General features: G+C 42.4%; 4 protein-coding genes and 2 long non-coding RNA genes across 7 annotated transcripts in view; 1 reads left to right on the top strand and 5 right to left on the bottom strand.

The window, feature by feature from the left end:
* Nucleotides 1-3,160: 3,160 nt before the first annotated feature.
* Nucleotides 3,161-7,014, bottom strand: LOC116223322. Of its 2 annotated transcripts, none has more exons than XM_031579501.2 (2): nt 6,812-7,014; nt 3,161-5,261 (listed from the first exon to the last, which is right to left on the bottom strand). In XM_031579501.2, the coding sequence occupies exon 2, from the start codon at nt 5,242-5,244 to the stop codon at nt 3,403-3,405; it is 1,842 nt and encodes a 613-aa protein (XP_031435361.1). In that variant the 5' UTR covers nt 5,245-5,261; nt 6,812-7,014; the 3' UTR covers nt 3,161-3,402. The 2 variants fall into 2 exon arrangements, with proteins under 2 accessions (XP_031435361.1, XP_031435362.1); XM_031579502.2 differs by having other exon boundaries at nt 3,161-5,258.
* Nucleotides 7,015-7,852: 838 nt separating this feature from the next.
* Nucleotides 7,853-10,026, bottom strand: si:ch211-132e22.4 (type-1 angiotensin II receptor). The gene is made up of 2 exons (XM_031579120.1): nt 9,957-10,026; nt 7,853-9,712 (listed from the first exon to the last, which is right to left on the bottom strand). Exon 2 carries the CDS (start codon nt 9,680-9,682, stop codon nt 8,804-8,806), a length of 879 nt encoding a protein of 292 aa, XP_031434980.1. The 5' UTR covers nt 9,683-9,712; nt 9,957-10,026; the 3' UTR covers nt 7,853-8,803.
* An 11,539-nt stretch (nt 10,027-21,565) lies between these two features.
* Nucleotides 21,566-49,787, bottom strand: desi2 (desumoylating isopeptidase 2). The gene is made up of 5 exons (XM_012839312.3): nt 49,002-49,787; nt 37,587-37,659; nt 29,807-29,900; nt 28,580-28,721; nt 21,566-22,823 (listed from the first exon to the last, which is right to left on the bottom strand). Exons 1-5 carry the CDS (start codon nt 49,038-49,040, stop codon nt 22,575-22,577), a joined length of 597 nt encoding a protein of 198 aa, XP_012694766.1. The 5' UTR covers nt 49,041-49,787; the 3' UTR covers nt 21,566-22,574.
* A 230-nt stretch (nt 49,788-50,017) lies between these two features.
* LOC116223164 lies at nt 50,018-53,044 on the bottom strand. The gene is made up of 4 exons (XR_004164940.2): nt 52,888-53,044; nt 52,464-52,538; nt 50,573-50,626; nt 50,018-50,414 (listed from the first exon to the last, which is right to left on the bottom strand). It is a non-coding gene; the product is annotated as an uncharacterized LOC116223164 (long non-coding RNA).
* A 54-nt stretch (nt 53,045-53,098) lies between these two features.
* Nucleotides 53,099-54,650, bottom strand: LOC116223125. The gene is made up of 4 exons (XR_004164920.2): nt 54,500-54,650; nt 54,257-54,310; nt 54,026-54,047; nt 53,099-53,187 (listed from the first exon to the last, which is right to left on the bottom strand). It is a non-coding gene; the product is annotated as an uncharacterized LOC116223125 (long non-coding RNA).
* A 16,774-nt stretch (nt 54,651-71,424) lies between these two features.
* adss2 (adenylosuccinate synthase 2) overlaps nt 71,425-72,089 on the top strand; it is a 27,307-nt gene continuing 26,642 nt past the window's right edge. The window contains exon 1 of the mRNA XM_012841431.3: nt 71,425-71,691. Coding sequence (XP_012696885.1) covers nt 71,488-71,691 — 204 coding nt within the window. The 5' untranslated portion in view covers nt 71,425-71,487. The remainder of the gene's footprint in view (nt 71,692-72,089) is intronic.

The raw sequence follows: 72,089 nt of genomic DNA, 5'->3' as shown, positions 1-72,089 counted from the left end.
CATCTGATAGAAGATCTCAAACTCTACACTGTATAACAGAAATGTTTATAAACTATAATGATTTTAAATACATACATTTTTGACAGAATTAACCAGGAAGTAGTCCTTTAGATTTTGGTTTGATGAACACTCACAAGTCCAGCTCTTTCACTCTGAAGTCGAGAGAGTTTTTGTGATTAAACACACACACACACACACACACACACACACACACACACACACGTCAAACATGCCAACTCAGAAACCACCCAGATGTCAGCTGATTGGAATGACGGATGATGGAGGGCCTATCTGGCGCATGGGGTTGTGATAATGGGGACGTTTATAGTGAGATTAACAGGTCAACAACCAATCACGCCGCTAGAGAGCTGTTTACCTTGTGGGTAGTTACCTTGCTGGCATGCTAAGATTAGATAGCTGGCTCAGACACCTCGCACCTCAGAAGTATTTTTCAGTTACAATGACGGGGTTTTTACATTGTACAGTGTCTATTTGACTTTTTAAAATCTAAGCAAAAAAAAGTAAAAGAAACAATTTGCACTGCCGTTTTTGCATAAATACGACTTGATTAGTTGACGCAAAGTTTAACTTTTCTCAACTTTCGGTGCAAGCGTTGCAACATAACCACAATTCAGTTCGGCAAAGGATGACGTCACCCTATTCAAAATCGGGATCCGTCTGTCGCTACCGGATGGTAGTCCTTGTCGCTACACGATGGTAGTCCTTGTCGCTACACGATGGTAGTCCTTTGGGGGATAGTAGTCCCTCACATTGCGCATGCTCAGACACAAACGGTTTACGGCATAAGGCTCAACATCAACATCAACATATCTGGCTTGTCTTAACGCATAATGTAGGTTTATTTAACATAATATTTATATAATGTTGTAAACGGTTTAAACGTCAAAATATGGGGCTTGTCTTAACGCATAATGTGGATATATTTAATGTTATATTTAATTATGTTGTAAACGGCATAAGGCTCTACGTCAACATATGAAACGAAACTGGGGAGAGACTTTTTGATCCTCCACCTCATCTGTTTTGTCCACTGTGACAACATCTTCCTTGTTTTTAAATAAATGGTCATGTTTTCAAAAAACTGGCTTTCGTCGCTTTTCTCCATGATTGAAAACGGATCTGTCGTTGTGACGCATGCGCGCGCGGCTTCGCTGTCGACAGCAGTCAACAGTGTCGCAAAATGACGCATGCGCAATGTGAGGGACTACTATCCCCCAAAGGACTACCATCGTGTAGCGACAGTCCTCTACCCGATAGTAGTCCCGCACATCGCGCATGCTCAGACACAAACGGTTTACGGCAGAAGGCTCAACGTCAACATATGGGGCTGTCAACGCATAATGTGGGTATATTTAATGTAATATTTAATTATTAAAAGTTTGGAGACGGAGTAAGGGTAAAAGGCAAATAGTTTGTATAATGAAGAAGTGAGAAAATATAGCAGTAGGTAAAACAAATAAAGCATTGATGTGCTAGCCAATAGAACTTGACAGGGAGAACAAAAGAGGATATCCAGTATATCTTTAACTTCTTTACTTCTTTATTATACAAACGTTAAGAACTTACAGCTGTATACAATGACCAAACTTCTTAAAGTATACCGTCTTTCGCGAACTTCCATCAGCTTTAGCCAGCGATTGTATTCCGCTGTCTACAGTGTTACAAAGTGGCGACTGATCGGGGAGTGCGCATGCGGACTACCATCGGGTAGAGGACTACCATCAGGTAGCGACACCGTCAACGTTGAATTGTCCATTTTGGTAAAGATTGCATTAAATTGCTGTTTTTTAAGCGATGTTTAGACAATGTTACCCATGACTGTTATCATTCATACTGGCTTTTATGAGAATAAATTCATTAATACATTATTTCATTGCTCAGAAAACCCAGTACAGATGATGTAGGCCTAGTAGATCTCCATAAAACCTGAACCAATTACCTACATATTAAAAATTAATTTCAGAACAAACAAATGCATTGCATGTACTTCTCATTAGGTAATTTTGTTCATTATGGCATTCTTTTGAAATGCATTCAGGAAACTCAGAAATCCAGTGCAGATGTAGTGCAGGTTGTGGAAGCAGCAGCTGGACCATCAGGACTTCAGATGAGGTCTTACTCATGTTTGGGATATCCAAAAAAATCATGTATTAAAAGGACAACAAAAAGAAGTGATGTTAATACTTGCAAAAAATGTAGTGAACGTTTTTAATTCATTTATTTAACTATTTATTATTATTTATTTTCGGTGCAGAATACTGTTTTGTATTGTATTGTAAACGATAGAGACTATTTAAAAACCATAGTAGCACAAATATTTATTTTAACAGCACAAACGATAGAGACTATTTGGATGAGATTTGGACGTGGACAGGGGGCTGGTGACATCACGGGTGTGAAGAATAAGCTGTAAAAATGTTAAAACCATAGTAGCACAAATATTTCTTTTAACAGCACAAACCAGCACAAACGTAGCACAAACGATTGAGACTATTTTGATGAGAGTTGGACGTGGGGGGGCTGGTGACGTCACGTGTGAAAAATAAAATGGTAATAACTATAAAACCATAATAGCACAAATATTTCTTTTGACAGCACAAACCAGCACAAACGTAGCACAAACGATTGAGACTATTTTGATGAGAGTTGGACGTTGACGGGGGGCTGGTGACGTCACGAGTGTGAAAAATAAAACCATAATAACTTTAAAACCATAATAGCACAAATAGTTATTTTAACAGCACAAACGATTGGGACTATTTTGATGAGATTTGAAAGTGGACGGGGGGCTGAGTGACGTCACAGGCCAGAAAATGTAATTTTGAATTACTCAAAACCCTTAATAGCACAAACGATATTTTTAACGGCACAAACCAGCACAAACGAACAGCAGTGCTATTTTAATATTTTGAATGATACGGGGGGCAACTTCTGATTTAGTGTGGATACAGCAGGTCCTTTCCAGATGTGGTCCAGAGTCAACTTGTCCCTGTCTGGTAATGTGTTTGTAGTGTGTATAGTACCTGGTAGTGTGTGGTATTGTCTAGTGGTGTGCAAAAGTGTGTGTGTATGTGTGTGTGTTAGTGTGTCTGGCGTTGGATTGTGGTGCAGAGAAGGAATCAAACAGATGTCGCAGAACGAGAGCTGGAGAAGATCATTTATTTTTGATGCTGTAACTGTCCCAAAGGTTTTTGTGGGTTTGAATATTGACACATGGAGAAAGAAGACACAATATATTAGTTCACAATGCCCAGTATGCCACATAGTGACAAACCCAAATGTCAACATATGAAGATCATTTCACCTCCAACTGCCACAGACTTCCAGTACATTATAAAACAATCCCACCAAGCAACTGTGCTGAAATGCAAAAAAAAGCATTCAAAGAGAATCATGAAACATGTGATCAGTCGGCCCAGAAGCTGGTTTAGATGGCTTTTCCACAGCTCTGTAACCTGTCAGTGGAATAACTGCGGCACAGACGGCCACAAAAGCCTTGAATCTCCAGTCCTGACCCCTGACCTCCTCCAGTCCTGACCTCTGACCTCCTGCAGACAGAGAAGCTCCTACTGCCGCCCCTAGAGCCACCATGACTCTCCCCAGCAGCCCTCGTCTGCCAGCCACCCGGACTGCTCTGCTGTACTGCTTCACCACGCTTACCAGCCGCCCTCTTGCCCTCCTCAGCCACCAGCGCCACCCTCTCTGCCTCACGCTGGGGTTTTTATGCTGCCGACTCAGGAGAGAGAGGAAGCCGCGCATCCAGATGGCTGACCCCAGCGTCCACAGCACCAAGATGTGGGCGTCAAACAGTGCCATTACCAAAACCATCACTGGCATGGCCATTACAGTTCCCATGTACATCAGGGGTAATCGTAGAATGAAATGCACTCCTAATACAATTCCATTTTGCCCTTCTTCGTCGCCATCTCTCTCCCCTCTCTTCTCCTCATCTCCTTGTCTCTGTCCTCCCCCTCTTTCTCTTTCTCCTCTCTGTCGGATCATTTCTCCTCTGTTGCTGCTATCCCTCTGTTTTATCACTTCTACATGACCCTGTTCATCTTCTTTTCCTCCACTTCTATCTCTCTCTCCTTCGTCTACACATCTCTCTTCTCCCTCTCTATCTCTCCCTCCTCCATGTATCAAAGCTTCTCCTCCACCCCCCTCCCTCTCTTCCATCCCTCCTGTACTTCTATCCCTTTCTTCTACCACTCCTCCATACCTCTGAGCAGCTACCCCTGCTGCAGATAGAGCTACACCTACTGCCCCTGATACCCCCAGCAGCGCCCCTAATGTGCCCCATGTCCCGAGCAGGACAGGGACCCTCCTAACTGCCTCAAAAACCACCCCTCCGCCAGCCACTGCCCCTGCCCCAGACACCAAACTGCCCTCCTCCCTGACTCCCAATGATAAGAGCAGCATCGCCCCAACTCCCACAGCAAACAGGTGTGTGCCCATCATGCCTGTGAAGATGGCGTCAGCTATGTGTGTGCTCACTGTCATGTTCTCATGTGGGCCAATGGACACAAACCTTCCATTGTGTAAAATATTTCTGGCTATTAGCATGGTAAGCAACAGACTAAAGCAAGGGATGCAGTTTGTACCTGAAGAGACATGGCAGATAAGCAAAAAGTGCAGTGCAGCTAACAGTATGACTATTGACAGGCATACACCAGGTCCTAATTCCATTATAACGAAAACACACATTAAGGCACTTGGATAAAACACAGCAAATAGCGCAAGGATGGTACTTTGGACAAGATGATTGAATTCACAAAAACGCATAAAAGTAAGAAACATTATATGACACAACATTTGAAACAGAGGGATTAGGAAATATATTAAAGCGTAGAACAGGATTTCAGCCATTTTGCCCTCTATGGCTCCTAGAGTGGCCCCAGCGACCGTGAGACTCAGAAGAGCTGCTGTAGCAGCCAGGCACAAGGCTTTCACTCTGGACATCGCTCCTCTCTGGTTCCTCAGAACCCTGTAGGCAAAGGGTCCCACCAGGCTAGCCAGTAAAAATGCAAACCCCACTGCAATGGTGCCCATGTGGAACGCTGCTACCAGGCAGCCACACTGATCGTCCTCAGGGATGCCTGTCATCTCCTGTAACCATGGCGAGGTGACTGCCAAGCCCAGGAGCTTCATCACTTCAGTTGCTAGGCCACCAAAGAGGTACCCAGTGGTCAGTCCCAATGCAACAGCCAATCCAGTGACCTGCATGGTCTTCCCGAGACCTGCTGAAGAGACATGCTGTCACAACACAGCTCATTTTTCTATTGGGAATTTGTCCACAGATAACAAACTGACATGACAAGCTAAGTATTTGCCCAGTGCTTTGTGAATCGCTCCATATGAGTAATGTCCCTTTGCTCACTTTTACCAACCAACGCCAGTATATTCTGTGACGACCCAGGCTTCCCACCCGTTTGACTGACAACATTTCAAAACTTTCAAGGACCTTTAATCTATGACCTTTCATAGTACACAACTTCAACTGGGAATACGAGGAAGGAGCTCAGCTTTAGCAAGGTCAAGCTGACAGGTGAAGACGGCTAGGGATGACAATTATTCGCTGCCATCTTCTCCCCAAGGCTGAGTGCTCTCTCAAAGTCAAACTCAAATAGCTTTATTGGCATGACCATTCATGTACAGTGTTGTCAAAGACAAAACACGACCAACAATGAAGCTAACTGGGACGGAACAGATAAACATGAACACACATAAGTGGGGATTCAGATTTATCCATACAAAAGATCAAACATTAAATGGTTAAACTACTCACTGTTTCCCAGGTCATGGCAGGCTATGACAAATTAGGCGCTGGCCCTCTCCAAGTATTATACTCAGTTTGTCCATGTTATTGATTGAATGGAAATCTAGTACTATATGTGAACATTTCTTCAAAGAGTGGTCTCTTTCTTTATTGAATTTTTCACAATTTCTCTAAAAATATGTCTTAATCGCACCAGACACACAGTGACCACATATGCTTGGTCTTGGTCGCCAACCAATTCCTCTGGACGTAATTATAAAATGTGCCAATAATGTTTTGTCATGCTAGCATAGCCAGATAAAAGTATCAAATCCCCTGTTACAAGGCACCTGAATACAGTAAATTACTCTGTTAAAAATGAGAAAATCTCACTATAAACGTCTCCAGTGAAACTAACAGGTCAACAACCAATCACGCCGCTAGAGAGCTGTTTACCTTGTGGGTAGTTACCTTGCTGGCATGCTAAGATTAGATAGCTGGTTCAGACACCTCGCACCTCAGAAGTATTTTTCAGTTACAATAACGTTTTATTTTTTTTTTACATTTAACAGTGTCTATTTGTCGGTAACTTAAAAAAAATCTAAGTAAAAAATTTAAAAAAAACTTGCGCTGCTGTATTTACATAAATACGACTTGATTGGTTGACGCATGCGTTGCCTCTCGAAAAGTTGAACTTTTCTCAACTTTCGGCGCAATTCAAAATTGCAACGCCGCAGGCATTCACATGCCGAAGTATTCGAAGTAGTGGCAGTAGAAGAACAAATGGTGATGCTGCGTCCATGAACCCTTCTAGTTCCTAAGAATCGACTCTCATGTGACACTACATGCAAGCTGTAAACAACCTTCAAGTTCAACTATGTTCAGCCTCTACGCTCAACCAGTTGACGAGGAACAACCCCCAGAGGAGAAACAAAGATTCCACAGCAATTCTCTCTCTTTCTCTCTCCCGCCCCTTCATTCATTCTCTACTTCGTCCTCAGACATATTTAGCCTACGTGTCAAGTGTGAACTTACATGCACCTCCTGGGTAAAGGTGTGTTGACTTACAGTACCTCACCAAGCAGTTTTCTCTTCAGTGGAGTAACCTTAACTCTGACTGCCATTAAAGCAACAGCAGTGAGAGGTTTTGTCTTTACTTTAGTGTAGTCGTGGACGGCAGAACGTACGCAGGACGTACAACAGGAAATAACACACCATTTTATTTTGCGGTGATTGACCAGAAGAGGGCGCTTGGGGCGAAACAACTGTCCTCTGCCGAATATTATACACCACTGATTTCCCCGTAGTGACTACTGCATGAAAGGTTTCGTTTTTGCAATGACCAAAATGCAAAATGCTCTTCGCATCGCATACAGACAAACATAAGTCATAGTGTTGATAGTGTGTGCGTATTGTGTTTGTTTGTATGAGCTGATTGCGGCGTGTGCATTGCTCTGATAGGCTTCACTATTTCGCCAATTAAAGAGGTTCTTTAAAGAGGTCAAACACAAATACATGTTCAATTGAATCTGTTGTAAGTAAGTTGCATACTGCTCAGGTATTTTTTTTGACAAGATATTCTTAAAAAGCAGTTTTTCTGCATTTCTCATTGCGGTCCGCCGCCTCCCTCAAAACCCTGATTATTTTTCAAAGTTCGTCTGACCCCAGGACTCCGGTCCTTCCTGCTCTCACCAGTAGAGGGCGCATGGCCTACACTGCAGTGAAGGCTATTCAGATGCTGAGCAGAAGCTCCTCTAGAATGTTATTCGTTATGCATATTATGTCTTTTTCACAACATTTTTCCTCATATTCTTTATCAGAGCAGCACTGTGATAGACAGACTCTTTGAAGTATGCTCTAGCCTTCCATAGTTTCAATAAAATGGAAAATAGTTTGCTTTGTTTTGAGGTCCTGTTTCAGGGTCATGTGGTTTGTTTTATGTAATGAATGATTCAAGCAGGGGACTGATTTCACAACTTCTTTATCTCAAAGCACATCATCAGTTTACACAACGGTCTGGTAGGTAGGTGTGTTGTGTTGCTTGGCAACACAAAAAAATGCTTGGGGGGGGGGGGGGGGCATGACTATAAAAAACAATTGTTGTTGTGCAAACTGATATCATTCTGTTATACAATAATTATACAAGTAGTTGAATGCCTTAGTTAGTATTGTGACAGACAGCAAAAGACTCTTAAACATTCTCGTATATAAGTTACACAACCGAAGAGTAACATTCAAATGTAGCATCACTATTTTCAATATTTCTTACTCAAATGCAGCAATATTGTTTTCATGCTTTTCACTGTGATTAGATTTACATGTTGATACTACGCAGAACGTCATCTTAAATTTTTTTTTTGCATATAACATATATGTTGTACAAAGCAATACTCATTGAATCCCATAAAATGACTGAACCAGTCGTCAGTCTGAATAAACTGTTATTCATGAGGTTGGGGAACTGTTAAACATGCAGGACAAATTATGAAAGGGATTGACTAACTTGTGTTTGGCTGCAGCATTAAGAAAACAGAAGCAAATAAAACAGAGTTCAGGGGCAAAGGGCATAGCGCTAAGGGAGAGATTACTGTATGTCTCATGTGTTTGGATCTCAGAGTTTCAGGATCAAAACCGGATCCATTCAATTTTACAGAAGAGAAAATACATAATTTCTGCCAGGTCAGATATCAACACCCTAATTTTACTAGCATCTGGTTCCATAGCCTCAACTTTATACTGGAAATTTGTCACCATAATGTTAATAGATGTCTAAAAGGGGCCTGTAAAATAAGTTACATTTTTTTCCATATGGTCCCATTACTTACAGGCTGTGAAACACACACACACACACACACACACACACACACACACACACACACACACACACACACACACACACACACACACACACACACACACACACACACACACACATCATATAGCTGGATGCTTAAATATGAGGAGTGTTCTGCCACATACTATCAGAGGAGTTCTGGAAGGCATCATTGACTCTCAGTGGTTCCCCACTCAGACTGGGGTTTCTGCTGCATCCATGACAGCTGTGTCGTTGGTATAGGGCGTGTCTGATTGCTCTCTGCATTTTCGGACCTGGCGGAAACAGGGGAAAGCCCGGAGGATGTTCTTAGCGTCCTTCCTCATGAAGACGTACAGGACGGGGTCCAGCACGGGATTCAGGGCTATGATAACCTCAGAGAAGAGGTGGAGGTAGCGCACGGTAGACGTTCTTTTCCTTTTGAGCAGAATGAAATCAATCACAACGTAAGGCAGGAAAAAGAGCATGTAGATGCAGAGCACGAGGGCCAGGGTGCCCAGAACCTGCTTCCGCTTTCGGGGGGACACAGAGTGGGACTTGGAGAGGACCCTCCATGAGCCCAGGAAAAGCCCCGTCAACAAGGGAAAGGGGAGCAGAAAAGTCAGAGCTCGGTAGGTGTCAGCCGTGTCATCAACCATAATAATCACCATTGTAATGCCAGTCGCCATCCACACGGTGAATGACACAAGGAAAGCTCTCTTGACTGTTTGAATATTTCGGAAGAACACTGGGTAGGCGATCATGATGTATCTCTCGGCAGCAATGCACACCATAAACCAAACACTTGCCATCAGGCCGAATAAATAAAAGTTATAGAATGCATCACTAAGCTTGCCACCATCCTTTAACCACACTGTGCTAAGGGCGTTTCCGCATATCTGAACCACATCAGAGACAAGAAGGTTTATGGCATACACCGGAGCAACATGGTCAGCCTTGATGAAGAAATAGAGTCCATAAATGGCCACTAATGTGATCGGCAAGGCAACAACTAGTGTGATCCAACTGACCGCTGACAGGACCCCATATCTGAAAGCATGGTCTAAGGTGGTTTGGTTGTGGGCTTCCTCCATTTCAAACTCCTCTTCGTCTTCACTTTCTCTCTGGACAGATCACATAGCAAACATTCCAGACAGATTAAAACAAATTAGGCACCTGGTATATTGCAGTTACAGTTGTAAGTTGCGGTGATGTTGTATTCATTTGTGTAAATCAAGCATTATTACTTTGGTGAGCATGTCTCCCATAACACTAAATCACAAACAGTCTTCACCTGATAAAAAAACAACACATGGACAAGCACTTGAACCATAAAGCAAAAGCAAGAAGAATGGTTCCTGGCCTTACCAGAGGATACTCGACTCTTAGCGGTCAGCAAGTTACTGCATGTCTAACAAAACCACAAACAACCCTCTATAGAGAGGCGGTCTTGCACAATGACATGGACAATGTTTCCTGGTTTTATCACAGCAGTGAGGAAGCAGCCCTTACGCAGCGGTAGCACCCAGTACACACTCTGACACAACTCAAACAGCAATGGTGTCTGAATTTGGCACATGGATGGCAGTGCCCACTGATGGCAGTGCCCACTGATGGCGTAGGAATGCCAGGAAACAGAACTGGTGTCTGTTGAATCACACACACATCCACTCCCGGAGCACAGCTGGTCCAGGCATATGAGTTTAAATGAACAAGGCAAATTCCCCTAAGTGACAATAGAGGTATTTCATTAATTTATCTGTTCATTCGTTTAATTAACTGTGCATTGACTATGATCCATTTAATTTAATTTAATTTAATTTAATTTAATTTAATTTAATATAAATTACATATATATATGTAAAGATTCATACATTGAAAATGACATGGACTTCAAAAAACGTACTTTGTCCTTACTGTCAAATGTAATACTTAATGTCTAAACAGCAAGGCCTTCTTCAGCTTGACATAGAGTGACTGGCAGGGTAAAGCTTTCAACACACTGAGGAGATATCAATCTGTGCCGTTTCACTGTGACAAAGCATGTAACTTCCTTGAGTGGAAAAAATGTGATATCATGAGCTGCACTACAGTCAACATGTTGCTTCTAACAAATACAACTTAAACTCAGCCTTTTGCTGTTTTGACCAATGAAATGCAATGCAGTGGTTTTAAACTTATCACTGTAAAATAGAACCCTCTAATTGCTAGCACACCTTTAAGTCCAGCAAGGACATAATTTCTCTCTTTTATGAGAGAGATCAAAAAGTATCAGAAAACTGACAAACTGAACGCTATCTGCATTACATGTAGCACGGTTTAAGATTTGTTAGTAAAATAATGGGGGGAAATATTGTGTGCCTTTTGTCTGACTAATCAGTCAGGTTCCTGATAGTCTCTCTATCACCCACACCTGTTGGCAGAGTTAGAAAGAACTCTTTCTGTGCCTGAGGATGTTGCCGACACCGACGACAGGGCAGGACGAGTCTCTCCCTGGTCTGTTTGATGGTGACGACCACGACGGCGACATCGACGACAGGGCAGGACGAGTAAATCCTTCTTTCTCATGAACACATAGAGTATGGGATCAACCATGGGGTTCAGGGACAGGAGAGTGCTGGACATCACCGCAAAGCGCTGGAAGACGCCCTCTTTCATCAGTTCAGGAAAGATTTGGAACATCTGCATCAGAACAATGTGAGGCAGGAAGAGTGCAGTGTAGATGAACAGAACAAGGGCCAGAGTTCCCATAATCCTTCGCTGTTCACGAGAAGAGACAGATTTGGACTTGGACAGGGCCCTCCATGTCCCCACAAAGAAGAACATGACAAACGGGTAAGGGAGAAGATTAATTATACACAGACACAATGCCACTCTGTGAATATCAACAACGAAAGCAGCAGATGCCAGCGTAATACCGCCAATTATAACAAACGCGGTCATCCACACAGTGAAAGAGCAGAGGAGTGATTTTGTGATAGTCCTGTGACATCTGTACCACAGGGGGTGGGCGATCATGACGTATCTCTCTCCAGCGATGCACACCATAAAACCAACGCAAGCCATCAGGCTTGATGAGTAGGTAAATACCACCAGTTCATATATCACCCCACTAGGTGGTACGCTGAGGGCGATTGGTTTGGCACATATCTGAAGCACATCAGAGATGAGAAGGTTGATGACGTAAACCGGGGCAACATGATCAGTCTTGATCAGGGAGAGTAATCCATATATGGCCACACACACCATAGGCAGAGCTATGGGCAAAATCACCCAGCAGTGAAGAGACATGGAGGAGGAAATATCCACCCAGTCAGTGAGATTGAAGTATTTCTGGGTGTTGTTGTAGAACTTCTCCATCATGAAACACAATGTTGTCTTGGAGCAGTCCGCATCCGCTGCAGTAAGGACACGCAGGATGGTGGTCAGGAACAAAGTCAGGAGTCCAAAGTTGACTGGAAATAAACAAACAAGCAAATATGAACTGACTATATAAGGCCATGTGCTGTGACCGTGCTCTTAATTAACTTTCAGACGTTACACACCCTAACATAAATCATTATCTTATATCTACACCTAAGTAGATCTTGTAACAGCATGTACTTGTATGAATGCAATGTCTTAATTCATTAATAAGTCTGATAGAAGTATAAAAGCTGCAGTCTGGGGTTCTATCCGATACACTTTTTGCCAAGTTCAACGAATTGCTTCTCATAGTCCTCTAGTTGTCCGTTCAGTGTGTGCGCTCAAAAATCCTCTGGTGTTCGGAAAGAGTCCTGGCTCTGTAAATGGGACATGGACATAATGGCTCGGAACGAACCAGGATCACAGTGGGGAGGGGTGTAATTTGATTGGCTGTTAAGCTCGAATATCAACAACCTTTCACCAGAATCGTGGACTGTGCCTTTAAGTACACAGCACAGCACTAAAGTCAAATAGTCAAAAATGAAACGGGGCCGTATGTTCGCCCAAATCAACCAATCACATGTCCAGTGTTGTGCTCCATATGACATCAGAGCCTGGCCATACTGCACCACCTTTAAACCAGTTATTTTCCAGCTCATGACATTCTATCCATGAGACACAATTGGATAATGGCATACTGCATTTATCAATTTTCATCTTTCTGTTGTCTAATGGCCCAATAATGATAATAATCAACATATACAAAACTCAGAGGAGAGGGACACAGGCTTTTATGTTTTGGACAGATGAGACAATTACATTAGAAATGAGCATGCAAGCACACAATGAGGACATTTCCTGCTGTTGTTTATGATGCTTGAATGAACGATAATGGACACTACGAATGCTGTTTTTCATGGCATAGGAAAATTCTTTGCTAAATTAAACATCATACTATAATTCCCAATATTGTAAAGGGTAAAGAGGTTTAGGATGTGTCAATTTCAATCTGTGAAAAGTAAAAAAAAAATTTTAAAAAAGAGAAACGTTTCATGACCTACCTATTTTGCTATGTAAAACAGCACAACATTCAGTGTTTCTAAATGTTCTGGTACATTCTGTATAGCGTGCATTAGGGTGTTTTAGTTACTGGTTTCTCCCAAGCAGAAGGGATCTAAACAAATACTGAAAATGGCCTGAAGCCCAACAAGCGATAAGGACCGAATGTGCAGGATGAAACTAATTTCTCCCTTATGCTTAAAAAAGAAGCCATTGTTTTGAGACTAGCAGCATCTTAGTTTTATATGTGTTACAACAACACCTATGTCTTGCACCTTCAAGCACAGTATTCCATAACTGACCAAAAACTGAAAAACAAATAGCAGGCATCTCTCTGTTTACAGGCAGCGTATAAATCTAGGGTTAGAGATGATCACTTGACAACTGTTGTCATTGTCAGCCATTACATTTCTTTCAATTAATACAGAGATTTGAAAAGCAAGCAAAATTGGCAACTGAAAAATTAAAGCCATCTGAACAGGATGCATTTTCTGATTTAGAGTCAAAGCACACATTTCAGTCAATCGTACATTGTTGGTTAGTTTAACATTTGAGGGTTCTAAGCATACGCAGCGTGTGACATAATCACTGTAATAGCTACTTTCTTTGCAACATGTAAGAGTCTGCCATATTGAATTAAATAAATGTGTGAAGAGACTGAGGCCTTACCGAGAGAGGGACCGTCACACCACCTTACAGCCTGTGAGCAATGATGCTGAGCCTGTGCAGAAGGGGTGGGGAAGCAGGAAGTGGTACTCATGGCTAGGTTGACTAAAATGATTAACGTCAAACAATCCTGTGTCAACAAGAACAGACATTTCCCCTCCTTCATATCTATTAGCAAGCTAAGAGATGATTAGTTACCTATTCATTCCATGGACAACCATTAATGTGTGTTTACATTGTTTACATTATTTCAAATAGAGAAAATGTGAATGCATGTAATTGTATTGTATAATGCCACTGAACACACAATTAGAATCACCAATGGAATCTTATGACACAATAGTGGCCAGAATGAAAGAGATTATAATTATGGAAAAACATTTAAGACAGAATTGAATCACCCCATTTATTCAACTGTAGCCTGTATCAACAGTAGAATCAAGTAGAATTTCCTAAAAAGCAACTACTAAAACACAACTACAATGGGAACAGGGCGGTTCATTAGGCATCCCGCATTATCAACAACATTCATTCTTTGAAATGGCATATGACTGAAGATGTGTTTTGAACTGGTATTTGCAAAATGGTGTTGTAATGACCTGAGTCAGATTCAGGTGAGGTATCATGAGATCCTTTTGCATAAGACAGGAAGTGATGTAATCTTTCATTTGAAAAACTGTACACTTCTACCCAGCACTGTGAAAACCTTGTGCTGGACTCAAAACCACACCCTTAGACACAGGAGTCAGGCTTGATAGCAAGGCAGCAAGGCTAAAACGCCACTTTTTTATCTGTGCTAGATTATGGTGACCTATTGTACATGCACACCTCTGCTCAGTGTCTTCATACGGTTGACACAGCATACCATGCTTCCTTGAGGTTCATTACAAACTGTAAGGCTCTGACTCACCACCTCTGACTCATACTCTCGGGTAGGATGGCCTGCTCTGGCCACTCGTAGGCTCTGTCACTGGTACTCCTTTATATATAAGGCAATTCTTGGTCTGCTCCCATACTACCTATGTGTCCTAATCAAGCAGAAAAGTGCCGGCAAATACTCTTTGCGTTCGCAGGACTGTTTTATGCTAACTGTCCCAAATGCCCGTACGGAAATAGGAAAGAGGGCTTTTGTGTATCCCTCGGCATGGAATATCTTGCAAAAGGTCTTGAAACTAAATGATTTCATCTCGCTTAATGCTTTTAAACTCAAAATGAAAACATTTGAGACAGATTCTTTAAGATGTAAATGTTTTTAATGTACCTGGCTACAACACTAACTCCTAAATGTTGTCTTTTGTGTTTCTGTCTGTAACTATGTTTGTATGTATGATGCTGCCTGTCTTGGCCAGGTCTCCCTTGAAAAAGAGATTCTTAATCTTAATGGGTTTTTCTCCTGGTTAAATAAAGGTTAAATAAAAAAAATAATTAAAAACCATGGGTGCTAGTGTCTGTCGTTAGCACGTCTCTCAAGGCATCGGGTGGTGAGGCTTACTGACTGCACAGAACTGGACTCAAACCTGTACCCTCAGACACATCAGTCAGTCAGTCAGTCAGTCAACCATCAGTTATCCCTGTGAATGTCATGACATTTTCTGTATTACGTAATGTTTGGTGTTTTTTCAAACTCATTGGACAAGGAAGTGAACACCTCAAAACAATGGATAATTAACAAATAGGTCAACATGTTACATTTTTACATTTTACATTTATTTACCTCACAGACACTTTTATCCAAAGCAACACTCAATGTGGAATAAGGTATGTAGACTTCTAGGAAATGAACCTGTTAGCTTTGGGTTGCTAGTCCCCTGCTCTACCGAAGAAGCTATAAACACTGCCCATATTTCACGCTCAATGAGCTCATATCCTCTAATGCATATTAACCTGAGTGGGGAGTTTGAATGGCAGATCACACCATTAAAGCTATCTTTGTGGAAGCAGGAACATTGAGGACAGGTGGACAGCAACATAGAATAAACACACTTATCATCTGCTACATATTCCACTTTGTTTTCAGTGCAGAGATTGATAATAGATGCCATGTCCTCCATGGCTCTGGCAAGTTCGTCTCCTGTGAACCTTGTTTTTTAGACAAGTCTCAGCGTTAGACGTGCGTCTCACCAGCGCTGATACTGGCAGACAGCGGGGGGGAAAACTCTGTCTCTCTCTGCTCTGTTTGATGGTGATGACCACGACGGCGACATCGACGACAGGGCAGGACGAGTACATTCTTCTTCCTCGTGAACACATAGAGTATGGGATCAACCATGGGGTTCAGGGACAGAAGAGTGCTGGACATCACCACAAGGCGCTTGAAGACGGTGTCTGTGATCAGCCTGGGAAAGGTTTTCACTACCAGCATCAGAACAAGGTTAGGCAGGAAGAGTGCAGTGTAGATGAACAGAACAAGGGCCAGAGTTCCCATAATCCTTCGCTGTTCACGAGGAGAGACAGATTGGGACTTGGACAGGGCCCTCCATGTCCCCACAAAGAAGAACATGACAAATGGGTAAGGGAGAAGGCACCCGACAGATGAGCATATCGCCACGGTCTCCACCGCAATGACCTCATTTACAGATGCTAACACAGCACCAGCTATGACTACAACAGTGGCCATCCACACTGCGAAAGAGCAGAGGAGTGATTTTGTGATAGTCCTGTGAAACCTGTACCACAGGGGATGGGCGATCATGACGTATCTCTCTCCAGCGATGCATACCATAAAGACAGTGCTTGCCAACAGCCCCACAGTGAAGGTAAATACCACCAGTTCATATGTTACCCCACTAGGTGGTACGCTGAGGGCGATTGGTTTGGTACATATCTGAAGTACATCAGAGATGAGAAGATTGATGACGTAAACCGGGGCAACATGATCAGTCTTTATCAGGGAGAATAATCCACATATGGCCACACACACCATAGGCAGAGCTATGGGCAAAATCACCCAGGAGTGAAGAGACATGGTAAAATTTATTTCATTAAAATCTGTCACGTTGAAGAATTCCGTGGTTTTGTTATACAGTTTCTCCATTTTGTTTTGTTTGTTTTTTCTTCTCCGCCCTGAGCAGTCCAACGCTAATGCAACTAGAAGAGATTGGGGAATGGGTTAGTAAAATAGGAATCTCAGAAGAGGAAAACACAGACTCTATAATACACACACATATGAATCGCAGACGGTAGCCTTAAAGGTACACAAGTTGACGATTCTAATGCAATACTCTTCTTTGTTAAATTCAGTGAACTGCTCCTCTGTCCGTTCTGTGTGTGTTCACACAAACACTCTGGTGGTTGTAGCCAGCCTTGGCTCTGTGTCCAACCAATCAATACCAGGAGCACGGAAGAGAGGGGTTTAATTTGATTGGCTTCTGAGCTGAAATATCAACATCCTTTCGCCAATATCACGGGCCGCGCCTTAAAGAAGAAGATTTAATATGCTGTCCATCTCGTGCTCTTCTATAAAATATACAATTGGTGATCTCCACACAAACTGAGAGTAGCCCTTCATACCCATAGGCTATGAAACGGCTTCAATCGGATCCCAGGAAACGCTATCTAAAGGAAAATGGAGCTAATGACAGGAACCCTTAAGTTCATGTATTGATCGTCTGGTCAAGACGAGAACCAGGACTATTAACTGATGCTGCATTTTGTCTCATGGGCTCTCTCTTGTGGACAGCCTAATTATGTCTCTAATCTCTTCTTAATCTGTTTTTAAATGTATACTTGTAGATAGATGAAGATGAGATGAATCGCTAGGAAGGTAGTTCTAAGCTATACAAATCACATTAAAAAAGGAAAGAAAATCTAATATTATTTTCCAAATATATTACCCATATTATTTAAGCATTCACAGAATAGTACAACATAGATTACTGCTTACTTCCTGCCCTCTGCAGATCTTCTGCACTGTTAAATCGAAATCACAGTTTCCCTGTGTCACTCTGCCTAGACTTAAATAGCATCTATCTGCTGATACTTCAACAAGTTGTAAAAAAGCCTTTTTTCCCTCTCTGCAGCAAACAAATCAAAGTCAGTCCTTTTTTCTTACACTCACTCACTCTCTCAGTCAGGACAGTCATTTGCAAGGAAACATCAACAATCAACATCATTTTACAGTTTATCATTTTAGCAGGCATATTCCATTAACCTTGTACACAGTAGCATCCTGCAAATAGTGATCTTACCGACTGGAATGAAAAGGAGAGATGGTCCCCACACCCCGCAGTCTGTGGTGGGTGTGTGTGTGTCTGTGTGGCTGTGGTGGATGATACAGAGTACACAAGAAGGGGACTCACCAGGAAGTGATGGCTAGGTTGATGAATTACAAACGTAAAAACCTTATGTCAACATGAGGAGCAGAAGTCCCTTGCTTGCTGCATCCTCTGTACAAGCAAACACTTAATTATTCTCTGGTTTCTTAGAAAGCTTTATAAGTTGGTTTGCATTGCTATAATGTTTTAATAATAGAGTTAATTTAGAAAGTTATTGCATTAAAGTCACTGGAGCAAACTTTCAAATGAACACAATCAGTAAGCTATCTACAATGTCTTGTTTTTTATTACAGCCATTATTAATGCAATTTATTTCATGAGGTTTCCACTGCCTAAACAAAATTACAGTGATTACTGAGGTCTTAAACCTGCACTGAAATAGCATATTTTTGTAAAATATGTTCTTGCACAATTAATCAAGCATTTATATGATTTATCTTATATATAGAATGCTCCCACAGACCTTTCACCTGTGACTATCAACATAGAATGTTGCAGAAGAGAGAGAAAGAGAGAGGGAGAGAGAGAGGGAGGGAGGGAGAGAGAGAAAGAGAGACAGAGCGAGATTCCTCAGCTGGCTTTGTTTACACCTTCTCAGATGACACTATGCAGCGTGTGCTATGAAGCACTCTCCAGTCTGCAGTGTGTGCTATGAAGCACTCTCCAGTCTGCAGTGTGTGCTATGAAGCACTCTCCAGTCTTAACCTCAACAGCTTCCTCCCTTTCCATTTTTCTCACAAAGTATAGAAAGTATATGATCAAATCCTCTTTCAAAACTAGGAAAGAAAAGATGAATGACATCAACCTTGAAGGGGGGACTACAAAGGGTCCTTTAGGGACACTAGTGGTGTGGTCACAGACCCAGTCACTGAGGAGCAGCTTCAACTGTAGTTATTGCAGCCATAGGCTATAAAACCTGTTTGCCTTTGCTCCTAATCTTTCTCTTGTGTTCACACTGACATACTGATGACCACATGACCCTGCACTGCAATGAAAACAGCACAGCACATATATACTCAAACAAATATCCCTAAAGCACAATCTAGATAAAGTAAACCGCAGTATTTGTGTGTGCAAGTATTGTGTGTCTCAGTTCCAGCTAAGAGCAAAATGAATAGACTGCTGTTCAGCTGCTAATAATGATGCAGCTCCATAAAGATATAACAGCCAGAGCCTCAGGACAAAACTGCTGGGGAAACTGAGGAGGACTTGCTTCTATCCCTGGACATCTGTCACATCCGTCTATACTCTGGTCGTCTCAGGAATGGGGACTTCTCTAAAATGAAACAGGCTGCTCGCCTTGGCCCCACTGTGGGGAAACAGATGTGATCTCCGCACACAGACAAAGTCCAGGTCCAGGGCTGGTGAGAGAGACAGAGAGAGAAAGAGGTTCAGATGTGTCCACCGTGCGTGGGAAAGAACCTGAAGATTCATCGTTTGTCTATCGGAGCACAACAAGTTTGTTGATTTATGCTGGGAAATGAATCCCACTTCACAGCTGAGATGTCATGGCAACTGTATGATGCAGCCTCATGTTTATGTTACTTGAAGGGATGTGAAGGGATAATCTTGTGGTTAAAAACAGTTAAGAGAGGTATGCTTTAAGTGTGTATGTCATACAGCAGAGATACAGGATGTGCCTCTGGTTAAACTTTGGTAGATAAAAAAAATAGTTGTATAAATTGAGAGACTAATGTTAGTAGTGTGTTCCCTACCCTGGATTTTAGAGCAATTGTGTTGAACAGCCTACCCCATAGGATTTAGAGAACAAGACTAATACTATTGAACAAGACATACATAACTGTGTGTTTGCAAGGTTATCTTTGTGTAGAAGTTTAGGTTATATATTATGTACATATTATTATTATTTTTACTATAAATATGAGGTAGAAAATGGAGCACCATGACAACAGTCAACATAACTGGACTAATCCTGTGAATGGAAACCTCAGCAACAACACAGCTGCGAGTTTTGACAGAGTGGCGCTTATTGTGGGTTGGGTGACATTCGCCCTCGGACTTCCTGCCATCTGCCTGGCCATCTATATGCTGAGCCAGCTGGTTAAGGGTGGCAATGGCACCCCAGTGCAGACCATTAACCTCCTGATCTCGGACATCTTCAATCTCTTCACAAGACCACAGACCATCAGTGGGAGCACTACCGTCACTTTGAACACAGACATCCCCTCTCTCATCTTCTACTTCGGGGTGGCCAGCAACATCGTGTTCATGGTTGGCGTGGCACAAGAGCGCCACCTGCTGGTGGCCAGCCAGCGGTGCCACGGCTGCTGCCGGAGAGCCAAGCAGTCGTCTCTGATCTCGCTGGCCATCTGGCTGGCGCCGGTTGGGATCGTCCTTCTGCTCTACTTCGGGTTCCGGCTGGCGTTCTCAGTCTGCCTGCTGCTGCCGTTCCCGCTGCTCGTGTTCTTCTTCCTGGACTCCTGCAGGGCCTCGTTGTGCTGTTCCACATCAGTCTCACCCGCAGACAGACGAAGGGTCCTCGCTATGCTAGCCACCCTCCTTAGCAACTACAGCATCCTCTTCCTACCGTTCGCTCTGACCACTCTACTGGCCACCCTGGAGGTTGAAGTTGACGGCTATTTCTACTTTGGATTGGTGGCCAACCTGCTGCTGTACCTGAGCCCTGTGATTAACCCTTTCCTCTCCATGCTACTGACGAAGAGCCTCAGAGAGCTCTTGGACACCCTCCCCTGCTGCAGGCGCACAAGGCCAGAGAGCACTGTTGTGTTTGAGAACCCAAATGTTGCCCTCCCCTTGTCAGACGCAGAGCACACCAGCCCAGGGGCGTCTGCGAGCATCACTGGTTTCCCTCCTAAAGGCATGGGCACGGCTCCTAACGGTATCTCAACAGTGTTTGAGAACTTCAGCACCATTCTCAGCATGCCTGACAAGTTGACCCAGGTGGTCCCCACAGTAACTGGAGGCTTGACTGCCCTCCCAAAAGTGGGCATGGCTCGCAGTGGGGCTCCTGCATCTTTAGGGAACCTGACCATGACCCCGGATACAGTCCCATCAGAGTCTGACATTAGCACATGGCTATGACAGATGACTCCTGTTACTGTTCATACTTTCTGCCATGTCAGCCATCAACCACTAGATGTCATCTTGGTGCTTGGCTCTAGATTACAACAAGTCATGATTGTGCACTGTTGCCTAAACAAGATTTCTGTTTCTCTTCTGAGCATATTTCCCAGCCAACGTGACACGTTTATGCTGGTCCACTGGCAAAGTCTCTACTAATGGTTATGGATCAAACACTTCAGACAACAGAGGAGATTTAAAAAATGTATCCGCTCTGGATAGTTAACGAAAAGAGACTCAATAGACTCTCTAGAATGCTAACAATGAAATGTGTTCACACAGGTGTTGACAGTGGTATCTCATTAAATTAAAATAAAATTGAAATTAAAACAGTTTGACAAAAACTACATGTAGCGTGCACAAGTTTGAAATACATTTATGAACGGTGATTATGGCTGGTGCAGCCATCTTTTTTTTCTGAAGAAGTCAAACACTTATGAAGCCAAAAAAAAGTCTTGAAGAACGCTGGGGTTATATTTTCAATATCTTCTTCTTTTTAATAATTTTAAAACGGGATACAAATATCGTCTCGAAGTTATAAGACTAGAAAGCTAGCAGTGTAAAACATCTGACGTTTTTGCAGGGTAAGACCGAGCCCGTCAGCCGGAGCGTGGCGATGCAGAAAGGTATAAAGAGAGAAGAAAACAGAGCTCCAGCTGTGACGGGCCAATGGTAAAAAGTTTGAGGCACAACCACAAAAGTGGGGATACATCAGCTGCTTGTGTGAATGTGTGTGTGTGTGTGTGTGTGTGTGTTTTGTTTTAACAAAAAAGGTGGTTTGCCCCAGGTGGCTTAATGTCAGCGTAACACACACTACATACACACAAACACACACACACACACACACACAGAGTTTGTAAACAAAAAAGCTCATTCCAGAGTTGTCAAAATTGCAAGGACCAGGTGCAACCTAAATAACACAATCTCAAGAGCCCACCCCTCCAAATGGAACACAAAACCAAAGAGGAAAGTCAACATAATTTCAGACTAAAGGAGTGTCGTGTTGGAAAACTCAGAACAGTTTTGAAGTCTGTCTTTCTCTTCAGCACCAAAGAGTCCTGAGTGTGTAAAAAAGAAGGCCATAAAAGAAACATAAATTTGACATCATATGTCTGATCATCATCATCATTGTCTCTCTGACAACGAGTGTTCAATGAACAAGCAGAACAAAACAAAACAAAAATATAACAAACACAGGAAATCAGGTCCATAGTCCCTGCAGCCAGTCCCTGGTCCCTGGCTCCTCCTCATACTGAGCCTACGGATGGATCCCTTACCACCAGGGGGTGCTGTGGCTTCTCTGAGCAGTTCCAGCTGGTTTGGCCAGACGATTGGCCCGAGTGTTTTTCCCAGGGCGGCTCCCACTGGAAGACGGCCCTGTCCGTCAAGGCGAGCAGGCCAAGGGGCGGGGTGACCGAGTGAAGTTTGGGTGTGGCTAGAGGCGGGGTTTGGTGGGTTCCGGGCGCACGCTGGGCGTGGCCTACCGTCGTGGCTGGTATCGGCCGGGTCGGGGGAAAGGCGCCACGGCGGCGGCCGAGGTAGGCGTGGAGGCGGTGGCGGCAGCATCCTCTGCCTCCTCAAGCTCTCCCTGGAGCTCCTGGCTGATGCTGGACTGCAGGGCGGCCGGGGTCAGCCACTCTTTGGGCAGGCAGCTCTGGAGGAAGGGTACGCAGGAGCTGAAGTAGGCCAGCCGGTTCACCCAGCGGGGGACCTCCCGGCCACACAGGATCTAAGATGGAGGAAGAGAGAGACAGAGAGGAATGGAGCGAGGAGAGGAAAGAGCAAGGGAGAAAAGGAGTGAGGGAAGGATAGAGACAGAGAGAGAGAGAGAGAGAGAGAGAGAGAAGAGAGAGAGAGAAAGAGGGAAAGAGGACAGGAGAGCATGAGAGAGGGACAGAGCAAGGAAAGAGGAAACAGATAGAGGGAGAAAGCGAGGGAGGGAGAGATACAGGCAGAAAAAGCGTGAGAGAAAGAAATCATAAACCATGCAAGTTAACAACTGGTCATCATGAAAAAAGCTTTACATGGCTTTGTTTTGGGAAATTGAGTTTAAGAGAACATTTCCTCGCATTCTTTTTCAGGAATAGTAGTAGTAGAAGTAAATACCAGTTTCATTTTCAATTTCTCAAAAAAACAACACTCACAATTCTACCAGCAGTCTCTACTACACAAGTGATCAGACGGTGGATGACTTGGTTTGGATCAACTATTTAAAGACAAAATAAAACCACGGAATGGAATTAAGTTTGTGGATTGAACCTGCTCAATGCGTTCGTCATTGTGCATCAAAGTACACCATTTAGCACCTCGGACTTGGAGTTGTATCTGACAATTTTGAGAAAGATTCTCTACAGGAACTCTCTTAAGAAGCATCAAAGGACCCCACCTGTGTTGAGGCCTGCAGAACTGGAGCCGGGGGACATGACTGATGCTTTAGAGGTGGCGGCCCCTGTTTCCTGGGCAACACTTAACCTCCGTTATGATATTGATAACCAAATCATGATCAAGAGAGCCTTGAACTTAGACTCTGATGATGCAATAGTGTCATGATGTCATTTTTGGCAATCATCAGGCCAACATTACGTAATCTGTATTGATATGACAGTATTTGGCCCCTGCTATGACATGATTATGTCAGTCTTAAGACCGAGGGGTTCCACATGGCATCAACCATTAACAATCAAAGCTAGAGAGATGCTTCAGGGTAAAGATGCAGCGAAGCGGTGCTGGAGGACACCACTGAAGCCAATCACCGGCAAAATACAATCCCATCAAGGAACTAAGCTTCCCCTGACCTGGTTGTTCACCCTGGTGTGAATACTCATTTTAATTTCCCAACTCTAATCTTTCAAAGAGGTGACGTTGGGCACTTAACTAAAGGTGGTACACCCATGGCTACACAACACAACTCTACCACATCAAACACAGGCTAGCACCAGTACTAACTGCACTATAGCCTAATGGATTAACCAACCTGAAGAAGCATGTAATCGAAAGTGGCGTCCTGTTCTTAGAAAGTAAAACATAAAGGATGAAGATTATTATAAACATCAGCACCAGCAACAGGAATACAAGACATGTGTGACTCACAGAGCACGGCAGTTTGTGGTTGGAGGAATTGAAACACAACATAAAAGTACAATTTCAATGCCATCAAAAATAGTGTAGCCCATTTACTTTAGCCTTTAAGCTTCAAACTCAAACCCTTCAGTTGGACGAGCATTAAAAGGAAACAAGTGCCAGTTGGAGAGTCACTGAAGTACTGAATAGACACTGATACTATGCAGCCAACAGAGGGAGCGTGGATGTTGCGGTGGCGCTTGTGATTCCTTCGCCTGTGGCTCAAAGCATTCCACATGACTCCTAACAGGATTAGCCCACGTCGCTAAAGAGAGAAGCAATTAGAGCGAGCACTGAAGAGACACGGCGGGCTGAGACGCGAGCAGGCCTGACTGCCAGAGGCAAGTGAGAGGAGGGGAGGAGAGGAGAGGAGAGAAAAAAACAAGATAAACAAGAGAATGAGAGAAAGGTGGATACTGAGAAAAGAGTCAGTGAGTGAATGGAGGATGAGGGGAGAGAGAGAGAGAGAGAGAGAGAGAGAGAGAGAGAGAGAGTAAAGGCATGAGACAAAAAGGGGGCTGATGGAAAGATGGGGAACAGGCAACAGAGAGACTGTGGATGAGGGGGAAAGGGAGGGAGAAAGTCAGAACATGGACGGAAAAGGGAATGATAGAAAGTGTGTCGCATTGTAAAGGGAGAGTCAATGAGTCAATGAGGGAGAGACGGAGCGAGTGAATGAGACAAAAGGGCAATGACTGGCTGAATGGATGGATGCTGAAAAGTTAAGGCCAGACACAGATGGAGTTATACTGCCACTGGATATCTAGTCAGCTTTACAACTGACTTAACAAGTTTACTTACTATTTGGTTTCAGAACAATATAGGGAAGTGGCAACACTTGCGCTACACACACAGTTAAAGAGCCATTGCACAACTTTGGCCACTCCTGTTGTTGCAAAATGACGGCCTTAAACCAGCTGACCACCTGAAGTCTTCTCCGCCTCTCCAAGGTTCTCCACCTAGTCCCAGAGCTTCAGAGCCACGCAGTCACATACTACACAGTCGGTCACATACTACACATTCAACACACAGACAGTCACATACTACACACTCAACACACAGACAATCACATACTTCACATTCAACACACAGACAGTCACATACTTCACATTCAACACACAGACAGTAACATACTACACACTCAACACACAGACAGTCATAGGCTTGCTTTTGTACAGTTTGTAATGCACATACAAATGTTCAGCATCCCTTATTCTTGATGTAGAATTTATCAAATTAGTTGTTTGTCAGGGCGTCATTATACTGTTGTTCCTCAGAGGCGACAGATCCAGGCAATGGCAAATATTGCTCACACTTACAGCACAAAATACTACTCAGACAGCTTACTACACTACTAGGAAGTACACTCAGTGGACTCTCCAACAAAGTTGTGTGTGTGTGTGTGTGTGTGTGTGTGTGCAAGGCCTTTATGGAACATGAGAATGAAATCAGTGTTAATTTGATTTTGTCTGAGCCAACCCTTTAATGCTGTGGCCCAAGTGCATTCCTGGGAGTGAGTGATGATGCAAGTACGGGTAGGGAGGGATGTGTGTGGTTTCATTCCCACCCACAGCAGCAGAATAGCAGCATTACCACATGTGCTGGTATGAAATGAGGTTAGTGAAGAGGCACGAGACTCCAGACCAAGCTTAGAACGCCTTGGAAGCTACTGTGGACAAAAATCTGCTTTCCTGGTTCCTCTCCATCTTCTTGCACTTCACACAATGATGCACGTGGGTCGGGGCATGCACACACGCAACAACACACACTCTCTCTCTCTCTCTGTCTTTCACACACACACACTCACACACACACACACAAAGGAGTAAAGAAGTACTAATACTGTAAGGATTATTACTTTAGATATATTTAACTAGAGGCTGGAGGCCAACATGAAAGCACTTCTGATCAAACAGCGAAAATAGTTTAACATGCATATATCTGAATGTGGGGAGAGGGTGTAAGAGTTTATATAGATTACATATACAGTTTATTTAGTCACAAAGTATGATACAGCAGTGGTTCCCAAACTTTTTACAGTCTCGTACCCCTTCAGACCTTCAATCTCCAGCTACGTTTTTTTTCTCGTTTTCGTTTTGCCTCATTTTGTTCACCATGAGGTAGATTGATGGCTTAAAATGAGTGAATAATATGTGCCACAAGTGACCCAAACCTTCTAATGTTGTTGTTTGCCAGCCATCAACAGAACAGAAGACTAAAAAAAACATTATTTGCAGGCGATTGGGAAGATGAGCGAATTCATTTTACAGGCCGTTGGACAGGGGGGCGTGGCCAGAGCGGAGTTCAGCACAGACGTGACATTTTCTTAGTTTTTTAATGAATGCTTGTTCATCATTGCGATTGTTGTTGTGTTTATTAGAAAGAAATACAGCCTTGCAGGGCAAAATACAAGGGAATTTGGGCGATTTTGATGCACAAAATGATGTTTCCGTCTGAAAGTTGCAATTCTGTTTCAAAGGGTAATTCCGTCCGTTTTCCGTTATCGCGGACCCCAGTTTGGGAACCGATGTGATACAGGAACCGAAAAGTATTCAAATGCACACACCCATCTGTATGACCCTTCAGAGACCGTAACTGTTCTGTGGCCTGCAGTCGGCATTGAAGTAAAAATGAAGTACATAAATAAACAAGTAAAATAATTCTGAACAGTCTATGTCCTCTGCAGTTTTTTATGGAGCTTACAACCCAATGGAGATGGACCCAGCTGAGAAAAGTATTGGCTGAAAATGTAAAGGTGAAACCACACCACACCACATCCAGTGAAAAGGACCCTAGTGTCTGTTCTCTGATAGAATAAAACACTATTGCCGAAGCCTTAACTATGAGTTCAAGTCAGGGTTTTCTCTCTATGGATGATGTGTCCTTTGTGGCTCAGCATCCTCTCAGGCAAACCCAGGGCACACATCAATGTGCTGCCTGACATTAGTGGCCTTAGTGACAAGAGAGCCATCAGGCTGCAGAGGTGACAGACACAGGCAGCTTCGCTAACGGGCAGGATGGGGAGAGGCCCACAGGAGATTAGCACCCATTATGAACAAACACCCTCCAGCAAGAACACGTCTGCAGCCCTGTGTGTGTCAGTGTGTGTGTGTGTGTGTGTGTGTGTGTGTGTGTGTGTGTGTGTGTGTGTGTGTCGGTGTGTGTGTATATGTGTGCGGTGTGTGTGCGTGCGTGTGTGTGTGTGTCAGTGTGTGTGGTGTGTGTGTGTGTGTGTGCGTGTGCGTGTGTGTGTGCGTGTGTGTGTGTGTGTATGCGTGTGTGTGTGTGCAACATGTTTGGGCACAAAACACCCCCAGGCCACACCTTCATACTCATATCTGTCTGTCATGGGCATGACTTCCGTGAGCAACAGACCACTGCTGATGCTCAATTAAAGAAGAACAACTCTTTGGGAAGTCTTTGGTAATCCAGTTATGCTTCTTTGTCTTCAAGTTGTCTTTCCTGAAAGTGTGTGAACTAAACTGATGATGCAAAAGTCTGATTATACAATAACCTGATAATTCATTTATTTTAAAAGGCATAATTTGTGAGAATCATTTCACGAGGGGGGTTCCTCTGCTGAATCTGTCTGGGCTCTGATGCCTTGCCACGCCAGATGTGGGCAGTGGGAGTGGCTAAGGATCATCGCCTGGGCAGATGGGCGCCACAGCAACCTGTTCCCAAGATGCACTGCAGTAGGATTTTTTTTTTTTTCGTTGTTGTGTAACAAACTATTGATGCTGAAGGACTGAACACTCAGAAAACCCGTAGAGGACAGGTGGCATTTCTATTTCCAGCTTCATTCAATTTATTCATTTCTACACACTGTGCCACTCACAAAGAACCTTGTCCAGATCCTTTACAGAAACCCACTCCTAAACTGTCCAGAGCAAGAGCGCAATGACAGCGGCAGAAGTGTGTTGTATTATTAAGATTGAGCATTAGCACATCACAAGCGAGCTGCTGCACTTATAAACATACACAGCATTTTCGTTAGCATTAATGTGAGGCGTTTTCTTATCACATGAGCAGAGTTAGCACTAGTGTGTGTCCTGTGCTGTGGCATTCAATGTGTTATTCAGATAGAACGTTAGCATTAGCATGAGGGGTTTTGATATTACGTGTACAGTGTTAGCAATAGTGTCCAGTACTGTGGTGTTCAGTGTTGGTATTAATCAAAAAGAGAATTAGCTCATAGTGAGCTGTTGTGTTTACAATTCATACAGAATTAATGTTAGCTTTAGTGTGAATGCTGTTCAGTGTTGCTGTTATTCAATTTTAGTGTTAGCATTAGCATGAGGGGTTTTGCTACTACGAGTGCAGATTTCACACTAGTGGTTGCTATGGTGACTGGTGCGGGCCTACCTCAGACAGCGCTGAGGAGAAGTGGTTGCAGTTCTTGTGCATGAGGTGGTAAGCGTTGCCCTTGTACTCCTTCCCGAGCTCCTCCACTATCCGCTCAACATCCTCCTCCGTAAAGTCTGTACTGCCCAGAATGATCGACTCTCTGGGACAGGGACAGAGAGAGAGAGAAGCTCACAAATGCTCACACACACACACAAGTTCATTTCTTGGAACTTACACACTTTACACTTAACACTGTACTCAGGCTACTATTCCCAAGGAAGACACCCACATAAATTGCTAAAAACTAGATGTCTGTGTGGGTGTGTGTGCCATGTGTGACAAAATGAACAGCTGCTTATGAGTTGAAACGAACTCTGAAAAAGAAGAACAAACCCATAACCACATCCACCATGGTGGATTCCTGTGCTGCCTTAATGATGTGCCTGACACACATTTCAAACTGCTTGAAAAACATCTCTGTGTAGATCTTTTTTCTGCACTATAATTCCTCCAGCTGCAATGATGTAAGCAACAGACATTTGTCACTTGCTTGATTGCTCCTACACTACAGGATGTAAGGCTGGGTACTAGCTCCCTCGCTGCCAGACCCATGTCAAAGATATCTCGTGCTTCTCTCAACTGCACAGCTCAAAACAAAGTCACAGGACTGTGTGTGTGTGTGTGTGTGTGTGTGTGTGTGTGTGTGTACACATGTGAGTGTGAGTGTGAGTGTGAGAGAAAAAGAGAGAGCTAAGGAAGAAAGAGAGTGGGAAGACAGAAAACGCTGGTGGCATGATCACGTGGGTCTGGCTGGTCCCTGTCTACATCTGACAAGTGGTAACTGTGACATCAAAAAGATTCTTCCATAACTCTAGAATGAGCTCATATAACTAGGATGTGGCTTTTAGCATTCTACTGCTAATGAGTCATTTATTGCCGTCAACTCTTCTCTACTGAAGTGAGATGTGATGTCAATCCTTCATGTGAGAGGTTTGTGACAGGAGAATATACAAATTAAGCGTTTTATTGACGCTCCGAGCAAAACCAGTGTGGTGTTGCTCTCCTCTGAGACAGTTAAAAATACTTATGTGACCCTTGTGTTTACAACTGTGTCTGTGTAGCTTGCATATAGTATTAAGCGCTCTGAGACAATTACTAAACGCCCTGAGACAATTTGATTGCTTTGGTGTTAAATCAATCAAATTGATTTAGAATTGGATTGAATTAATCGTCCCTTATACTCACTTGAACTTAAAGGTCTCTCCCAGTTCTGTGGCGTCGCCCGGCGTGATCTCAAAAATCCCTGAGAATGGGTACGGATGGCCTCCATAGGCAAACTCTGTAAAGACGACAAACAGGAAGAGAGGTGCTTTATCTCACTGATGCCAAACTATCTCAGCACTGAACAGTCATTAAAGCAGTGAACGGCCACACAACCTCAGAAGCACCTCGCTTGTACAGTCGAAGAAGTAGTTTCACCCAAAATATTGTTTTTTGAAGAAACCTTGTGTGTCCTCCACTCTGGGCAGTACAGACTTTGAACTGTACTGAACACACCATTTACAACACCAAGATAACATAATGGATCAACTACTTTATCCCTCATGAGTGTCATAAGTTGTTAATAGTTTATTACTGGTCTCTTGTGATTGGGAGAAAACCAGCAGAGCCAATGAGAGAGCCAATGAGAGGGCCAATGAGAGGGATAATGAGAGGGCCAATGAGAGGGCCAAGGGCTCGTCTTGTCCTGGGCACGTGTTCTGAACGGTTTAGTTCTGAATTATTTGGGTAATAAAGAGGTAAATAGGTAATAGGCAATGACTGTCATGACATTAGCTAATAACATTTCAGGAGCATGTGACACCAGGCATGAGCATGTGAGTCTACTGGAACAAAATATACTCTTGATTAATAAAATATCATGGTCCCTAAAATCCTAGTCCTAGTAACAGACCATAATCCTTCATGTGTTATACCCAGTTCCTACCCAGTTCCTACCTAGAAGGGGAGCTGACGGTGTCAGACCGTTAATCTATCCCCTGGCGACCTAGTACAATGAACCACTCTGCCAGGGCTTGAGTGTAAATGCGAGCAAGGAGATTCATCGTCTTTTGAGAAGGGCAAGGGGAACTCCTGCCCCTTCATTCACCACATTGATCACATCATCAGAGTACTATCTTCATTCGTGTGGGAATGAAGAAAAACTTTGCTGTGACTGGTGACTTGAGAATCAATGTGAAAATGGCAATTTGTTATCAATACTGATTGTTTTTATCTGTATGTGAACAGGGCTTTAATGTGTGACTAGTGTCCAACATGCCCAGGAAGGGTTCATGTCGTAAGAACTGGGTATAAACAGCAGGGGGTCACAGGGGGTCACACCCGGACAGCAGGGGGTCACACCCGGACAGCCGGGTCAGGGAGAGGACAAGAGGCCCGATACCGGAGGAAGGCTTGATTGACAGCATCGACCAGCCCACAATGTCAGTAAGGAAACTGAGATGGGATTAAGAGGGGGATCTCTCTTCAAAATACTGCCTCTCTCCCTCTCTTACACACACACACACACACAAGCACATCCTCTCTAATCCACTCTCTCTCTCCCTCCCTCTCCCTCTCTCCCCATCCCTCTCTCTTTACCTCTCTCCCTCTCCCTCACACACACACACACACACATTCTTTCTACTCTGCTCCCTCGCTTTCTCTGTCTGACTCCCTCTGGTCGTCTCGGTCTCTCTATCACTCTCACCTTCTGTGTGCTAATGTACCCTGTCAGAATCCTGTGTTCTGTAATTGGGCTGCCTGCTGCGATGAGGTGTGATTGGAATTTCAATGGAGCTCACTTTATTGCTACACACACACAGACATACTTCCACTCTTGCTTCTCCTGATCTTTACCTTCTACCTCCCTGAATTTGATAATCACCCATCTCAATTCAATCTCTCTCTCTCTCTCTCTCTCCTTGTGTTTTTATTAAAGTTAAATGTAATAATTATCTGTTTAATCCACACCATCTGTGAGGGACTGAGGGCCTCATTTACTAACAGGATTGCGCCCATTTCAGGCGTAAAATAGCGGGTGAAGACATAAAACCGTATTTCCAAAGGAGGCCTGAGTAAAAGCGCAGATTACCGCTGCTTGGAAGTGGTAGTGGTAAAGTGGGTGTTCGTCGCAAAGAGATGGGAGGAGATGCGTAAAGTGCGCCTAATTATGTATTAGTAACGAAACAAGAGGTGTTTTAGCATGACATATCAGCTGCTGAATGAAAACTATGTGCCTGCGAGAAATGTTCTTTTTAAAAAAATTATTTATATTTGATATATCATTATAATAATAGCCACGTCTTACCCAGAATCGCCGCTCATTGTATAGTTTAAATGGTAATTTCACTCATAGTTCAAGAACACCGAGTACAGTGCACACCTTCTGCGTAGGAGTAACGCGTATCTATACAGGAAAAGTACTTGTACTCGAAGTACACTAACTAAACTACCGGTAAGTAAATTGTAGAGACAGAGCAGCATATTCATTTCACCTTCCATTTTTATTTAGACGTTATAGCCTCTCAAGCGCAAGCTACCCCCAGTGCCATGGCAACCAACAACTACAGTTTTCAAATGTATCGGGCAGCGTTTTTGAAAAGCATGGTTTTCAGTGTTAGAATACGCCGTTTTAAAGTAAGGGGTGTTGTGTATTCCTACCAGACTATTTAACGGGATGCTATGGAGCAGTTAACCTGGATATTAACTATCCTAGCTATCTCTAGCTTAGGGAACCATCTTAACAGTTTGCAGTTGCCTGTGTGTGATTAACTCATGTTAATATGTGTGAATATGAACTCGTGAACATAAACTCGTTAAAATGAAGCTGCACAGGCACCCTGAGGGGTAACCATAGTAACCCAGAAACTCAATGTTCGCTGAAAAGTTTAATTTCCCAAAATCAGCTCACCAATAAAATGAATTCAAAGTGATCACAACTTTTAGTGTGGACGGAAGGGCTAAATGGAGAAATATTTATGAGTTTCTATATTTACCCAGGTTAGTTTGCTGTAACCTCGTGAACCAAAAGCTCTAATTCTAATTTTAACTTATCATCTATGGGTGGAAGGAACCCGCAGGCTCTTTCTTCCCTATTTTAGCTGCGCGCTAAATAACACTAATGGGCGGGGTTAGGTGCTGATTACGCTGGTTAGGCGTCGACACATTCAGATGAGGTTCTTGTTTGATAAATACGATGCAAAATACCGTGCGCTATATGTGAGTTGGCAAAGGCGCAGATTAAGCTGCGGTCGCAATGTTAGTAAATGAGGCCCTGAGAGTCTCTCTGACATGCAGAACACTGATCCACACTTCTGCTGCTGACTGGGTAGTTTGTGGATGGAGGGGCAACCACGGACCTCATCTCCATTACAAACCCTTTGCAAAGACCGCAACAAACAAGGGAGGCGAGGGGGGCATTTTAAACAGAGGTGTTTTCATGAGCTAAATGAAATAAGAAAGAGAGTGTGAGCTGGGTGCAAGTCAGTCACCAGTAATGCATGGATGTTGTCAGGACTGAGACGTGGCTCATGTGTCAAAAGTTCAAAGGAAGGACGGCCACACAAACAAGAGAGAAGAGGCAGCCCTTTTAACTGATGAGACACCAGTGCGCCAGTGCAACTCATTAGCAATGAGACACACAAGCCCACACCTGTGCACAAGAAAAAAAACAAGAAGGCCGAGCAGGCCAAGCGGTAACAACGAACACAGCCTGACATCGCAATATAGGCTATATCTGGAGACAACTACAGTGCTCGGTGCTAGCGAATAGCATGTAGGGCTGGGCAATAAATCAAAAATAGTTTTCTTTTTTTAATCTATACACCGTTCCCCAGTAACTAGGGCCATGTGCCAAATCCCCCAGCTCTAGGCTGCACATAGAGGTTTTAGTATTTACGATCAGCAATACCAAGAAAGGTCATTAGGTGGAAATAGAACTCTTACATGTAACAGAGTCAAATCTCCATTATGATGGTTCCGGTATTGATTTTTACTGTATTTCTAAATCTTTACAGAGGCTACAAGATGTTACAATCACCGAATTTCTAAATGCCATAATGGTAATGGAGAAAAATAGCCTGGTATTACCAGACCATTGAAATTCACTTAATAGGTAGGGTCTAGCCACACTCCATTGGGGTTTGCTTCTAGTCGTTGCATCGTAATCGGCGTAGACTTTGGGTTCAGTATGAAATATTTGACCACGCCCATAGAGAAGTGCTGGCGCTAGTGTGAGTGCGGGACAACATCGGAAGCACTAATCTCAATTTTGTGATTTTTAATTAATTTGATACATTGCCTAGCCCTATTAGCATGTTTAGTTTGTTTGAAACACACTATACCAACACAACGACTCAAGCGGAGACCTCAAAGCCCTGAAACAGCCAGACCACAGGTCTTACAGGAAATCTCCCCACAAAGTTTGCAGACACCAGTGAATTTCCCACCAACCATGAGCGTGTGTAAACATCCCAACAACTATGAGTGTGTGTAAACATCCCAACAACCATGAGTGTGTGTAAACATCCCAACAACCAGGGGCCCGTTCGTCGTAAGGGCTGAAGCTAAGTTAATCAATTGTCCTTTTAGCCCGTTAACATTAGCGAGCTGATTGAGAACAGTAAATATCGGGTCGTCAACAGCTGATCCGTATCCAAATCATGTGGTTAATTTCAACCAGGCTAAACTTATCAGGGCAATTGCGCGTGCACGTCCTACTTCAAAAGGCAGGAAAGGTCGATCACCAAAACAATGATTTTCTAACGGTATAATGGTTCTAAACTCAAAGAAAAGGGCTCTTTTTTTCTCCGCTGGCGAGCAGGAGATGAACATGAACGCTTATGAAGAATACAAGACCATAATCATGGCAAAATTCAACATCGCCACCGCTGTGAGAGCAAGACAAGAAGCGGTGTGTTGGGATGTTTATAGGGTAATATCTATGTATGATTACCTGACAGCAAGTGTGAACTGGTACAGAGGATACCGCTACCGTTAGTAACTGCAAGGTTGCTAGTTCGATTCCCCTCACCTCCTTCCTCGGTGTAGTTTTACATTTCCTTGTAAGTCGCTTTGAATAAAAGCGTCTGTTAAATGACTAAATGTATTAATAACAAATGCAATAAATTGAAGCAGTGAAAAGAAATTGTGTGTATTTCTCTCTATTCTTATCATGAGTCCACCTTAATCATTTTCTACAATAATGATATGCTATGGTGTACTAATAACACTGTCATATAATTATGAGTGCTTTGTTTTCCGCATCGCCGACACTACAAAAATGTACCACTCGCAAAAAAGCGCAAGACAGTCAATGTTCGACTGTGGTGTTTGCAATAAATGACTCGAGAAGGTCTTGTAAATTAATTATTCCTTGTCGGCTGAATCGGTAGCGCTCATACAAGAACTCATCATGATGGAATAATGGATCTTGGCGATCGCAAAGAACTCTCTCCCTACGCTAATCTAACTATCTAATATCAGTCCTTAGTCAATGGGATCCCTCCTTTTTCCGGGCGTGTGGCAAGCTTATCCAGCTACACTTAAGTTAGCCTGCGCTGGAGCAGGTTAGTGCTAATTGATATGTTACTATGGTGATTTATCGAAAGTTGCTTCCACGAACCAAAAAGAGGGGCGTTTTTAATCTTAGCCTAAAAATTTGCTCGCTAAACTGCTTAGCGAGCTACGACGAATACCCTCCAGGAGTGTGTGTAAACATCGCAACAACCATGAGTGTGTGTAAACATCCCAACAACCATGAGTGTGTGTAAACATCCCAACAACTATGAGTGTGTGTAAACATCCCAACAACCATGAGTGTGTGTAAACATCCCAACAACCATGAGTGTGTGTAATCATCCCAACAACCATGAGTGTGTGTAAACATCCCAACAACCATGAGTGTGTGTCAGCAGTGCTCCACCCCAAGCTTTAACCATCTTCTTCCTCCTTATAACTTCTCTCTGACCCTGGACCCACATGAAGACTCGCACCAGTCAATGTCCCAAGCCAGTGTTGGATTAAGACACTGGTCCCTATTTTGAGGATGAAACTGCCGATTCCGGCCGGGCGGAATTGGGCGGGTTGTCTAAACGCAGAGGCGCGGAATTTTGAAAATGGGCGTGGCAAAATATTTCTTCTCTGACAGGGAACATTAGAATGTGTCAATCATAAACTGCCCAAGTCTGATTTAACTATCTGGCAAAAAAGATCACGTTCCCTTTCTAAATAGGGGCCACCGTCTGCTTCCTCTTCATAACCTCTCAGTCTGCACATCTTAACCTGGAGCGACATGCTGTGTTCAGACACCAGCTCTGCGAAGAAACCTGATAACGACTGTTCATTGGGACTTTTAAAGTCCTCCCACACAAAAGATGCCATAGCATCTCACAAATGTAGGTGCTTGAAAGCAGTGTTGTTTTAAGACACCAGTTAACGCCCCTCCAGCAGTCTGCATTAGGTTATGTCAACTACATTTTTGCACTCCAATCCACAAAAGTCACCACTAGTCACTCAGCAGAATATATAATAACAATAATAACAATAATAATGATATTAATATGTTCCAACTACCAATAAGCTCCAACCTCATTAGTTTGGTTGAGCTATCAGTGTAAATGCAAGAAAAACTAGTCGTAATCTTGATGTGAAAACAACCTAGACCTAACAATGCATTCAAAGATGCATCACTGGTGTAAGATGGTACCTGAGATTTGAACAGTACTGTGAGTGTCACACGTACTACACCTAGGGGGTATTCGTAGTACGTGGTTTGGTGAGTAACCCGGATAAGTTAAGTTAAGTAGTAAACCTCCTAAAAAAGGATCCCTATGGCTTTGTTTTGCCAGGAGAATGAAGCCATAGGGCTCTTCTATTAGGAGGTTTAACACTTACTCGGAGTTGACTTATCCGGGTTACTCACTAAACCACGTACTAGGAACACCCCCCTACTCTCCCTCTACTCTTATGGGGTGATTTTTAGTTTTTTTCCACTGAGTGATTTGGCAACACAAGTACCCTATGTGTCACACCAATAAAGCACTTTTGACTTTAATTAGAATTACCCCAACAGCACAAAGGGTGTCCGTGTGACACACCGTTACATTTCTTGGCAGCTCTCAGAACTCCTTCCTCCTCTCCATTTCCCTATGTCTGCTGCTCTTCTGAAACTGAAACCAACCTGTCCAGTTCAAACCAAAGCTCCGTTAAGATATCTGATAAGCACTCAAATTCACATTCATATTTAAACAGGCTTCATTGGGGGATGACTGTGTACAAAACGCTACATAACGCTACATAACATACAAATAAAATCATATGAAGTTCTTAATTAGTCCCTTCAGAGCAGTTCTGCACATCCACTGAAACTCCAAACATGCCTTCCTTTTTTTCGGACTACATTAGACTCAGTCCTGGATGTTAACTGGTCACAGCAGTAATTCAGTATACACTGGGGCATGCCACGTCACCTGCTCAGCCATCAGCTGAAAGAAATTACTGCACAGAAAAGCAGGGTCTGCACCCTCTACATTAATTTCATTCCATTCCATTTTATTCCCTGAAGTGAACTGAAAATTGAATTGAACATTCCAAATAGATTATGTCTGCTGTAGTGGGAATACATGCATTTCATACCTAGTTCAAACAGTACACAGACTACATCTTTCCTTCACATTTTGTCCCAGTCAAGCGTGTATGATTTAATTTTAAATGAGGGACACATGTTAAGGTTAAGGTATTTAGCAGACGCTTTTGACCAAAGCGAATTTCAACATTAGAAAAGAAACATTACACACAACAAAGTATACATTTAAAATACAACATTAAAACAATCAATGAATTACAATAATAACCATAATAATAATAATAATAATAATAATAATAATAATAATAATGATAACAACAACAAGTCCCAATATCTAAACTACATGTGAAAGAGGTGAAAGAGATGAAGGAGGAAGTTATGCTGCTAGGCCACACTCACCTCTGCCGTAGATCTCAATCCCTGAGTGAAAGACGCCGATTCCCAGATTGGCTGTGTATTCATTGATCCAATACTGGAGGAGAAGAGAAAGAGTGGAAAACGTTTTTAAAATTTAGACTTAAATGAGACAAAAATAATGTCAGTGGATGCATTCAGTTAACTGCCATGAACACCAACTTGCCCATTACCCAATACAACCCTTGACTGCAAAAAATAAATAAAAAAATGTGAGCTCCATAGACAGATAGATAGACAACCAGACGCACACATTTGGACTGATAGACACTTGTACAGCTGTCAGACAGCAATAGAGAATTAAAGGACAAGTCATTAAAGCACACGTGTTTGGGAATTTGAAAAATAGAATTTGTCAGACGTCTCACAATTAACGACCATGCCTTCACGATGGACAAGTGTTAAAGCATTAAGCCAATCACAGAATGACTGATCAGAATCACGCACACAGCCAATAACACCCATCAAATAAGTCTGTCGTCACAAGATCACCTAATGCTGGCACAAATGCCGACTCTGACGCAACAAGAGTGCAGGTTAGGTACCCTGTAGACCCAGGCTCAAGGCTGGGTGGAGTGACTGCGTTCTCCATTCGCTACAGTGGTGTCTTGTGTTCCGTGTTAGCACATGCGTTTGTCTCTGTGTGGTGTGGGCTTGTGTGATATGTGCATGTGATTGCATGCGTGGATGGGAGGTCTGGTCTGGAGAGGCATGTCAAGACATCTATTAGTTCTACTGAGCTGCTTGTCCGCCCACAACTGGAGTGTCTCACACATCTTGTGTTTGGTTGATTTCATCTGACTTGCAAAATATTGCAGAACTGCAACCACACAACCACACTGTCTGGTTACCTCCGATAAGGCCTTTTCCTGAGTCAGACACTTGTTTCCATCCAAAAGATTACTTCTGAGCACAAGGTCCCATTGTTACACTATTAACATTTATCGGAGTAAGCCAACAAAACTGACCACGTTCAAAGGGATCCAGATCAGATCAGTTCTAATGAAATCCAATAAGCCTGCAAAGACAGGAAACGAAAAAAGAAACTTGTTCATGGTTTCATAAGCTAAGTGACCTTCCTCTCTGGTTGGTCTTTTTTTTTCTCCACTCATTTTTACTTTTCAAGAGACATTTGTTTGTTTGTTGGATTGTTTGTCCAGTGCAGGAGAGAAGATCTGATACACACACAATAAACCACCTCTCGTTCAATCAACTCTATCGTGTACAGGCCTCTCCAGACTAATGAAAACATTTATCTTATTTCATTTGGTAAAATGGTCCCAATTAATTAGCACGGTAACACCCAAAACAGGCTTCACAGAAGACAGAACACAAATGGCTACAGCCGATGTAGAAGCCGAAGGCAGAAACAGCCCACAGACAGAAGCCACAAGGCACTATAAAATACTGGGTTAGCAGGTTCTGTGTAATGCAATTCTTCAACACATAGACATACGTTACTGGCAGTCACACGTTACTGGCTGTCACATCTTCATGTTAGTGATTTCAAATACACTTCTGTCAAAGAGAGGCACCCATAAACTCTGACCACACACACACAGGCACACACACACACACACACACACAACCTCAAAGACTCATGACCTCTTTCAGCCAAGTGAAAAGGAATCAGTGAGAGGAGTTGGAGTTAAATAAAATCTCGTGATGTGGCCTTGCACACTCACACTGCGTCTGGGAACAGATACCAGCGCTCTGTGTGTCTGGGTAACAGTTCCGCTTTCAGAAAACTGGGCACGGCGCCGCTGGCTAGCTTCAAGGGGTTCTAAATGTCTGCGCAAACACGCATGCCAAAGCATGAACTCGGGGGGTGGGGGCAGAGATAGCACAATCACAATGCACACATGCAAACAGGACTTACAATTTCACTGATCAGTTCTGCTGAAGTAGGGCGCTCCAGGAATATGTCCCAACACAAGAGCAAGGACTTTTCCTGGTTGGGACACACTACTGACCCTGGCCCTGTCCGAACATCCCTCAAATAAGCTCAACTACTGTCAAGGTTGCAACAACAGAGATCACGTTCAGATCAATTATTTTAGGGGTTCTGGGAACAACAATGAAATACAATGGAAGAACTGAGAGGAAAGTGGCATAATCCTTAATCAAAGGCAAATACGCTCATTAATTATTTCCCTCCCAGGAATCAGCAGGATTTGCTGTCTCTCTTTAATCTCACACTGCCGTGAGCTCAGAGTGCAAATGCTGGCTATTAGCTGATCAAATACTTACAACATGACCTGCATCAAAGCTCAACTGAGGAACCAGAGGAATGTTTCCAGACCACAATGAACACAGTCAGGTGTGGGATGGCAGAACCAGGCTATTCTCTAAGGGTTTAGGGCTGCAGTGAGAGAAAGTAACTGTCTGTGTGTTTGTGTAATGAGCTCGCATCTGCTATTGCATACATACTTCAATTATTGTGGGACCTGTGCTCAGTTGCTTCTCCCAATCTAGACAGTTAGCTGGCGGGCTTGTACCAAAGTATCAGCTTCCCACAGATTACGCCGGCCTGGCAGTCGGTGACTGAATCTGGCTACAGGCATGAACATTTCCCCTGCCTGAACACCAGCAACGGCGCGGGCAGGAGCAAACAGAAGGAGGAAGAGACTGGGGCAATCAGCTCACTCTGACTGATGAAACGATAAGAGTGAAGAGAGGCCTGGATCCAGCACTGCCAAGACATGAAAGAGAATCCTGCAAGGGCTCACTGGTAATGATTGAAAAGCCGTGAATGAGGCGGACTGGCTTCAGTCCCCATTCCACAGCTGCTCTCATTCAGTGCAACAATAGGAGAGAGAGAGAGAGAGAGATACAGATAGACAGACAGACAGACAGAGAAATAGATGGTGTTCAATGAGTGTGAATAAAGAGATTCTCCAACAGGCTAGTTGATTAAGTAGGAATTCTGTCTTAATGGCTCTGCCAGGACTGTACGGGTGTCACAGACTGTAACGAGGATTAGACTGAGGTCTGCACCCATGTGGCCATCATAACAAAGGTGCATTCTGCTGGGTTCAGAGCACTCAGAGGCTCCCCTTTGGAGATGGAAAATGGGACATTGCACTTGCTGCCCTGCACATGTGAAGAGTGGCAGACTGCAGGTGTGCCCAATGAGACGCCGCTGTAGCCTCTTAAGTTTCCGAGTCTCCTCTTGCAGGCTCACAGCACACGTCTAGGCCTCACTGCACACCCCTCTCACCCCAACTACCATCAACACAGAGCCTGGACACATTCAAAAGTACACACCACTGTAGACTAGAGTAAAAGTCAGAGTAAAAAGTTTAAAGAGTAAGTTTAAAGGTGAAATATGTATGAAGAATGTTTATAGCTGTAACTGTAATGAAGCAACTCTGCAAAGTACAGAGAAACAGTTGTGTTTCACCGCCAATGAAATCCGTAATCTGATTAAGGTGACACCAGATCACTGGCACCTAGTTCAATCACCACAGCTACTCGCTTACTTTATCCAGGCTCAGGCTGGCTACGGCCAACTCCGCTCTTAGCTTCCAATGCCAGGGACAGGCAGAGAAAGGGAGTATCTCTGACCTCAATGGCCAACCACCCAGAAAGAATAGCTGAAGACAGTTGACCTGTTTCCTGCTGGCATTTGGGCAGTCCATTATATCATGTAAAGGGGGTAAACCTAGGGTGGGCAGTGGCCCACGGTCCACCTATCCAGGCTGAAGGGCTCCAATAAAAAGACCATCTGGAGCTCATTCTTGATTGGTCATGAAATTAGCCCACATATCAGGTGAAAAGGCACCGTTTGGCAAAAGAGAATAGCTGTTCTGAGCCAAAGTCTTTGAAAGCTTTTTTCCTGTGCCAAGCTTTCTTATGGTGGCACACAATAACACCAGGACTTGAGCCACATATTTTTACCCAGTACATACATTTTGATAGGGCTGAACGATTTGGGAAAATAATCTAATTGCGATTTTTTACCAAAATATTGCGATTGCGATTCGATATGCGATTTTTTTTTATCCTCTTTTTTTCCCAACAAAACGTAATGAATGATTTAAATATGACCAACACAATATTAGATACATTTAGTGTAAAATATTCTTTCCCACATTTTACATTTTTATTTAACTGCTCATTACAGAAACAAGAACAACAAATCGGTGGCTTTGCCACTGTGCATTTAAGTAATTTAAAAAAAGTAATTTTAAGTATAAACACTAGGCATGCACTTTTTAAACACTGTGTGCAAAATGTACCATCTTAAAAAAAAAAAAAAATATTATTTTTTTTATTTTTTTTTGTGACCACGTTTTTTAATCGCGAACGTTGCGGTTAGAAAATCGCGTTCTATCATATCGCAATTAAATCGCAAATGCAATTAATCGTTCAGCCCTACATTTTGATTGCTAAAATGTACACTTTGCCCCTGAAGGTTCTGGGTAAGATGTGCAATGACATCTTCCACACTTCCCTCAAGGTTCCTAATGTTACAATAGTAACATTAAAAAAATAATTCTGACAGTATGAAGGAAAGTCAGTCCGCTTGTTAGGACAATTACACAGTAACCATGGCAGCATTATGCCTTTTTACGGATTAAAAAGTACGGTTAAAGAGTTGCCATTTAAGGGTAATTGTTTTTTTTGTCATCCCGACAAAGCAGTTTACTTCCCCATAAATGCCTTGTCAACGGAGTTGCACAAAAACTGTCAGAAAAGAAAATCTAAAGAATAATGAAAGGCGGACAAGTGTAGAACAAAACAGCTACAAAATAACAACCCTGCCTCCCTGGCACACACACACACACACACACACACACACACACACACACACACACACACACACACACACACACACACACACACACACACACACACACACACATACACACACACACACACCCTCTCTTGTTCCGTTCTCCTCTCTTTCTCATGCAAATGAAGACAGACCGTGATGAAGTGTCGGCGCTGTTGTGCATCTGCATTGCAAAGAGGCTCTTATCCAGTAAAGCTGGCACAAGGCCAAGATCATATGGTCACACCTGGCATTCAGAGCCTCTGTACCTGTGCAGAAAGCTTAGCGATCCAAAGAAACCCAACAGACCGCTGGGTGCTTAAAACCGTCTGGAACGCAACTACTTGACTTTGTGTGAGGTGGTGGGATTGCCCTACAGTTTATGATGAATTTCAAATCCAATTAAAACTGTTTTAAGAAACCGGTTCATTTTTGTGGTTCGGTGTTGCCAAATGTTATTCAAAGATACCATAAACATACGCTTCATCTTATTTGTATGAGTTTTTTTTGTGCTGTTTTTACCTTCACTGTAGTTCCACTGTAAAAATGAAATGCCAAACCAGCTGTGTGAAACGAAGAATCATAAAGCAGCTTTTTTCATACTGCCTTTGAAGTTTGTCATGACTGTAGGTCTACTCCTACAACATCACATACACACACATGTATCATACATCTTTAGAATTTCTGTAACTCCAACATGAACATGCTCCAGTTCTTCACATAAACCTTTCTGCCTTTTAGTGCAGGAAGTGCATTTATGATCAGACTTGACACGAAGACATCCAAGCCGTCTGCTTGCTTTCAGAAACATTCCTGGGGCAGTAACTGCAGCACATAACCGAAGCACAGTGCACAGGAGAGACACCAGCGACCTCTGACCTTGATAGAAGAGAGTAGACAAACAACAGGGTGCTGATCAAATGACCTCATGAATCTTAATGAAATGTTGAGTTCGGCTCACCGGATTGCTCTCCCTCGCACTGCGTCCCTGCAGCTTATAAATCTCAGCTTTACCCTCCGCACCCACGACAGCCTAACACACCTACTTAAGAGACTCTACTCATGATTGGAATTACCCGAGTTATCGCGCACACACAGGCACCTGAGGAGTCACAAGCACCCTGTTGTTCACGACGACACTGCTGCTCTAGCCCGTGTTTATCTCTCCTTCTCTCTTAACCGTCTGTGTGGTGGAAGAATACGATTCTTATCCCCTTGCCCCCGATTACACCCAAGCTCATTAAAGCTGCCCTTCATCACTGAACAGGGGATTGCCTGGCTGCGCGGAGATTAAAGCCACACCTGAGAGCTAGCTGATGGGAGTTTAAGTGCAATTACAGGGTGCACTCTTTTGGAAGATGGAGCACAACTTCCCTTCCCTTCATATGGAGTCACAGATAATTAGCAGAGATTCCTGGGAAGGCTTGTCTCATTCAGATTGAAAAAGTATGCATAGGAAAACTATGCTGGCAATTAGGCTTCATGCTAAACATTCTGCAGCTGGTGTTTCTTTTGGGTCCAAGTTTTCATTTGTATTGTGCGGGATGCTGCCCTACATTGTTGAGAAAAGAGCAGCTGCCCATATTTCATAAACTAATAAAAAAAAGACCTGAACACATCACCATTTCTTCAGTTTTGTTTTTAATTTTTTCATAGAGAAAATGTCCTAAGTTTGTTTGGGTTCATGACAACTCTTGCGTATCTTTTTTCGCTAATTACATCTCGGCGTCTCGCCTCTGCGCAGCCAAAGCAGTTTAACTTCATTAGCAGCGGCAGAAAGAAACAGATCAAGTCAGCAGAAACAGCCATCTGGCACGGAATCAGCTGGAAGCTCCAAACCAAACTAGGCACACCAGAGGCTTCACCACCCCCACCAAACAATAACAACACCAAAACATTTGCCAAGCTTTGAAGACTTATCTACACAGGTCTGTCCAGGAGGAAGGTAGGACAACGCTCTTCCCATAACCTACTGATGGGAAGTTCAGAAGCTGGATTCCTCTGCTCGCTCAGGGATGTGAATTCTTGCCACAGAAGCACTGCATAAACATGTCTGAGTCACCTCTTTTCATCAACCAAGTGGGCTCACAGGCAGGCATTACCCACAGACTGTGCTATTAGACACAGAGTTGACTTTATAACAATGTAACATGTATATATATATATATATATAGACACAATCATCACAATGACAAAGCATACATATGTTAGTAGTATTAGCCTGGTACTGAAAGTGTTGAGGCTCTACTTTTCCCAGCTCTACTTACCATTTCATTTTGTCAATGTCATTTAGGTGCAATTTGTCGATTTCTGTGAAAAACTTGCCTGCTAATAGCTTCTACTTTATTTAACTTCTTGTTTTATTCCTGCAAGTCACTTTACTCTTTCTACAATTCATGAAGTCAGGTTTCCCTCTGGGTCATGTCTAACTGACTGACTTCCTGTCTCTGCATTACTGATCAAATGGTATTCCTGCAGATCAGGAAGTGTCTCTGACTCAGGGAATGAGTACAATGGCAATCTGGAGCAGCAGTAAAATTCTGTGGCTCAATGTCAACTCCAACACGGACGCACAGAACCCATGTGAGGGACGGAGGGTAGCGTTCCCAAGGAGCTTTAAGGGGCATGACAATGCTAGGGTAATTGTAGACAGTGGGTAGAGCGATGTCCATGGGTTTTAGCATCCTTGCTAGAATGTATGCCTCCTATGACTGAAGCTTTGGGTTTGAGTCTACACACACACACACACACACACACACACACAGAGTCCCGACACACACACAGACACACAAACAGGATAATATAAAAAAAAATACAATACTATAGCAAATCAAACAAACACAGTAAAAGCCATTTCATTCTATTCCCAAGACAAGCCTATGCGTCCCTTGACGCTGTAATTCATGGGCCAACCAAAGGTTATGAACAGAATAATGTCAGTAAATAAGAGAGGATGCCGTAGGCCTGTCCTGCCATCGTTCACTTGAGCGACAGCAGGCTCCGTCCCTCTGAGGACAAATTAGCTGTCATGAGCCAGAGCAGGGGGAGAGCATGACAGCACGTTTACATTGGCTCTCCATGCTAACACGTTTACACATTTACATTGGCTGTCCATGCTAACAGTTGCCCCGCGATGAGGAGTCTCAATACCAGTAAGGTCTCTGGGGGATGAGATCAACCTCACCAGAAGGGAGGAGGGGTAACAAGAAAAGAAGATAAACAAGATTCACAGACAAAACAATATTCATCAAGATCAACACGAAAAACACACTCACTCTACGCTTGCGCTGGGAGTGTGAGGGGTTGCATTTGGTCTGTGGTTATGTGTGTGATGTGAGTGAGGGCAACTAAATGTAAAGCCTACTGTCCATTGATTGATTCTCAAAAGACATCTCAAGAGACCATCCTGGTAAAACAAAGACCCAAACTATGACTTATACTGAGAACGACAACAACAAACGACAGACCTAACAAAAACAATAGCTTTCAACAAGGTGACAGATAAATTAACCCTGGAAAAGAAAGTCGTCCCTGGGGCTTTCAGGCATGGCTGGGTTACGATGGGAACTCTTCTCCTTGTGGATGGATGCTCCACATCAAATGCTGAGCAATCAGAAATGGTCAATGAGAGAACGCAGCACAGATCGATCCAACCTGAGTGAGTGTGTCAGTGTGAGAGAGAGCATGTGTGTGCGTGTATGAGAGTGCAAGTATGTGTGTATGGGGGAGGGGAAAATGCATCAGCTCACCGCGTGATCTCATGCTTGACAACAGTCACAGAAGTGGCCCGTTACTTTCACTCTCGGAAGCACCTCTATGTTCATTTTCCTGCTGCTGCAGTGTCCGCCACACCACGCGGCCATCGGCTCCCAGTATAGAACTCACAGCAGGTAGAGTGGGGAAACCCACCTCCATTGTCTTCCAGCAGACGGACAAGCGTAACGTAAAAACAGTCCGTAAGATCTAATTGGAGTAAGATCTAACTGCTGCTCCCCGCGCTAATGCCCTCACGACTCCACCTTCATTAGATGCTTCAAGAGGCAGGAGGAATAAGCCTAATCAGGATAAGAGACAGTAGAAAGTCCCTCATCCTCAGTGAACACTGCTTGCCTATGACTACAAAGAGACCAAAACAAATGACTGAGACCCGCTGAGCAGAGTTCGTGCTCTCTAGTCCCTCACTGAGTGCCATCGTGGGAAGTGCTGCTGCTGCTGCTGCTGCTGCTGGGAATGACATCACTGAAACGTACTCCTCCACACTAAAGGAGTTAGGTGTGTAGTAATAGTATCTCCTAATTGTTGACACAAACCTATAGTCATAAACCCAACAGTAAAGTCAGTTTAGTTAATGGTCCTGCATTACTGCATTACTGCATTCCAGCACACTATACAAATCATTGGTCATTTAAAAAAGACACAAAAAAAAATCCTAAATAAAATGCACACCTTTCATAATACGCTATCTGAAATTGACTTACTATAGTATACATTGACTAAGTATAGTATACATGTACTTATGCGGTTGTGTTTCCATGACAATTTGAAAGCTCAAGTTGAGGCATGCAAAGCGCAGAATTGGCGATGTAGAGACGCCAGTGCCCTTTGACCAAAGGAGAGATACAGGGCCCTAATTTAATAGATACGCACCGCAGGTTTTTACGCGCAGGAAAGAAGGGCATCGTGAAAAGATATTTTGATTCCTAGCGCACACTCATTTGGTAGGTGCATAAACATGCGCACAGACCTAAGGCCCAAAAACATAGAAAGCCTCCTCAGATACTCATTTCCTTTATCTCATAATCAAATCTATCTTATTAGCCTATGTTCTGTATAAAAATGTTATTGCAAATTTAGAATGCAACCTAATTAATAGATGAGTCGAGGTAGATGATACATTTCCTTCCCTGTCATTCAGACACCTCCTCTCTCTGTCCTATGGCTTGCTGGCCACCAGGTTAGCGTCGCAAAAAAGCAAAAAGGGAATGGCTCATGGTAGATGCCTAAACAACTCATCTGATAGTTTCTAAAGTTTCATAATATTATTTGAATCCTAGCTTGGTTTAGTTGCCATTTGGGATTATTAATTTTACTCTGGATATGGAATATTAGCCTTGTGCTTCTTGGCCATGGACATTAATAAGCTCTTTCACCTGTCCCACAAAGGTGTCCCGCTACTTTTGCGTCCTATTAGTGCATACATGCAAATAACAATTCTTCTCGGCTCCGCCCTTTGATTATGCGCTATATGCATACTATCATTACGTCTCAAATGTGACGCACAGATCGTTGCCCTTTCACATCAGGGCCCAAGATGTCCAATGTTTCCAAGGCAACATTTGGCTTGTCTGAGTGCGGGATAATGGCTATTGGCGAGTTGATTTCTGAATACAAATCCAGTCTCACATCCACAAGTGTCAAACACGCAGTAACACTGAATGATATCCCAAGTGGACACAGACACTTCACGGTCGACCTATTCGGAGTAGAGGGAAGTCAAGGGTCCTTGCACAGATCCTAACATGGACATGAAATCCAGGACAGGACTTCAGGAATTCTCACCAAATGATGCAACCTCTCATTTAGCAGTAACTTTATCAAAACAATGCAATCTAAGAGACTGAGAGATGACACAAAAATGAGTGTGTTGTACTGTAACCTGTATTGCATTATGTACACAAAAGTAGAAGACTCTCTGGCGTGTGTGTGTGTGTTTAAGCTCCAACCACGAATCTCCAAACAGGGAACTCTGGTCAGATGTCTCCTCAAGCAGAAAAGCTTAAAGAAGAAACAGTACTACAGACAGACCAAAAAAAAAAAAAAAGAGAGAAAAAAAAAAGTGGGATGATACTGATGATGATGATGATGATGAAATGATAAACAAGTAGCATACTGATCAATCTTCGTGATGAAGGAGTATCATGTACATAGGCCATTGGGTCAGGAGCTGCTCATAATCATATTGCACTGGTCAATACGGTATACGGTCTACAATCTAATCTTTATGAAGAAAATAAGGAGAAGACACTTGGAATGCATAGATCAACACATTTCCTATTGATAGCAGCATATGACCTAAACTAAATAGTTGTAATCAGGCAATCTAGTACTGTTTGTAAAGGGAGGGCAATACATACACTTGGAATACAACTCTATGGGCCAAACCCTACTAAGCCTACAGCTCATCATAACGGTCACAACTCCATTTCGAAGATGACAACGCTGCATTTCAAGATGACAAAGTTAATCTAATTGATCTCAACACAATTTCTCATCAACATTACCTGGCCAACTCAAACTTTGGCTTTATAACAGTAGCCACTGTATCAGACATAAGGCCAGTTTCCACAACTTAGAAATGTTCCCCAACCCCATATTAACTCAAATTCTACAGTATACAGACACGACAAAACAGGTTATTTTGTAATCTTTGGTTAACATTAATATGAGTCATCTAACATGGCAAAAAGTATTGGTAACATCAGCTAGGACAGTTTTTAATGAGAGATTCACCGTTAGATAGGCGGGTTCCTAATTGGGTCCGCTATGAAGAGCACCCAAAAGTTCTTGATCCGTAACACTGCGACGGCAGCATTACAAAATGTGAAACTTAACGAGAAACTCACCATGTCATACACGTTGAGAATGATTGTCTCGTTTGCCATCACACAGCAATTTCTCTGTCCGAAGTCGATTTTCTCACTGCTCCCTCCACTCCTACCCAGCAAGTACGTCTGTCCCCCAGGCTAGCGACCTAGCCACTCTTCCTTTCACTAGCTAAAATGGCTAACCGGCCAGCTAACATTAGCTAGCTAGCGTACTCTCCACTATTTTATACCACCAACACAGTGAACGACTAAAAGACACCCATCGATTCAGTGCTTCAAAGACAGTTGCTGTACTGGGTCCGTTTGGGCTTCGTAGTTTGAGGTTAAAGGAAGGCATCCACGAGTAGACTTCGTCAGTGAGAATGAATGCCACTAACGGCTGTAATAACATAAGGCAGCAATGTAACTTGGCAAGCCTCCTCGAAGCTGGCTAGCTGTCAACCGGGCTTACTGGACTAGTCAGTAGCTAGCGGACGTTAGCTTTACTTCTATGGACCTCAACAATGCCAGCTAACGTTAGCCACTAGTAGCGACCATCTGATCAGAAAAGCAGTCGTCGAATTAACTGTATGTTTTCGGTAAGGTTTTTTCATTCGTTCGGAAGTGAACCTTTAACACAGGTAACGTAATGCGATTAAAAACTAGTGTCGCTGTCGCGGCAAAAAGTAACATTTCTTTCTGTCTTAATTGTCATAACGGTGAAGGATCCACTTCTTGGGTGAACGACATCCGTGCTGTTGCAGTGCTGATGATGATTATGTTGTCGAAGACCCTCGGGGATCCACGTCACATCGGCAACAAAGGATTACTCATAACCGACTTGATATCACTTGATCTAGTCTTCCCTTTAAATAATATCGTATCGTATTATTGGGACGTAAACATCTGTTGCAAGGCTTACAGAGGCTTTTGCCAATTATTTTCTATCTTTCGTTTATTCAAAAGACAGAAAGCACAGTTAACACTTAATATAAAATCATATTATTTCAATTAACACGTTTCTCGTGTAAAACACAGGACAGTGTAAACAAATGTAAGGGGTGAAACATTTATTTTAAAACTGTTTATAGAACATTACAATAAATGATTTCCAATGCAAATACAATCTTATCACCAAACACCGTTAACATCAAGCTTTATTAAACATATTTTTATAAACTGATCAATTTTTTTATATATATTTCCGTTGACTTAAAAACCTTAAAATAACACCATTTTAAAACGTATGAGGCTTGGACAAATATCAAGCCCCTGTACCCTGTACCCTGTGGAGCAGACTGCTGTATACAGAGTTTTTAAGTATTTTTAGCTTTTGCCCTTTCTTGTAATTTACGGAATATATACACATATCTGTAGTAACTGTAACCTAGGATACAAAGAGATATGAAGGTGATGCTGAGTGTGACGTAAGGGATAAGATGCTCATAGATCCTGTGAAAACACACATACTCATACACAAACACACACACATACACACGCACACAAACACGAAAGAGAATATTTAGTTATATTTGAGTTGGCTCGGTCAAAAGGTCAATCACTGAATGTCAGGACTGTGGCTGAATCATTACTGGTCAGCTGTCTCTTACGGTTTAGAGATTCCATATGTCTGGACAGCAAAGATGGTTCTCAGATCGCAGAAGCTGGATGAACAAAATCAGAATCATTAAGAGAAGAAGACTAACACTTTTTTTCTTATCTCCCAGTGAAGTTACAAAATACAATTAAACTGCAGCACAATATATCGAGCAAATTCCACTAGTCTTGGCAAATTTACTGAGGGAGAGGATTTGCTGCCACCTTGTGGTTATCCACATGAACTGAAACTCACCAGAGGAAATCAGGGAGGTATGTGGAATATGTAGTTGACACGTTCATAACACCTTATTTCCACTAGCAAACCCAGTATGTTTGTCACAGTAGGATATAGGGGGAAAAACTCTATTTAAGAAAAATTGCAGATTTGGCATAAGCTTTTCTCTTTTCCTAGTTTACTGTGCTTTAGGAAATTCAAGGATTTTTCCAAAATTGCAATTGCAGGTTGCAATTTGATCTTATTACTGCAATATTTCCAAAAAGTCAGGTTGTCGGGAAATTCAAGTGTGTTCTTTTTTTATCACCTATAATTTGGGTCCAAAATCCTGACGGTGAAAACATAAATAGCGCTGTCTTCCTGAGAGAAGGTCAAGTGGTTGCTTGAGCTCCAGGTTCATGATCTCGTATGGCTTGTGGAGATTCCGTGCCACACCAGACTCTAATATAAAACAACTCTTGTAGGTCTAGAGGGGAGAAGGATGTGTATACAACAAACATAAGCAAACTTGAACTTCAACAGTCGGTAAAAGCCAAAGATCTTATTTAGTGATTAGAGTTAATGGTAACTCGGTTACAGTGATGTGTCAATGGTCATTATTATCTAGTTCAGTCATGTCAACACTGTACTGTAAATTCATAGATACAGTTGGAAATCCTTGCCACCACTACTTCCATCAACCAATCACCAATCATCATCATCATCAACTTCATCATCATCACCACCACCACCACCACCACCATCACCATCCTCATTGAGGTTCATTACAAACTGTAAAGCTCTGACTCACCACTGTGAGCTATACTCTCGGGTAGGATGGCCTGCTCTGGCCACTCGTAGGCTCGGTCACTGGTACTCCTTTATATATAAGGCAATACTTGGTCTGCTCCCATACTACCTATGTGTCCTAATCAAGCAGAAAAGTGCCGGCAACTACTCTTTGCGTTCGCAGGACTGTTTTATGCTAACTGTCCCAAATGCCCGTACAGAAATAGGAAAGAGGGCTTTTGTGTATTCTGCTCCCTCGGCATGGAATATATTGCAAAAGGTCTTGAAACTAAATGATTTCATCTCGCTTAATGCTTTTAAACTCAAAATGAAAAAATTTGAGACAGATTCTTTAAGATGTAAATGTTTTTAATGTACCTGGCTACGACACTAACTAAATGTTGTCTTCTTTTGTGTTTCTGTCTGTAACTATGTTTGTATGTATGCTGCTGCCTGTCTTGGCCAGGTCTCCCTTGAAAAAGAGATTCTTAATCTCAATAGGTTTTCTCCTGGTTAAATAAAGGTTAAATAAAAAAATTAAAAAATAATCATCACCACCATCATCAACATCATCACCACCATCACCACCATCATCCTCATCAACATCATCATCATCATCACCATCATCACCAACATCACCAACATCATCATCACCACCACCATCTTCATCATCATCAACACCATCACCATCATCACCAACATTATCATCAGCATCACCACCACATTCATCACCATCACCAACATTATCATCGCCACCACCACCACCATGAACATCATCATCACCAGTACCATCATCATCATCATCCCCGTAGCAGCTGTTGATCAGACCCAGATCTGCTCTGTTCTAGTCGACTACTGACTGGGGAGTTTTCTCCCTACTATGAGTTCGTTGTACTTACCCCTGGGCCCCATGTCTGTTGTAGGGGCAGATTCAGCATTTTATCCCTGGTCTGCGCCTCGCGAAAGCAACCAACCTTATAAAGTCAAACAAAACAGCCATACATGAGCTACCACCCTGTCTTAAATATACACACACACATAACATAACAAAACATATTAATACAGAGATACATTGAAACTCATAAGCGGACTGTAACTTTTACTATGTATGTTTTAAATTCACTTTTAACAGACTAGTGGCCTCCAAAGGTCAGATGAGCTGAGAGAAAACTTCATCTTGCCGATGGTTTTCCTGTGAGGATACGATACAATAGCCAAATTCACAGCACATATGATCTAACTTATGGTGCACTACTACTGGTATACTATAAACTACTGTATGATCTGTTTCACACAAGAACACACAAACACACTGGACTTTACCTGCCGCATGGTTGTATTATAAGAGTAGTCCGTACGACCAAACATCTCAGAGACAACGAAGTTAGCGTCAACAGTTTTGACAAATTTGTCTCCATCATATCTTCAGAGAATAAGATGACATTATCCATTCACACTTGGTGTAATTTCTTGTATCCTGTTACTGTCAATACACATGATTTTAAAGGTAAAAGCCCCAAACATTATTAATAATGTTACGACTTACAGATCCAAGGCAGGTTTGAAAGCAGATTGGAAGTGTATTTTCAACACACAGCCCCAACTTTTCCAGTCATATATAACCTGTCAGAGGGAGACCAGTGTAAGTAAAAACGAACCTGCTGTTTTTTTTCTTATTATGTGTGATGTCACTGTGCTGGTTCATACTGAAATTCATTACAGTAATAAGATATTACTTAGCAATATGGCATAAAATAAATATCACAATCATTTCACAGATTGACCTCGGTGACAATAAACCCATGTCAGTTTGGCTTTTATTGGCAAGTTCAAAACACCACTTAATAAATGCCATTGGCAAAACAGGTGTCTATAAGACAGATCTGTTTATTGGACATCAATTTTCTAAATTACCTGTATTATGACTGACAGATATATATATATATATATATATATATATACTGTATTTGTAATCTGTGAATTTCTTCACAATTTAAAATAAAAATTACAAGCTGACATCTTACTTTATTGTGAAAAATGAATTCTTTCTGATCAATAAGAGGTTAGAAATGACAGTATCTGTATTTCTGTATGTATGACAAAATGTACTACCAAGCCCTAATATCACATTAAAAAACCTGCAGAATAACCAAAGAATCTAACAGATACGATTTATTACTGGCTTTAGAATCTATATCATTACTGTCAAGAAGGATTGGGTAACCCAAAACTGTTGCACTGTTTAGATTTATTGCACTTTGAGCACTTATGCATGACTTGCAAACATAAAAATTCTTCTGTTTTTGACTACTCAGCATTTAGTTTTAAGGTTTTTTTCCCCCTAAGTTTGAGTGCGAGCCCATACACCTCCATTTTGTTCTCAGCCTGTTATAAGGATCAGTCAATGTATAATGTTACTGTCAGCAGGAAAATATATGAAGACCTCTCCCACACGACTCACCATGTCATCATCATTAGCAAATCTGTAAGAAAAAAAAAAAAAGGTTCATCATCATGATCCCATAAAACATGCTTTTTTGTCATAACAATTTATGGCCCGTGGAGTTGAGGTTCATGAAGTTGTCCTAAAGAGTATTTGTCATTAACATTAACATTAAGGGAGACTGCCTCCCTACATGCTTTAATCCATTCATCTATGTGTTTCTGTGTGACAGTGGCATTTTTAGTTTACCTAGGGATGGTGTAGTTATGGAAAGTGTGCATGTCACATTCCATTCCCCAGGGCCTGCAACACAGACCACGTGGAGACGTGATAACAACAACAACAACAACAATAACAACAACACCTCTGCTACTATTTATATTACTACTGCTGCTGCTACTACTACTACAAATAATAATTATTATAATAAGAAATACAATAACAACGAAAGAGTACACGCTACTTAGGTTAACATCCAGTTGATGGTCTTACCTGGCAAAACGAATGTGGCGATTTGGTGGGCAGCCGACACTAAAATAAGACACCTGTGAAAACAGACATAAAATGCTGCCACAAATTTTGACGGCAGAACTTTTAAGCATGGATAACAAAAATAGCAACTTAAGAAAAAAATCCAGTGGCTCATTTAAGATCTCTAGAGACTTCCCTTATTGACTCTACGACCATTCAAGAACTCATGAACTCCTAGGTCTGCATATTTAAGGGTTCCCTACGCACTGAGAACCGAGTTATCTGGAACATGTCCACTGGGACTAGCTGTGATAAAGTTTCCTCTAACTGTACATCAAGCGTTAGAGGCAGTAGAAAATTGTAATTACTTACTGCTTGTTGCACGCTTTGGCAACACAGATGTAATTATTTGCCATGCCCTTTTTAGAATTTGAAATCTGAGTGCAGGGATTCTCTTGTGTTTACTTGGTAAAAAACTCACCCTGTTCTTTGGCAGGTCACATCTGTTTGCAATCAGGTTGGGGACGAGCTCCACCCTCATAACCCCCTGTGACTTGTCTCTGTGTGGCGAACAATAAGAGTCCTATCACGCTACACTTTAAACACTACCATAATAAGTGTCCCATCACTCTACACCAGAGGTCGCCAACCCGTCGATCGCGATCGACGTGTCGATCTCGAAGACCTTCCCTGTCATCTCCAAAATTATAAAAAAAAAATTGAAGTGTCTTCTGAAATGTTTTCTTACAGACTTCGGAAGAACAACGTCAGAAAAAATCTCCGCCTGATTCATTAACGCCAGCTATTTAAATCCGAGGATGTCCGTAGAGTTGTTGTGAACGTAATCACCAACGATTTCTCACAAATGTAGCCCTTCCCACTAAATGCCCCTTCTAAAGCAGCTTGCACACTGCCCCGACAAACGCCAACATTCTCCGACAAACGCCAACAAACACCAACAGTTGGGTCAGCGTGCGCCAGCAGTTGGTGTTTGTTGGTCATTGTCGGGTACTGTCGGAAGAGTTCAACTTGTAGAGAGATTTCCAACATTCTGACAGCTCGTCTGACAGCTCGCAACTAGGCTCAACTCGCGTGCATAATATCCTCGAGCTCTCTTGGATGTCGTTGTTATGTTGGTTATCGGCCAGTTTGTTAAAAAAAACGATATCCTAAGTCTATTTATAGATTAACGTTATGTATTAGCTTACCCAAACGAACGGTTTTCCAGACAGATATTTGTCTATTTTAACTTCTACGACTGGTTTAACACTGCAAAGTGTTTCTAAATATTAATATTAATGTTAAAGGTGACACGTTACATGAGTACGTTTGCGCTTATGTTAGTTATCGGCCACTCCCACTTCATTCCAATTACCGAGTTGGTTTTCAAAATATTAATATGCACGCATACTGTCGTATTAAAAGTTTTGGCACCCCTCTGAGGCTGCATGATAATTTACTCTGTCTTCACCATAAAAAGATCACAGTGGTATATTATTCATTTTCTAGTTAACACAGAGTACTGGGGTGTTTTCCAGACAAAGATATTTAGTGTAGCAGTATTTGTGAAATGTGAAAAATAGGCTGTGCAAATATTTAGGCACCCTAATCATTTTCATGATTTGAATACCTGTAACTACTCAATACTGAATAATTGCAACACATAATTAGTCTGATTAGCTTGTTAGGCCTTCAATTCCATAGAAAGGTGCATTCAATCATTAGAAAAAACTATCTAAGGTAGCCAATTGCAAGATGTGCTTCTCCTTGATTCTCCTCTGAAGAGTGGCAACAAGAGGGGCCTCAAAACAACTGTCAAATTATCTGAAAACAAAGATGGTCAGTGTTGTGTTGGGATGGGTGAACTACACCAAGATATGGCATCTGGAGACAAAAAATATGTGTCATCACAGGACATCTTAGTAATTCAAACAGCGATTATCAACCGATTTATTTTAGTGGTGGTTAAGAGTGCCAATGTGGGCTAGCTAGGTGTAGCTAAAATCTTTAGTAAAGGGCTAAACAGCTCGCTAACTATTAGCACTCTAGCTTGCTCAGGAGAGTTTAGCTATTATTCACGATTGTATCAACGTGCTGCATTTCACTTAACATGTCAGTCATTCCCAGGCTCTGAACACAAAATCAACATGTCCGTGGATAGTGGTGCAGGAAGATACAAAGTGTTGACTGCACAATCTGAAGTTAGATGTTGGCTGCCAGTTGTCTCTTCTAATTTGCAGCCAACCATTTATTCCACCGATCTAAATCTTTTGGTATACAATTAAATTGTTTCTTTGGGTAATTTTCGCGACTATTGTCGCATCCATCAGCACAACATAAGCAGGGCATTTTAACTTTCTGTGGGTTGTGACCGACTATTGTCTGTGTTGTGACCGACGCTCAGCTAGACTTTCGGACACAAAGATGGCGGCGCTTAAACGCAGTGACGTCACATGGTATCCATGAATAAGAGTCCCATCACGTTACACTTTAACCACTACCACAATAAGAGTCCCATCCCGCTACACTTTAAACACTACCATAATAAGAGTCCCATCCTGCTACATTTTAACCACTACCACAATAAGTGTCCCATCACGCTACACTGTCACCACTACCACAATAAGAGTACCATCGCGCTACACTGTCAACACTACCACAATAAGAGTCCCATCACGCTACACTTTAAACACTACCCCAATCAAATCAAATCAAATCAAATCAAATCAAACTTTATTTGTACGGCGCATTTCATACAAGGAAGTAACACAATGCGCCTCACAGTAGGAAAGAAAAGGGGGGGGGGGGGGTTTACAAACACTTGTTAAAAAAATAATAATAAAAAAAAACAAAAAAAAACACAGATTTTCAAGAGATAAATGAATAAAATAAAATAAACGTACTAACCGCACTGGCACCGTAAAGGACTACTCAGCACGGTCATCGTCAAACTAAGCTGCTGGGGGGGGGGGGGGGGGGGGGGGGGGGGGGTTACAAACACTTGTAACAATAAGTGTCCCATCACGCTACACTTTAAACACTACCACAATAAGAGTCCCATCACGCTACACTTCAACCACTACCACAATAAGACTCCAATCACGCTACACTTTAACCACTACCACAATAAGAGTCCCATCACGCTACACTTTAAACACTACCACAATAAGTGTCCCATCACTCTACACTGTCAACACTACCACAATAAGTGTCCCATCCCGCTACACTTTAACCACTACCACAATAAGAGTCCCATCACGCTACACTTTCAACACTACCACAATAACAGCTCAGTCACGCTACATTTTCAACACTACAACAATAACAGCTCAGTCACACTACACTTTCAAAAATGCAACAATAACAGTCCAGTCACGCTACACTTTCAACAGTACAACAATAACAGCTCAGTCACACTACACTTTCAAAAATGCAACAATAACCGTCTAGTCACGCTACACTTTCAACACTACAACAATAACAGCTCAGTCACACTACACTTTCAAAAATGCAACAATAACAGTCTGGTCACGCTACACTTTTAACACTACAACAATAACAGTTCAGTCACGCTACACTTTTAACACTACAACAATAACTGTCCCTTCACTCTACACTTTCAACACTAACACAATAAGTGCCACACTTCACTTTTAACCCAACAAAAGTAAGGATGTAGTGTGGACTCACATGTCAAAGTTATAGTCCTCAGACAATGTGTAGTCCATTTTCTGCTTGGTTTTGATGGTCTGGGAAGGAAAAATACAAAAAAAAGATCTGTGACTAACTGAGGAATGTCTTATTGTTATATTAATATTTCAAGGTGCAATCTGTGATTCTGGCAAAATGTTGTGGATGTTAGAGCTCAACGGCCAAATAAATTAGCCCACACATGTCTCTCTAGAAGCAATCTGTTGATTGGCTGGAGTAAGGTATGGCTCCTTTCGAGTGACTTTGTTTCCCATTTCCTGAGCCAGGACTATGTATGAACACCAGGTTTTTTGAGAGCACACAGAACAGACAGCTAGAAGACCGTGAGGAGTATTTCTCTGAATTGGAAAAAACTGTAATGGATTTGGCTTACAGACACTCATCTTAATATGTCTACATATCTTACAATGGACTCTGTAACAGTCTACAAAAAATATATATATAACAAAGCTAATAGCTAAGCTTAACTGCTCATGCAACCTGTACTGTCCTGTTATTCATGTTTTAATATTGAAATTTTAAATGAAATGGTTTACTTACTAAATGGCAAACTGCCAATTTATTTACCTCCTCAGAGATATCAATAATGCAATTCAGTTCTAAAATGAAGAGTGCTGTAACTGGTTTGGAACATCCATTTCAACTTTTTTTATTACCAACAGAAGAAACCCACACAAAAACTCTTGTAAATATGTGTGTTGCTTCGTAGCTCGTGTTTGTGCCTCACCATGTTCACCATGAAAACCCTGTGGACACACTCAAAGTCGTTGGAGATCCAATTCCAGCAGCTTTGCTCTGCTCGTAAGCACCTGGATGTTCACGCCCTTCCCTTCGTGGTAGACCACCTGTGCCCAGAACAACAACTCCTTCCCTTTGTCCAGGTAGTAGCCGTAGTTGTTCATGCTGTGTTTGAACATGACATAGGGACAGTCGTGATGGGTTATTCCAAACATGCTGCTCATTACCTCCGACTTCAGGGGGAAGGGGTTTAACTCGAATTCGTTTGGCCACTGCTCTGTCACCAGGATGACCTGGTTCTTCTGGTCCGTGTGGAGAGAAGCAGAGATAGTTCCGCCCCGAACCCAGTACGCCAGCCAGACCAACTCTGTCACACCAAACTTGCAGAAGAACATCTGGTTGTTCGTCATCTTTACAAGAAGGTTCCATTTTTAGATCAAAAATGGAACCTTCTTGTAAAGATGACGAACAACCAGATGTTTGTTTATGAACTCTCCTTTAAACAGAGAGCCTTTACTCTGCTCATATTGTGCTGCCCCTCCCAGAACTGCTGTCCAGTTTTTGGAGAAACAACAAATATAAAAACAAGCTACTGACTATAGTACAGATTTACCTCATATATCTCCATAAATAATATGGCACAGTATTTTATATTATTTTCAAACAAATTGTTTGCAGTTTTAGGATACAAGGGCAGAATTAGACAAAGCTAGTAGCCTCACCAAGCATTACTTCGTGTATATACTCGTTAGATACAGCCGACCCGAGGGAATCATAACCAGGCACTTTCAGCATCCCCCACTGGCTGTTGTCATGGAAACTATACCACAGAGCTGTTTGATTCCACAGCAGCAGTGTCTCCTTGGCTGACTCATAGAAGCGCATGTGTAAAAGCCCTCTAGGCATGTTTTCAGGGGACACCCCACTTTCAAGAAAGGAGCTGGAATGAATTTGCCTTGTCTGGTGGTTGGAAATTAAGAGGATGAGCTTGTTCGATGTTTTGACGAGAATGCCCACCGTACTTGGGTCGGAGCCAAAAGCCGCGGTCAGGATACGGTTTTCTGGATTTACTCGGAAGAGCAGCTCTTTGTAAGTCCCTTCGGCACGACGGGATGTGATCCGACCACCCCCGATGAACAACTCGTTGTCTGTCCAAAACAAGACCTTCCCAAAATCTACTACCTCCTGTATGAAGGAAAGAAAGACAGAAATACAGGGCGTTATCTGTCTTTTAGACAAAAAAAATAAACAGATCCTAATTAATTTATCTGGCAAAATGATTGCATGAGAGCATATTAAACAGCAATCTTGTAACATAAACAGAATGTAACATAACATTGCAGGTCTGGACAGTTGGACTCAGAAGAACAAATAAACATCTCAAGCGGAAGAATTTAGAGGCCTTACGGGCCATTCACATCAAGACGCTCTTTTTACACTTCAAGGTGCTTGATTTCAATAGTTTTTTCTATATAATGATGAAAAGGTAGACCATTGCAATGAGTCTCGTGTTTATTTGAACGAGGCCCAAACAGCCCAAGAAATAAGGCGTCTGGTGCTCAAACCTAGAAATAGTTCAATTTTGTTTCAACACACACATACATTTCCACCTGGAGTTTTTTAACATTCACATTTTGAAATATTAGTGACATGCCTTGTGTTTTATTATTAACAATAATAATAATACATTTTAGAAAGCATCTCAATGTGAACGGCGCCTTAGACCTCCCTTACTTGCAGCGGGTGGTTATCCATGCATGTGTTCCGCTGTAAGATCCCCCGCACACCCTCGGTGGGAAGCTCTTCCCTGAGCTCGAGGAACCTCGTCTGATGCGACCTCCAGTACAGCCCGTCCACCAGGTGCAAGATGATGCCGTCGTCCAGCAGGGTGGCGTTGTGAACAGTGAAGAAGCCGCTTGGGGGCCTGGCGTGCATGGAGAACAACTTCACAACGCTGGTGGAGCGGAAAGCGTCACTGGTGATTCGTATGCTAGTCCTAGTCATGAATAGAGCCCGATGGGGGGCGCAAGGGTCCTTGATCAGTTTGGACACGTCGGGCCCCAACAAATGTATCTCTGTTCCGTCATAAGGGCCTTCTATGGGTTCCCAGTAAAAGGTGTGGGAAGCTTCATAGACGAAGCGGTGCTGAAAGCTGATGGGCTGGCCACCTATGCCCACTGTGAGGTAGCTTTTATTCCACTCCAGCACCACCTCCCAGATTCTGCATACAAAAACAAAAACCATCTGAAGTGCTGTATTGGAAGATTACATTTTCCTGATTTAACTTTTGGTGCATTGTTATCACTATGTGTGGTCCCAGGGTACTGAAACCATAACCTTCATATTTTTAGGGGCTACAGCAACGAACAGTTCTTCACACACTTATCGTTAGATACAGCCGACGGTTTATAATTCAAAGGCACCCTGGTTTCAGGCAGGATCGAGAGGAAAGTCTGATAGTGCAGCACACAGCTTACCCATCAAGTGTGAACTTCCCATTAAACGTTTTGGTGGAGGATGGTAGGGTGACTATGGGAAACTGACCCAGGTTGAAGAAGTGTTTGGTGAGGAAGAGGGAATGCTAAACCAAGAAATAAAGTAAGATGTGTTTATTTTTCATCTCTCTTAAGACCGTCGGGGTCTATGGTTGGGCAGTTGTTATATTGGTTAGGTTAGCACAAGAAATTTAACATCAAATCATAATTTCTTCCATGTTAGTGTAGGTAATTGGCCTGAGCGAACACTCACACGTGAGGGACTGTTCGCAATCTGACCAATCTCATAATCGTAAGCCTCTTCAGGGTCCATGATCCATATTCGCATCGTCTAGTTTGTATACACAAAAAAAAACATGGCTGCAAAAACACTCCTTTGCTGAACAAACTCCATACTTACAACTCCTATACAAGGCGTATGCATTAGTACATGAGTGTGATTTGATAAGATTTTGACATGAGTACTCTGTTAGCTCTGCTCACCTTCGTTATTCCATCAGAATTGCTGTTTATTGCAGCATACCAAGCAAAGGTAAAAGGTGACTTTGACACATAAATATTTCTTGGAGGCGAAAAAAATATCGTCTGAAATCACAGAAGGAAAACACATGAAGATTTATGGAGAGAATAATGTCTCAGAATGATTTGTAAATGCATGAACCGTGATCCACAAATATTCAACGAAATACAAATGTGCTTTTCCACCGTCAAACACAGAACTCCTTATTTGAGACTTATAAGTTCTCATTTGAATAAACGTACTATGATTTGTATGAAAGAATTTATAATTTGTAAATATACATGATACTTTCCTTGTGCATTTGTCGCGAAATGCCATTTGTAAATCTGTAATTCTGCTTGTGAGGTGTTGATTTCTCCATTTCAGCTCACACTAGCAAGTCTTCAGTGAAGGATTTATATTACAACTAGTTAGCTGCTAGTCAAATAGCTGAAGTTAGAGTGTTTAATTAAGTGCAGCACTATCATCTACACAGCTTTACAAACATTTGATACATTTCCAGTTTGTTGACTTCTGTCAGGATCCATTTCAGCTTTGTGGTAGGAAGTTTGTTGACGCACTGTCTTTTTCCTCAACAATTGGATGCAATTCTTGTTGCTTAGACTACTACATACACTACGGCCTGAATAAAACAAGACCTAGTGGTCACTCCATTGCCTTTGTTTGATGGGGGAGCACATTTGTGTATAGATCGTGAAGAAGTGAAAAAAGAATGTCTCAAAAGTACGTTAGTGGAAGCTGGGATGAATGTGTGTGTTGGATGATGTGACGTGGGTTGCACTGCATAATTACAGATTTACAAATTACATTTCATGACAATGCACAAGCAAAGAATGATGTATATTTACAATTTACAAATTCTCAAATTAGAGGCACAAGAAAGGAGTTCTGTGTTTGTGGATGGAAAAACAAATTAGTACATTTTCTAATATTTGTGGATCATGGTTCATGCATTTACTAATTTATTTTGTCAATATTCACTCCACAAAGATTAACACCACAAAAACAGTAGATCCACTACTTACACCAGGAATAAAAAGAGGCTGCACCCAGTGGAAGCCTTCACTGTGGAATCTCAGATAGGTCACTGGTCAAGCGTTTAATCAAGCGTGCTTGAAGACAGTGCTACCTAAGTTCACCCAATATGTCAAGTGTGCTACCAGAGGGAACAATACACTCGACCACGTATACTCCAACTTAAAGCATGCCTACAGAGCCACACCCCTACCCCACTTAGGACAGTCAGATCACCTTTCACTGCTCCTCATCCCGGCATACACACCGCTCAGGAGAAAGACAAAACCTTACATTAAGAACATAAAAATCTGGCCCGAGGGAGCTCTCTCTCAACTGCAGGACTGCTTTGAACATACAGTGTGGGACATATTCGAACAACAGGACCTGGAGGAATATACAGGAACTGTACTGTCCTACATCAATCATTGTACAGACACTGTGACTGCAGCCAAAAGGATTCGGGTGTATCCTAACCAGAAACCCTGGATGACAAGCAAGGTCAAGACCCTACTCCAGGAGCGGAACTCCGCCTTCAGGTCAGGTGACAAGGCCCTTTACAGTACTGCTAGAGCCAACCTGAAGAGAGGCATCAAAGATGCCAAGAAGGCTTATAAGGAAAAAATCGAAGACCATCTCACTAATAATAATCCAAGGAGAGTGTGGCAGGGAATTCAAAACATCACCAACTACAAGAACAGCAACACCAGCACTGTCCACGCTGATGCCTCACTGGCAGAGGAACTTAATCATTTCTTTGCCCGTTTTGAGGTCAACAGGCCCACCACAATTGCACTGGCTCCACCAACCCCCAGCAGCCACACTCTCACCCTACAAGAACACGAGGTGAGATGTGTGCTCAAATCAGTGAGTACAAGAAAAGCTGCTGGCCCCGACGGAGTATCTGGAAAGGTACTCAATTCCTGTGCCAACCAACTCGCTGGGGTCTTCACTAAGATCTTTAACCTTTCTCTCACTCTAGCCACCATCCCACCCTGCCTAAAATCAGCTATCATCATCCCCGTCCCTAAGAAACCAGCCATCAACAGCTTGAATGACTATAGACCGATTGCACTTACACCTGTAATCATGAAGTGCTTTGAGAAACTGGTTTCACGGCACATCAAATCAACCCTTCCCCCCACATTTGACTCGCATCAGTTTGCTTACAGAGCAAACAGGTCCACGGAAGATGCCATCGACGTAGCCCTCCACACCGCACTGAGCCACCTGGAACTCCGTGGAACCTATATAAGAATGCTCTTCATTGACTACAGCTCAGCTTTTAACACTATCATCCCTGACATACTAGTCAGCAAACTAACTGCACTAGGCCTCTCCCCCTCCATCTGCACCTGGATAAAGGACTTCCTCTCAAACCGCCCACAAACTGTAAAACTCGGTCCCCACCTTTCCTCCACCATCACTCTAAGCACTGGCTCTCCACAAGGCTGTGTGCTGAGCCCACTACTGTACTCCTTGTACACCCATGACTGTACTCCAACCCATCCCACCAACACCATCATTAAATTTGCTGACGACACCACCGTGATCGGGCTCATATCAGAAGATGACGAATTAGCGTACAGGGATGAAGTACAGAAACTGACAGTGTGGTGCTCAGACAACAATCTGTCACTGAACACCACAAAAACGAAAGAATTAATTCTGGACTACAGAAGGCAAAGTGCAGTTCCGGCCCCACTCTACATCAACGGGGACTGTGTGGAGAAGGTCCACACCTTCAAATTCCTAGGAGCCAATTTATCAGATGACCTCTCATGGTCTGTCAACACCTCAGAGACAGTAAAAAAGGCACAGCAGCGACTACACTTCCTGAGAGTACTCAGGAAAAACAACCTGGAGTGTAAACTGATGGTGGCCTTCTACCGCACCACTATCGAAAGTGTACTAACCTACTGCATCTCGGCGTGGTACTCCGGTTGCACCGCAGCAGACAAGAGAGCCCTCCAAAGGGTCATCAACACAGCACAAAAAATCACTGGCTGCTCACTGCCCTCCCTGGAATCCATTGCCCGCTCCCGCTACCTTAGCAGGGCCAATAACATCTTAAAAGACTCCTCTCACCCAGGCCACCACCTGTTTACTCTCCTGCCCTCAGGCAGACGGTACAGATCCTTTAGAGCAAGGACCACGCGTCTTAAGAACAGTTTTTTCCCGACAGCCATCAGAACTCTAAATACCGACATGCACTAAACACTAAGCACTTTATTGACTACAAGTCACATACCATCTCAGGCAACTTATTTATGTGCATAAACAAAGCTGTATTAATTGATGTATTTATTGAAGTACTTTAGTCTATGCCACCGCACTTTGTTCTACTCTTAATGTATATATATATTTTTTGGGGGGCTGTTCCTACTGTTTTTGGATAGTTGTAGTATTGTTATGTTATATGTTGTTGTTGTGTTATATGTTGTCCCTCGTCACACCAACAGGAGAAGCACTCAAAATTTCGTTGTATAAATACAATGACAATAAAGGCTTTTCTATCTATCTATTCTATCTGGTGCACTGACAAGAGGAAAGACCACAAGCTTTACTACAGGAATAGAACAGCAAACCAGACCGTGTTTCAGGCTCCAGTGGAGATGGCCCTGATCCATAACAGATCTAGGCTAGATCCATTTCACACTTGCTACTACATTGGATGTAAGCCAAACCACTGGAATTTACACTGTGAGGCAGAATTATGGGGTAGTGGGTGAAACCAAACAATGACTTTTACTGTGAATCTGGACTGGCCTACCTCCAGTTGTGATGTTTTAATAGCTGTGTCCTTTGTTCTGACCTGGTCTGTTTCATTTGTGTTTAACCGGGCGAGCTGACACAGAACCATAGACTATTTACTATGCAGGTTTGTGATCCGAGTTGGAAACCCAGTGAAAATGTAAAAACAGCTTTTGCAGCACAACACTGCCTGTACACAGAATAATGCAGAAATACATCAGTTATCTAGCTTTTATCAGTAGCAAATGTGCTGATGTTGATGTTTGCAAATCAAGTCTGTTTGCAGTGAACTAGTTATCCAGCTAGATTTCAACTAACGCGTATACACAACTTAACAACTAATAATGTCCAAGACAAGAATGAAGACCACCAGGAAGACTAGGGGGCAGCACTACATAAACTACATAAAGCAGTCAGTCCTCTTTCCAAGAACCTTCATACCATAATAACCATGAGCTACAAATAGGGGTACAGAACCATGGATGTCATCATGACCAACGCTGTTCTTTCACTCTCCTCAAGTTAATACTCTTGTGGGTTTCTCTAGAATCTCCCACCCTACCTTTATCAGCACCGGCTAAGGGGGCCTCCCTTGTGAGCACTTCAAAAGGGCTGACTATCAAAGGGGTTCCTACAATCAGAATTTGGTATGATAGAGGAATAATCGATGAACTACGACTGTGTCATCAGTCCATCAGCAGCCAACGAGCCACATGAAACAGGAAACATGGAAGCAAAAAGAGCAAGCGGCACTGATTGCAGAGCAAGAAAACAATCAGCATTCTCTGGACTACAGCTAAAATAATCTGAATAGGTAACAACAGCCAATTAGACAACAGTTTTCTGTAAAGGATGTTATGAAATGACTTCAAACTGGATAAAAACGTCAAGGCCACACTCGACCGTCTCAGATGTGGCTGAAAAAATTCAAGGGTGTTCATACCCTTCTAAATAGGTATAGTCCCAAATATTAGCTCTCTACTCCCGAGAGTTTTGTCACAAAAAGATGTTTTAGGGGGAGGGGGTGCCTGTACTTTCTGAAGAGCCATTTTCAAATTACTATTACTAGAAAAGTATTTAAGCTAGCTCCTTCAAACTTTCTAGGCTTAAAATATGATATCATTACTTGAAGAATATGGAATTCCAAGGGTTTCCTTTGGTATATCATAGTATTCGGGGTGCTTGAATTTGCGCGAAAATTTTACTCTACGCTTTGTTGCAGCATCTTTGAAGGCCTGTGGAAAGCTCAATGTTAAAGCTAAAGACTTGATATTATACACAGACCTTCCTATGTATGCTCTGTATATTGTATTAAACTGTCCTTGTGTGATGAATGGTCTGGAAGATATTAAAGCTTGAACATGGATGAAAACCCCTTTTGTGCAATTTTTGACATGCTATAGCAAAAATATGACAGCATTTACCAACATGAATTTTTTGGGGGAAAGATTAGATATTTGTTCTTAACATATAAAACATTTATGATGGTGTTCTGCCTCATTTTCTCCAAATATTTTTTTGAAAATGGCAACATGAGCACCTTTCCGCCTCCACTAGTTGCATCGTTTACAATAGTATATGACATCTGCATGCAAAAAAGATGTCAAAACTTCGTCGCGGCGGGGTCATCTGCATGTGAAAAATATGTCCAAAAACTCGAAAAACGAAGTGTCCTCTTTTTCACAAACTCAAATCTGGTCACCCTATGTAAGGTTAACTTTCCTAAAGAACAGGTCTATAGCTTGTTCTTTTATTAAAGAAAAGAAATAGCCTTATGTTATTTATCTTATTTACACGACAGCATGTCATTTCTGTCTCTACATGGTCACGCATTTACAATTCTCCTCTGCTCTCTGTATCGCGCGTGGCGGAGTTCCGCCCCGATGCGCACAAACACACACAGAGACACAGAGACATTTAACGTTACTTTCTGTTTGAAGATAAGGTAGCAGCTAGTGTTGAAGAATGGATGACTTGAAATTGGACGACTTTAAATTAATATATGAAATTGAACAACATCAACATCACCCCCATAAAATAAATAAACAAGGATAGCAAAACAGATTGATAAGCATAGAATGAGAACAGCAGAAACGCAGGCAGGACGTCAGATGACGAGACAGATCACAGTGACACAGGCTGGTTTTTTTTTCGTCATATGAAGGATGAGACATTCATAACATTGTATTCAGTCTTACTGATGGTCCTTTTGTAATGCCAACAGGTGCACTTCGTTGTGGATAAGGAAAGCCTGTTTTGCTACATTTTTGTAGTCCTGGTAATCTTTAGTTTGGCATATTGGTGAAGTTATTAAGAGGACCATTTCTTAATCGTTTTGTTCTTGATGAATTAATGTTGGTTTATTAATCAGTTATTTTTCAACAAATAACTCAATTATAATTAAAAGAGGAAAATTTGTATCTCAAATTTCACTTGCTCCGGCCATTTCAACAAACACCTAAAAACACAGCAACTTTCAACTTTTTGGAAAAGCTCCCACAAAATCAGGCCGCAAATATCTCAAAAAATGTTCTTCCAGAAGCCCAGAAAGATACACTGCAGTGACAAAAGCTGCACACTTGGATATGGATAATTGTCATAAAAAGACATGTTTCGATGTTTAGTTCAATGTACAGTTCAAATAATTGTTCAGTTGTTATATTGACTGCTGTCATTAAAAGAAACACATGAACACCATGATTCCTTTAAGTGTTTGTGTCAGTGGCCGCGCCATGCCGCGGACCCCCCCCCCCCCCAAAGCTGTAAACCTAGGGGAAACACTGACATGAACACCATGATGTCCACCATCACCGCCACCCCACCCCCAAAAAGCTGTAAACCTAGGGGAAACATGGATTATCAAATGCAAATTATTTTTTCCACAAAAAGGGCCAACGAACAGTTGACATTTAAGTCTGTATGACTGGACTGGACTGTACATCTTCTACAGTATCTATTAAATTAAATTGTGTAATATTCTCAAATTCACATTCAGCTCTAAGGTCAATGTTAAACATTTTCTTCACTTACGTGGAATTAGATACAGTACATCCTGGAGAATGTCCCCATTTCATAAAAAGCCATGTTGGATCAATAAACTCAAGTAAGATCTGTAAACATAAACATACAAGATTATAACAGTTAGGTTTACATGCTCACCCATTAGTGAAGATATCTTCAGTTCAAACAACCAAAAAGACAAAACGATAGCCTATATTATAGCATGACAGTGCTTCAAAAAATGTTATAGCTCCCCATGTATCTCACCATGCCTCCTCTTGCTTAGCTATATAAACCTAAAATTGCACATAGCATGGAGAAGCCATGTTCTAACCATGGGTTCTGGCATGTGGAGCTGACAAATGAATGAATTACTGAAGAGATGCCAGGTTCATCACTAAAATAGTAACTTCTGGTCACAATTTAAATAGATTTGGACTCACCGGATTCCTAATCGTGAATCATTTATCGTTCTTCATTACAGTGCTGTATCTATTGCAGAGAATAAGACATTTTTCATCAATGGTTACTTTCAACACATTATCTAGCATATCTAGCAAGCTAACTAAGTTTACAGTGTTGGTTAGCGTTAGCAACTGCCCTGGAAACGTATTCAAAGACGTACCTCCATTGCCCTCTGACAAGTTGGAAATTCAGAAGGATCAAGAATACCATCAAAGCCAGTGCAATATGATGCATTTTACAACAACCAGTGAAGACTGACATTCTCTTAATTAATTTAATCTCAGAACTATTAATGACAAACAACTCTCATCAATTCTCATGAATAGATAAGCTAGCTAAGAATATTAGCCTGGTTCACAGCTAGAGCAGCTTGCACACTGCCCCAACAAACGCCAACATTCTGAAGTTGGCACCTGTCTTTAGAATGTCCAGTAAACCAACTGCCAGCTCCACACTGCTCAGACAGTAACAGACTTTTTCCAACTAGCTACTTATTTTTTCAATTGTGTGTTAAATAATTTTAAGATGGATGAGGTTGATACCTAGATTAACGTTTGCTTGTCAAAACATATTTGGAAAACAAGTAATTTGTATAGAACAGGGCTCTTCAATTAGTTTGGAGCTGGGGCCGGTTCTTTAAACTGAGGCAAAGTCAGGGGCCGGAGGATATGAGTAATCACAGTAACAAATAAAGAAATTACAACAACATACTGAAGGAGTGAATATATTTTATTTTGTAAGTGCTTAACAACATATGCCCAAAAGGGCGCATCGGCCCAAGGATTCAAACATCAAACCAGGAGAGCAATAACCAAGCCATATTAAACAGACAATTGGAGAAATGCAATTAAATAACAAAAACATGCACTTCATTGTACATAGCTGTACCAACACAACTTTACTGGTCATTATCCTCAATATTTAAGATTAAACTGATTTGAGTAACAGGCAGAATCAAATGTGTCTCCACCAACAAAGTGCATTGCATGGAATTGAATAGAATAAACTACGTTAGCTTAATGCTAACGTATAGGGGAAATTCCATAGAGGCCGCGCTAGCATATTCATCAAAGTAAACAATTCCAACAAACTTCGGTTCATTACAAGTGGTTTCCACAAGAAGTAATGTTTCTAAGTAATAACTGATCAACTGTTTAAGAAAATACTTACAGGCAAACGTTTTCTGGCCATATATATCAGAGTAGGAAAAAATATACCGCCACCTATACGGGTGCATACCGCCACCTACTGCACGTGAGAGTGTACAATTAGCCATAGTCACGAACTGAATGATGCTACCGGAGCACACTACTTGAAGTATTATATATATGACAAAGAAGTTGCTGATCCAAACGCCCAACAATTAATAAATTAAAATAATGGAAATGATCAGGGGTGCCCGAACTTTTTCATACGACTGTATAATGGTCTATTGTTCTATACGCTTCCTATTGCCTCTGGTGAGTGTCTGGTTTCTGGATGAAGATATTTTGGACCATTCCTCCTTACAAAGTTAGGTTTGATGGCTGCCTAGTGTGGACAGCCCGCTTCAAGTCATCCCATATATTTTCAATAATATTCAAGTCTGGGATGACTAGGATGGCCATTCCCGGAGATTATACTTGTTCTACTGCAAGAATACCATCAAAGCCAGTGAAATATGATGCATTTTACAACAACCAGTGAAGACTGACATTCTCTTAATTAATTTAACCTCAGAACTATTAATGACAAACAGCTCTCATCAATTCTCATGAATAGATACGCTAGCTAAGAATTAGCCTGGTTTACAGCTAACATGTTGACCTTGACTGAGTAAATGAGTGCTTGTCGGTCAAAGATAAAGAATCTACGATTAGCCAATCAAACATATCACACGAGCCGACAGGTCTCATCATACATTAGGGGCGTGGCCTGGCTCATAAACTTGCGTTGAAGAAATGTAAGCTTTTTTAGTATTTCTAGGCGTTCACCTAAGCCTATCTACAGTTTTAAACTGCAGATTTAATTTATCACATTCATTGACCTTTCCACAGTCATGAAGTTTGGCCTGACACACACAGTGAACACACCACTACACACCACACACTAAGAGAAAATTGCATTATTCTATTTATTGGTTCAATGTATTATATTCAAGACATTTGAGATGACGCTGTTAGTGTTAAAACCATGGGTAAGCAAGCTAGAGCCATACATCTAGTTCTATCACTAGCCTCAATACACTCCAAAGGGGGCGTGTTCGATACTCGTACGCACGTTCTGAGCGTGCAGTGTCTCTTCTCTCTCAGCCCGGAATTGGAGCAGGAGACATGTCAGCGAGCGGGAGTGAACAGGCAGCCGGGGCACAGAATGGAGGAGCCCTCACTAGTAGTGGCAACGCGGATTCACGGATCTTTGCTCCAAATATTGGCAACAGGGTCACTGTGGTGCTCGGTGCTCAGTGGGGCGATGAGGGGAAAGGAAAGGTGGTGGATTTACTCGCTCAGGATGCAGACATAGTCTGCAGATGTCAGGTAACAGTTAACGTAACCAAGCCATTTGCTGCCAACAGATCTTGCTAATTGAACTGTGTGTAACGTTACCGCTACCTTGCTTTGGTAGATTAGGCTGGTATTATCCGTTTTGTTTACTGATGTGGTAGGAAACGAGCAGTCCTTTCAATTGACGAGACTGGCGTTATATGGTAAGTCATTAGGGTAAAGGATTTTGCACAGTGCACAGGGAGAAGTTAAAAGTAGCCAGTAGCCAACACGGGAGAAAGCTAAAATGGCTAGCTCTCGGGCACAACAGCTATGACAAGTACGGCAACCCTAACCTAGTCTGCAAAGTGGAATGTTGTTGAAGAGGCACATCACGAAGTTGACAAGCCATCAAGCCAATTGCTAGGACACTTACGTTAACCAACGGGATT

Source organism: Clupea harengus, chromosome 13, assembly GCF_900700415.2.
Source record: "Clupea harengus chromosome 13, Ch_v2.0.2, whole genome shotgun sequence".
In the NCBI taxonomy this organism is placed as follows: domain Eukaryota; kingdom Metazoa; phylum Chordata; class Actinopteri; order Clupeiformes; family Clupeidae; genus Clupea; species Clupea harengus.
This window is presented reverse-complemented; position numbering and strand designations above follow the sequence as displayed.

What these genes read in the sequence shown, in the direction of transcription:
- LOC116223322 (XM_031579501.2), bottom strand. Translation starts at nt 5,244, where the DNA reads ATGCAGGTCACTGGATTGGCTGTTGCATTGGGACTGACCACTGGGTAC.
- desi2 (XM_012839312.3), bottom strand. Translation starts at nt 49,040, where the DNA reads ATGGCAAACGAGACAATCATTCTCAACGTGTATGACATG. An exon ending in GGAGAGACCTTTAAGTTCAA is followed by an intron (nt 28,722 to 29,806) that starts GTGAGTATAAGG and finishes TCCCTGTCCCAG; the next exon opens with AGAGTCGATCATTCTGGGCA. An exon ending in TCTCCTCAGCGCTGTCTGAG is followed by an intron (nt 22,824 to 28,579) that starts GTAGGCCCGCAC and finishes CCTCCATCTTAG; the next exon opens with ATCCTGTGTGGCCGGGAGGT.
- si:ch211-132e22.4 (XM_031579120.1), bottom strand. Translation starts at nt 9,682, where the DNA reads ATGGAGGAAGCCCACAACCAAACCACCTTAGACCATGCTTTCAGATAT.